Source organism: Rhinoderma darwinii, chromosome 3, assembly GCF_050947455.1.
Source record: "Rhinoderma darwinii isolate aRhiDar2 chromosome 3, aRhiDar2.hap1, whole genome shotgun sequence".
Classification (NCBI taxonomy): Eukaryota; Metazoa; Chordata; class Amphibia; order Anura; family Rhinodermatidae; genus Rhinoderma; species Rhinoderma darwinii.
The window spans coordinates 135,496,790-135,568,878 of NC_134689.1; the positions used below are offsets into that span (position 1 = coordinate 135,496,790).

A 72,089-nucleotide genomic window follows, 5' to 3' on the forward strand; every position below is an offset into this window, starting at 1 on the left:
AAATGGATGTTAAGAAAAAGCGCAGTTTCACTGATTCAAACGGCGCTGAGCGGCGTCTCTGTAGTCTACACAGTTATTGTTGTAGAGAGGATCAATGAATAAGATTGAATAAGAATGAGAATGAATAATAGGTTCTATGATTCTAACATACAAATGGATGTTATAGAGGGAAAGTGCGGTATCACTGGATGGTATAGGATGCCCATTACTGACATAGAAAAAATTATTTTAGTTAAAAAAAGACTATTATTCTAATGGGATTTGTTGTGGGTGAATAATAGATAGCAGTGATAACATCCAAATGGATGTTATGAAGGAAAAGCGCAGTTTCCCTGATTCAGAGGGCGCTAATAAGCGTCTCTGTGGTCTAGGTAACCACCACAATTACTGTTGTGGAGAGGGTCAACGGGAAGATTTTTTTATTAACGTTTAATTACCATAAATGAGAATAAATAGTAAGTTCTATAGTTCAAGCATACACATAGATGTCATAGGGAGAAAGCGCGATGTCGCTGGTTGCTTGGTGACTAAAAAGACGCCGGTAAGCGCCTCTGTAGTCAAAGCAACCACAGCAGCCAGTAGTATGGAATGGCCATTACTTGATGAAAAAAAATTCTTTTGTTTAAAAAGGACTATTATTTCGATACAAATTGTTGTGAATGGATGATAGGTAGCTTATTAAAAGCATACAAATGGATGTTTAAAGCTGAAGTGAAGTTATCGAGCTACTTTTTTTATAAAATTTGTTTCATTGATTTGAAAAAGAATCTATAGATGTAACTGTACATGAACAGTGTATTAAAAAAACAAAAGGTTTTTATATTGTAGCTTGATTCGATTTGATTAAGAGATTTTACATTACAGTCAAAGATGCACTGGAACTTTTATATGGACTAACATGAAAATGGACATTAGTCTAAAGAAGAATCTGAGATATCATTGAGACCTCCTGGAATTAGTGTTTGTAACTTGAAGATCCAGTAGTTCTCCCTTTGTTTCAGTTTTTGGAATCTATTGGGAGCATCAGATGGAATCTGTTCTATAGGGGTAATATTTATTGTTTCAAATTGTTGGTTATGTGTGGAGGCACAGTGCAGAGAGAGGCTATGTTTAAGAAAGCCCGTGTTAACATTAAATCTATGTTTGTTGGTTCTGGTGAGTAGACATTGTGTCGTCCTGCCAACGTATTGTAGATGGCATGAAGTTTCTAGTAGGTACACTACATAAGAGCTGCCACAGTTGAGAAATGATTTAATCATAAAAGATTCATTGGTGACTGTAGATGTGTAAGTAGCCTTTCTATGGGTGATGTTGTTGCAGCATAGGCAGCGTGAATGGCCGCATTTAAATGCGCCAAAGAGGGTTGGAAAAATTTGGGACTTGATGCCTTAGACTTTCGTACCCTACTTGGTGCAAGAATATTCTTGAGTGTTTGGGAACGTCTAAATGTAAATGTTTCTTCATGACGTCATGGCCACCCTTTGACCTTTGCCCTTTTGGTTCCTTCCTGTGTATTCTAATTTGTGCTGTTATATAAGAAACCTTTTCATTGAGTGTAACTTTAACGGCCTGAGGAAGACGCTGGTACAGCGTTGAAATGCGTAGCCTTCATTGTTTTATAATAAACATATATTTATTATTCTGTTATGTGATATAAGAGAACATTACAGGGAGGATGCATAAGAGGAGATAACTACAACTCCCAGCATGTCCAGGCTGTTATTATGGGATATCAGAGGACATTACAGGAGGAGATAAGAGGAGAGAACTACAACTCCCAGCTTGTCCATGCTGTTATTAAGGGATATCAGAGGACATTACAGGGAGGAGGTATAAGAGGAGATAACTACAACACCCATCATGTCCAGACTGTTATGTGATATAAGAGAACATTTACATGGAGGGGGTATAAAAGGAGAGAACTACAACTTCCAGCATGTCCAGACTGTTATGTGATATCAGAGAACATTTGCAGGGAGGGGGTATAAGGAGAGAACTACAACTCCCAGCATGTCCAGACTGTTATATGATATCAGAGAACATTTACAGGGAGGGGGTATAAGAGGAGAAAACTACAACTCCAGCATGTCCAGGCTGTTATTATGGGATATCGGAGGACATTACAGTGAAGAGGTATAAGAGGAGAGAACTATAACTTCCAGCATTCCCGGCTCCAGTTCTCACACAATTGCTAACGATTAATCAATCAATATGTGTGGTTAACCCCTTTGTGCACCTTTCCGTTAATGCACGTCAAGGTGTGCAGTAACTTTGCACACCTTGACATGCAGTTATGTCTGGACTTTGACAGTTAACCGCCGCGCGGCGCTACACAGCAGTGGCGGTTAAATGTGCAGGGTGTCTGCCCTGCATTCCCCGTTGACAATTTTGGCAATAAACCCCTTAGATGTGGCGGTCGATTGCGATCGCCGCATTTAAGGAGTTTAGAGCAGATCGGCAGCCCCCACATGAAATTGCGGGGACTGCCGATGGTTGCCATGACAACCGGAGGCCAGACAATGGCCTCCGGGCTGCCTGGTCCTAATAGGCTTCCTGTCAGAGTGACTGTCTCGTCACAATGGCAGTTAGAATACATTACACTACGTAGGTAGTGTAATGTATTCTAGCAGCGATCAGAGCTGCAAATCTTCAAGTCCCCTAGTGGGACAAAAAAAAAGTTTAAAAAAAAAGGTAATAAAAATGTTTGTAAAAGTGTAAAAATAAAAGTTATGTTACATAAACAAAAAAAGCTTTTTTTTCCTATAATAAGTATTTTATTATAGGAAAAAAATGAACATGTTAAAAAATAGTACACATATTTGGTATCACCATGTTCGTAACGACCCAAACTATGAAACTATAATATTATTTTTCCCGCACGGTGAACACGCAAAAAAAATAAGTAAAAAACTATTACCACCCCTCCCAAAATAAAAAAAGTTAGGGCTCTCAGAATATGGTGACACAAAAAAGAAATCATTTTATTACAAAAAGGGATTTTATTGCGCAACGCTGCAAAACATTAAAAAAAACTATATACATATGGTATCGCCGTAATTGTATCAACCCGCAGAATAAAGTAAAATTGTAATTTATAGCCCATGGTAAACGCCGTAAAAAAAAGAATAAAAAAACATTGTCAGAATGTATGGTTTTTGGTCACCTTGCTTGGCAAAAAATGGAATAATAAGTGATCAAAAAAATCGCATGTACCCCAAAATGGTACCAATGAAAACAACAGATTGTCCCGCAACAAATAAGCCCTCACACAGCTCCCTTCTGAGCCCTACAGCATGCCCAAACAGCAGTTTACGTCCACACATATGGCATCGCCATACCTGGGAGAACCCTATTAAATTTTTATGAGGTATTTGTCTTCAGTGGCACAAACTGGGCACAACATATTGTGCACTAAAATTGCACATCAGTGGAAAATTTTAATTTTCACTCCGCACCATCCGCTGCGCATTAAACCCTTCGGGCACCACAACTTAATAGCATCTCGTGGTGCGGGGGGTGATGTATGGAGCATGCTCATGTGCTGAGCCTGTGCCATACGTTGCAGGTGTCAGCTGTGTATTACAGCTGACACCCGGGACTAACGGACAGGAAAAGCGATCGCGCTATTACAGGAGCCTGTAAAAATGTAATCTAATGATCGCTGGTTCAAGTCCCCTATAGGGACTAATAAAATGTGTAAAAAAAAAAGTAAATAAAGTTATTATTAGTGAAATAAATGTAATAAATATTTAAAGTCTAAAAAAAACTTTTCCCATTTTTTTTTCCTCTAAAGTAATGTAAAAGAAAAAAAATACACAAAATTGGTATCACTGCGTCCGTAAAAGTCCGAACTATTACAATATACCACTATTTAACTCGCACGGTGAACGCCGTATAAAATAAAGCATTTAAAACGCCAAGATCGCTGTTTTTTGTTCACCTTAGCTCTAAAAAAAAGTTACAAAAAGTGCTCAAAAGGTTGTATGTACCAAAAACTTGTACCAATGAAAACTACAGCTCGTGACGCAAAAAATAAGCCCTCACACTGAAATTTTTATTTTAACAAATAGTTTTTACTTTGTAACAGTAGTAAAATATAAAAATAAATCACCGTAATTGTATTGAAATTTAAGTTGTCGTTTTTACTGCACGGTGAAAGCAGTAAAAACAAACCCCAAAAAACAATAGAGGAATCAAATTTTTTTTCCAATTTCTGCCTGCAAAGAATTTTATTTTCAGTTTTCCAGTACATTGAATGGTACTTTAAATGGTGTCAATAGAAACTACAACTCCTCTCGCAAGAAATAAGCCCTCACGCCACTCTATTGACGGAAAAATAAAAAAGTTAAAGTTCTTGGAATGCGGGGAGGTAGAAACGAAAAAGAAAAAAATGGATGAGTGCCGGAAAAGGGTCAATTAATTTCCAATAAAAACACATTTATGACCACATGTGGGGTATAGCCGTACTCGGGAGAAACTGCTTTTGCAAATGTTGGGGTGCTTTTTCCTCTTTTATTCTTTGTGCAAATGAAAAAATTCATAATTTTTGTGAAAATAATGTTGGAAATAATGTTGATATTCATTTTCACGGCCTAATTCTAATAAATTTAGCAACAGACTTGTGGGCTCTAAGTGCTCACTACACCCCTAGATATATTCCTTAAGTGGTGGAGTTTTCCAATTGGGGTCACTTTTTGGAGGTTTCCACTGTTTTGGTCCCTCAGGGGCTTTGCAAATGCAATATGACACACAAAAACCATTTCCGCTAAATTTGAGCTCCAAAAGCCAAATAGCACTCCTTCCCTTCTGTGGATCCAAACAGCAGTTTATTACCACATATGGGGTATTTACATAATCTGGAGAAATTGCTTTACAAATGTTGGGGTTCTTTTTCTCCTATATTTCTTGTAAAAATTAAAAATTTCAGTTTTTTCAGAAAAAAGGTAGATTTTCATCTTCACAGACTAATTCCAATAAATTCAGTAAAAAAACAAAACACTGGGCTCAAAATGCTAACTATACCCCTGGAAAAATTCCTTGAGAGTGTAGTTTCCGAAATGCGTTCACTTTTTTTCTTTTTTACTGTTTTGGCACCACAAGACCTCTTCAAACCTGAAATATATTCTAAAAAAAAAGGAGGTCCCAAAATCCACTAGGTGCTCCTTTGCTTCTGATGCCTGTGTTTCAGTCCAGTAGCACACTAGGGCCACATGTGGGATATTTCTAAAAACTACAGAATCTGGACAATAAATATTGAGTCGCATTTCTCAGGTAAAACCTTCTGTGTTACAGAAAAAACTGTATTACCAATGAATTTGGCAATGAATTTTGGCAAAAAAAAACTGAAATTTGTACATTTCACCTCTACTTTGCTTTAATTCCTGAGAAACGCCTTAAGGGTTAAAACACTCTCTGAATCCTGTTTTGAAAACTTTGAGGGGTGCAGTTTTCAAAATGTGGTGATTTATGGGGACTTTCTAATATATAAGGCCCTCAAAGCCACTTCAAAACTGAACAGTTCCCTGAAAAAATAGCCTTCTGAAATTTTCTTGAAAATATGAGAAATTGCCGCTAAAGTTCTAAGCCTTGTAATGTCGTAGAAAAATCAAAGGATGTTCAAAAAACAATGCAAACATAAAGTAGACATATGGGATATATGAAATAGTAACTATTTTGTGTGGTATTTCTATCTGTATTACAAGCAGATACATTTACATTTAGAAAATGCAAATTTTTTTATATTTTCTCAAAATTTTTGTGTTTTTCACACATAAATATTACATTTATCGACCAAATTTTTTTTACTAACAAAGTACAATATGTCACGAGAAAACAATCTCAGTATCACTTGGATAGGTAAAAGCATTCCCAAGTTATTACCACATAAAGTGACATGTCAGATTTGAAAAAATCGGCTTCGTTCTCAAGGCCAAAACAGGCTCAGTCCTGAAGAGGTTAAGGAAAGACACCATATTCTGTCTCCTTTCTTTTATTTCTGTATATTTACAATATCTAAACAACCACATTCCCACCATAATGAAAGGTCCAGAGTGGTGGAATGTAAGAGGAGGAGATGGGGTTTTTTTTGGACGCAGCGTCTGACATCACGGGGAGTTTGGCAGAAGCGCCAAATGAGCAAGGAGAACAAGTGTTTGGAAGGTTCTTGCTGCATTCGTGATGTCTATGGAGGAACTGGTGTAAAATGTCCTTAGCCAAAGAGCAGGGTCCTTCTTGGATGGCAGCCGAGGTGATGGAGATGAGGGCCGCCTCGGTGTCCGCAGGTCAGCTGGTGAAATTGTCCAGGCCGCGGCTGAGTCCTAGTCTGGTGCAGCCTAGCAGGAGGGGGAGGAGTCCGAGTCCCGTCCAGCAGGCGGGTCGTCGGTCTGGAGGAGCTGCTGGGAAATTCAGCAGCACATCGGTGAGGCCGGCTGCGGTAGAGTCGGCAAGGAGGGGAGCCTCACCCATCATGAACAGGCAATCGCTGGGGGTACTACCGGGGTGGGCCCATTAGGGCCTCCTGTGGTTAGAAATGAAGATGGTCGGACAGAAGGGGAGACAGGGAGGGAGTGCAGTCTGACGACTGACAACTTGTCCACTGGTTCGCTGTTAGGAGGGCCCTTGGATGAGGACAGTTGGGCCCCTGAAGCATCGACCAAGGCCTCTAATCAGGGGTTAACGTTGGTGGACCCAGGTGTGAGGATGTTCCGGTCGCAGAAGGATCATTTTGGCTGATCTGTCCTTAGCATGCAACATTTCGGGGAGGCCTGTGACATCTCGTCGTTCTCCAGATGTTGGAAGGTCCAGGACACAGACAGTGAGCTGGGAGCATACCCAGGGATTTGGAGGCATGGATTGAGGATGGTGGAGATTCCCAATCTGAGGAGTCAGTTGGGTCGCAGTCAAGGTTGGAGCGGTGGATGAGTGATTAGTAGGAGGAGGGCTGTGTCTCCTAGTCCAGAAGGCTTGCCACCCGTAAGCAGGTCGGGATGATCCTCATGGCTGCAAAGTATAGCTGGTGTTTCAGTGGCGGATCAGCACGCCGCGGCATCTTCAGTGTCTTGGCAGCAGGATATATCGAGGAGCAGTGGACCAGTTAATAATCTGGGTCTAGAAGTGTGTGCTGTGGTTCCTCTGGCACTCAATGATGGTGCTGGAGGACGTGAGGTTTTTGTTGTTGTCCCACGTGGGGCGACGGGTTCCGGTGGTTGATAGTGGGGTGGTGGGTGCTTGGAGGAATGGTTCAGGGTCCATTTTGTCTTCTCCGTCTGGTAGCAGAGCTAGTCTTGAGGAGACTACTTGTCAGGTGGCAAGGGGTACCCTTACTAGTGTGGGGGAGGGTCCTTCAATCAGTATAGTTCATACGTGGCTGAGAGGGTTTCATATTTGGCTTTTTCAGGGTCCCCTTGGCACCCATTTGAAGTCTGATCTTTGGGAGAAGATCGAGAAGGTGGAGTATGTGGAGTTATTTCCTATTTTGCCTTTGGATAATTTTCCAGAAATGAAAGAGACCGAATGGACGGAAAAACAGAAGAAACGGGAGGATGAAAAACTTAAGCGACGGTACATAAAAAAATCATAAGATCTTTGGTAATTGGCTGCAGGCTTTTTGTATTTTCGCGAGTGTCTGGGAATCGATATTTCCAGATAAATGTTCATCCTTGTTTTGTTATGTAGAAGGTATCTGGGACGCATGCAATTCTTATGGGGATTACCACGAAAAATGTTGTCAGCGTTTGACAGCGTGCCCTTCTATTAGGTAGGACCAATTGGACCTGTCATCGTGGATCTTTTTGATGATGTCCCAGTGGCTGTTCCCTTTCAGGGAGGAGCTGGGGAGCAAGGCTTCGGCCATCCAGCCCTTAACAAGTAAGGGGTGTGTTGGCCCTTTAACGACGGGCAATGCAAGGCAGGGGTGTTTTGTAAATTCTGTCATGAGTGTTCTGGCTGCATTGGTTCTCACTCCTACTCTCATTGTTTTAAGCGTTCCAGCAAGAGGCCCGGGGAGTCCACTGGTAAGGCGGAAGTCTCCAGTGAAACTCGGCTCGATGTTAATAATAATATAGATAAGGATCTTTGTTCTGCATTCCTATAGCAAAGGACAAGATGGTAGGCCCTATTTCTTGTCTGACTTTCTTGGGTTTCGAAATTGACTCGGTGGGTGGGGTTTGCCGTTTGCCGAGCGATAAGATGGACGAACTTCGGGCTGAGATTCATTGGTTTAGTGGTCTTTGGAAGGTTCAGTTAAAGGAGTTACAGTCGGTCTTGAACAAGTTGAATTTTGCTTGTAGGGTCACTCCGATAGGAAGGATTTTTAGCAGGTGGCTGAGAAGGCCTACCATGCGGCTGGGGGAACCACATCACTTTGTGAGGGTGACTAAAAAGCTTTGTGAGGACCTTAAAGTCGTTGGCCAGGAATACATTTTATTTATGTTTTAACTTAATGTGCCATTCACAATTAATTTTCTAATGTACAATGTGTTTAATTGTGCTACCGTTACTTATTTCTACATTGCGGTCACGTGACCGCAGCTAATGTAAATTTTTTTATTTCCTGTGACGTTCCGTGCCTTCGCTCAGCCAGCACTTCTGGCTGAGCAGAGGCACGGCACATCATCAAAGACATTTACAGGCAGTGGGCCGGGCGGATGTTTCATAAGCTCTTCAGAGCTCCTCCTCTGGTCCTACTGCCTGTAAACGTAGTTGAAAACGCATCGTGCCTCTGCTCAGCCAGAAGTGCTGGCTGAGCACAGACACGAAACGTTGTCTCTTCTAATACACACCCCCTCATTCTTCTCCTCTATCGGCATTCATGTTAGTCTCTGCCTCCTCATGGAACTGCTGTTTTGTACTGAACAAAATTATACAGTACGGAACAGCAGTTCAGTGGGGAAGCAGAGACTCCTAGCATCATAAATGTCTATGATCTTCTCACCTCAACCAAAAATGACATGCATTAGATAAAATATAATTCCTTATCAGTTTTAAGATCATATGTTTAGAATAAATAGAAATGAAAATTATTATTTGGTTGGTCAACAGAATTATTTGCGGAACGGAAAAGCAATGTCCCAATGATCGAATGATGTAACTTTTATTAAATGGAAGCTCATTAAATTCTGGACTAAGAGACCTAGATATGAAATTGCTAGATTATTCCTCAATCCCTACATAAAGTGTTTTTACATGGTGATGGATGCGGAATATGAAAAAAAGGAAATGTTACACAATTACAATTATACACCATTCAGCCATAACATTAACCCCTTAGGAGCGCAGCCTATTTTGTCATTCAGGACACTGCTTTTCTTTTTTTTTCATCTTTCCATTCCAAAAGCCATAACTTTTATATTTTACCATATACTTTGCTGTATGAGGGCTTCTTCTTTTGCAGGACGAGTTTTACTTTTAAATGGCATCATTTTGGGGTATATACAGTATAATGTATTAATCTTCCATAAAAAAATTTGTGGGAGGTTAAAAAAAACAGCAATTCCTACATTGGTCTTTGGGTTTTATTTTACGGCCTTCACCGCGCAGTATAAGTGACATGTTAGCTTTATTCTGCGGGTCAGAATGATTATGGAAACACCAACTTTATGTGAAGGATTTGCCTGACACAGCTTCTGTGTCGATGCCCGTGGTTAATCAGCCTGCATCTGTTCCTAGGTCTGCTAGAGTGACTAGATCTGCTACCACTCAGGCTGGTAGGCTGAGGAGTAGGAGAGCCTATCGCAGCCTGGCCAGACGGTTCTAGCTCCCGCCCTTGGTCCAATTATACCTTCATTTGCAGCTTGTCCTTTTCCTGTGATTCTCCTGTTTCCTGGCTCTGCTGTTCCTGCTGTTTCTATTGACCTCTGCTTCATATTGACCCTGGCTTGACTGACTATTCTTCTGCTCTGCATTTGTTTCCACGTACACTTCTGGTTTGACTCGGCTCGTCCACTACTCTGTTGATCACGGTGTTGCCGTGGGCAACTGCCCCACATTCCTTTGCTTTTGTGTTCCCTTGTCTTGTTTGTCTTTTGTGCACTTATTGAGCGTAGGGACCGTCGCCCAGTTGTACGCCGTCGCCTAGGACGGGCTGTGCAAGTAGGCAGGGACTGAGTGGTGGGTAGATTAGGGCTCACCTGTCTGTCTCCATATCCTGACATTACACTTTATCTAGTTTTTCATGTTTTACTACTTTTGCACAATAAAAACACTTTATTTAAAGAAAATAAATCATTATTTGTGTCGCCATATTCTGAGAGCCATCATTTTTTTAATTTTCTTGTTGGTGGAGTTGTGTGCGGGTTTGTCGAATGAGTGGACATTTTTATTGGTACCATTTTGAGATACATAGAACTTTTTTTTTTTAGGCGCTCACCATGTGGGTAACATGTGTATTGACGGGGTAAGGAGACAGACAGGTGAGCCCTAATCTACCCACCACTCAGTCCCTGCCTACTTGCACGACCCGTCCTAGGCGACGGCGTACAACTGGGCGACGGTCCCTACACTCAATACGCAATACGTGCACGAGAGACAAACAGACAAGGGTACACAGAAGCTAAGGGAAATGGGGCAGTTGCCCACAGCAACACCGTGAGCAACAAGAGTAGTGAACGAGCCGAGTCAAACCAGGAGTGTACGAGGTACAAAACGCAGAGCAGGAGCGTAGTCAGTAAAGCCAGGGTCAAAATGAAGCTGAGGTCAATAGTAATAGCTGGAACAGCAGAGCCAGGAAACAAGAGAGAATCACAGGCAAAGACAAGAAGCAAATGAAGGTATACATAGACCGAGGGCTGGAGCTAGAACCGTCTGGCCAGGCTGTGATAGGTTCTCCCACTCCTCAGCCTAATAATTTTTTAATTCAAGTTATTACAAACCAATACCAATACCAGGTGTTAAATGACTGAGATCGGAGCTAGCTCCGAAACCGGCACTTGCAGCAGGGTGTCAGCCATATGTGATCATGCTACTATGGCACCTGTCAAGGTGTGGGATATATTAGCCAGTGGGTAAATTGTGAGTTCTTGAAACTGCTCTGTTGGAAGAAGGAAAAATGAACAAGCCTAAGGTTTGGAGAAACTTTAGCAAGGGCCAAATTGTGATGGCAAGATGAATGGGTCAGAGAATCTCATAAAAAGCAGGTCTTTTGGGGTGTTACTGGTATGCAGTAGTTAGTACCAACCAAAACAACCGGTAAAAAGGCGACAGGGTCATAAGAACCCACGGCTCATTGGTAGCGTCAGAACATACAGTGCATCCCAGCTTTCTGCATTTTGGGCTGCGCAACCACAAACCAGTCGGAGTGCCCATGTTGACCATGTCCACTGTCGGTAGCATAATGAGAGAGTGAGCATCAGAACTGGACCATGGAGCAATGGAAGAAGGTGGCCTAATGAAACACGTTTTCTTTCACATCATATGGACAGCCGGGTGTGTGTGTGTATCGATTTCCTAGGGAAAAGATGGCAACAGGATGCACTATAGGAAGAAGGCAAGATGGCAGCGGGCAGTTTTGCTGGTAAACCTTAAGTCCTGGCATTCATGCGGATGTTACTTTGACACCTACTATCTGCTTAAACATTGCTGCAGACAAAGTACACCCCTTCAAGGCAATTGTATTCTCTAATGTCAGTGACTGTCACATAGCAAAATGATTCAGGAATGGTTTGAGGAACATGCAAAGGGGTTGTCTGACACCCTAATCCAGCACCGATCAGCTGTTCCGGCTTCCTCCGTGCGCTGGAAGCTATGTAGTGGTCGGTGCCGGAAGCTGAAGGCTCTGACCACAGTATAGCGAATGTGCTTCAGGACTGCAGCTCTGCTCCTGTTCAAGGCAGTTGGTATTGAGGCAGTTGGTATCCACTTCATGGGGGGTTTTGTCTTCCTTGGGATCAACACAGTAGGACTATATTTTGGACTTGATGGGCCTGTGTCTTTTTTCAACCTTCTAAACTATGTAACTATAGTGATCCTCTGTTAACTGCAGAGCAGCCAACAGTAATAGTTTTCTTCCCTGCTTGTCAGGGAAGGAGCTCAGCCTCTACAGTATCATGGCAGTATAGGTAAGGGGACTTCTTCTGCAGGAGAAGTAAGATGGGACTATTTTGTCAGCTGCCAGAAGGGGAGAATCATTTTGCTCAGAGCCCTTCCCCAGCAGAACATTTTAGCAGTAGCACCATGGGGGCACAAGGAAGCACGTTTTTTTATTCTACAAACACTGCAAATTACCTTACTACTATTAAAAGCATGTCAGGACTTTTGGAAGGATCTGCTGCTAAGATGTTGGTGCCAGAACCCACAGGACGCATTCAGAGGTCTTATTTAGAGGGCACGAGGACGACCTACACAATATTGGGCAGGTTGTTTTAATATTATGACTGAACTTTGTATTAGGCCGGATTCATACGAGCATGTGCGTTTTGCGAGCGCAAAAAACGCAGCGTTTTGCGCACGCAAAAGGTTCATAACAGCTCCATGTGTCAGCAGCGTATGATGCGTGGCTGCGTGATTTTCGCGCAGCCGCCATCATTATGACACTGTATGTTCGCGCAGCCGCCATCATTATGACACTGTATTCATTCATAGTTTTTACTGCTTTTGCGCAAATCACGCGCGTCACACGGAAGTGCGTGCGTGATGTGCGAAAAACGCACAAATATAGGACATGTTGTGAGTTTTACGCAGTGTACACACGCTGCGTGAAAATCACTGACATTCTGAACAGTCATAGACTAACATAGGTCCGTGCGAGGCGCGTTAAAATCACGCGCGTTGCACGGACGTATTACACGTTCGTCTGAATAAGCCCTTAAAATGTAGCAGTGTTTAGACTTTCTTCAATTGTTACCCCTCAACATCAGTTATTGACATTAACGACTTTAGTCATTTTGCAGGGCTCTATGTAGTTTATTTAGACATCATTACGGGATATATATATATCCCATAATTGTATTTGTTTATTTGAAACTATGATTACATTTATATAAATGTTTTTATTAAAAAAACTATTTTCCTGTAAGAGTGTGAAAGAGAAAGAACCCACAGTACTTTAGTGGTGAATTTATATTACGCCAAAGTATGGTGTGTCTATTTTGTGCACTGTGTCTTTAAATACGTGCTTCAACTTGCTTTTCTATCGTGGTAGCAGAGAAGGACATGTTATGTTTTGCTTATATTATTTGTACTGTATCGCTATCGTGTTTTGGCAGGACAGGTAAATGAGGGTTGGCTCGCCATGTACTGAGTTATTTGGCGTCGGTATAAACAACCCGGATGCCATCTAAGTTAGCCTTCAGTCGCTCCATATCAGTGAGCAGGACCTTACAAACGGGAGGTGTTCCAGCCAATGTGTGTTCTGTGTGCGTGCAAAGTATTAAGAACAAGCTGTTGAGAGAGTGCGTGTGAGAAGCTGTTGGAGCTGCTGTTTTGGGCCTGAGTCCGACTGGTCTGGAAGCTGCTTGCGGGTGACAGGCAACAGCCTCCCCGCTGTGTAGGAGAATTGCTGTGTTCTGCGTGGGTGACAGGCAGGAGACTGTGCATAATGTGTCCAATGCTGTGATAGAAGCAGCCATCCAGTCTTAATCTGATACAGATGTATGGGTAGAAAAGACAATTATTATAATATATTACATTAGAAGGATTCTTGTTTTGTGTTTGTGTGACTATCTTGTTCCAGAACTGGAATGAAAAGGTCTTGTAAGGTAAGATCTAAACAGCTGTAGTTTTTATATAGCAATTTTATTTTCAATAGTAGTGAAACTGAAAAGCACACAGCTCAGACCAATGACCACCTTAGTAGATAGATTTAGGGGACATCAAACATAATGGATTTTACAGTTAATTGTAAGGGCAAGTTACAGGCACTAGAACAATAATACATGAGAGCAGAGTTGGGGCTTTTATTTGAGTTAAACTTGGGGATCCTTTTCATTGTTTGAACATATTCAGCTGTGGATTTTTTGTAATTTGGTAATTTTCCATTATTAATACAGTACATACTCACTGGTAAACATCTTAGATATCAATGTTTATTTTGGAAAATTTTCTTCATTTAGCTTCTACAAATAACAATTTGTTTGGCTCTAATGATATTATCATACACACACAGGATGCTGGATAAAAACTTAAGATATATTTTATGATGATAAGTCCATATTTTGGGTTTTCAAATATAAAAGAAAACATCTTGTACGTATGTACTAAAATGACTTTTGTAACACCAGCAGTGGATCCTGCTCCTATCGGCAGTCCCCACTGCCGGGTCTTATACCTCTCCAGTTCGCACTGTCCCTAGTGAAATTCAAGTCACTCAACCAATCCCTGTTTCCCCGGGACTATTTAAGGTACCTCCACTATCCACCTGGTGTCTGAGCAACATTGGAACAACCTATTTATACCAAAGAGAAGAGAAGGAGCATGGAAGCCATATAGTAAAAAATAAACAACTTTATTATTCACATAGTTACATACACAGAAAAAGTTAAAAAGGTACAAAAAGGACAAGAGGACTCTATAATGTTCCAGTGTAAACATGAATGGCAGACTCCCTATGGTATATAAGGGAATGTATCAAACAATCTAGAAAAATGAGCATGGGGTATAAGTGGTGGAGATAATAATGAGCTCTAGTTATCATACCTTGTCATTATACATGTAGTACATACGGATAGACAGGACTAGAGTCAAGTGCTAGTAGCAAATAACAATCAGTTAGAAGACTGATGATCCACCCTTCCCCCTTACTTTCAGAAAGTCTTACCCATTAGAAGTTAATAGGAGAGTCTGACAGACGTGCGGTGAACTCCAACGCGCGTTTCGCGGTATGCTTCCTCAAGGGGTATATAGTGTCTAATAACTGACAGCCTTAAATAGGGTGAAAAACAGGTGTACTGACTGTTTGTTGGTTCAAAGAGATCTCGGCGCACGTCTTCTGCCGAAACCAGAAGTGAGGCATGCCCCACTTCCAGCCCCCAGCGCCATAGCGCACATCAAAGATCCCCGACACGTCCAGGGATCCCACACATGCGCAGTGCGCTATGGGGTGCGGGAATGGGGCCGGCCGCACATCGGCAACGTACAGCAAGACTGCGCACCTCATTGGACAAGAAACAAAGAGGGGAGGAGAAGGTGGGTGTTAATATCCCAAGCGTCAATTACAGCCCAAGAAAAGTGCCGATATCCAAAGTTTTTCCCATAACTAAAAACAACTAGAATATGTAAGCATACAATAATAAATAAAATCATTTATATGTGACAAGGATATGTTATTAAAAGAGAATATATCAAAAAACGGTCTTTGACTCATTATACATAATGATATGAACTATGGTGTATTAAGACTAATAATTCAGTGCTATGCCTGCAAATTAGATATGAGGAAGAACTTATCTCCCATGAGAAATCAAAGAAAACTTGTTGAGGTGTTATATTAAATTTGTAAATAGACAGCGTGCACAATATACAAGCAATATAAATTGTGAATTTTGTTATATATAAGATTACTGTGGGGCATGGAGCTTAAGACAGCCCAAGTCCAACAGTAAAAGGAATAAATAGGGGGATAATACAAGGCTTATTGGCCCAAAGGGACACATAGTGAGAATAGATACATAAATAACATTTGCATCTTCTCCATCCGTATTTCGAGAGGAATCCAAGTCAGAGTTTCAAATCCCTATTGGAAAGGGATGTCAGGAAGAATCGTACATCAAATACCTATATGACGTAATAAAAGACACAAAATTAAAAATCAAATTAAAAACATACAGTGAAGGAAATAAGTATTTGATCCCTTGCTGATTTTGTACGTTTGCCCACTGTCAAAGACATGAACAGTCTAGAATTTTTAGGCTAGGTTAATTTTACTAGCGAGAGATAGATTATATTTTAAAAAAAAACTGAAAATCACATTGTCAAAATTATATATATTTATTTGCATTGTGCACAGAGAAATAAGTATTTGATCCCTTTAGCAAACAAGACTTAATACTTGGTGGCAAAACCCTTGTTGGCAAGCACAGCAGTCAGACGTTTTTTGTAGTTGATGATGAGGTTTGCACACATGTTAGATGGAATTCTGGCCCACTCCTCTTTGCAGATCATCTGTAAATTATTACGATTTCGAGGCTGTCGCTTGGCAACTCGGATCTTCAGCTCCCTCCATAAGTTTTCGATGGCATTAAGGTCTGGAGACTGGCTAGGCCACTCCATGACCTTAATGTGCTTCTATTTGAGCCACTCCTTTGTTGCCTTGGCTGTATGTTTCGGGTCATTGTCGTGCTGGAAGACCCAGCCACGAGCCATTTTTAATGTCCTGGTGGAGGGAAGGAGGTTGTCACTCAGGATTTGACGGTCCATGGCTCCATCCATTCTCCCATTGATGCGGTGAAGTAGTCCTGTGCCCTTAGCAGAGAAACACCCCCAAAACAATGTTTCCGCCTCCATGCTTGACAGTGGGGACGGTGTTCTTTGGGTCATAGGCAGCATTTCTCTTCCTCCAAACACGGCGAGTTGAGTTAATGCCAAAGAGCTCAATTTTAGTCTCATCTGACCACAGCACCTTCTCCCAATCACTCTCAGAATCAACCAGATGTTCATTTGCAAACTTCAGACGGGCCTGTACATGTGCCTTCTTGAGCAGGGGGACCTTGCAGGCCCTGCAGGATTTTAATCCATTACGGCGTAATATGTTACCAATGGTTTTCTTGGTGACTGTGGTCCCAGCTGCCATGAGATCATTAACAAGTTCCCCCCGTGTAGTTTTCGGCTGAGCTCTCACCTTCCTCAGGATCAAGGATACCCCATGAGGTGAGATTTTGCATGGAGCCCCAGGTCGATGTCGATTGACAGTCATTTTGTATGTCTTCCATTTTCTTACTATTGCACCAACAGTTGTCTCCTTCTCCCCCAGCGTCTTACTTATGGTTTTGTAGCCCATTCCAGCCTTGTGCAGGTCTATGATCTTGTCCCTGACATCCTTAGAAAGCTCTTTGGTCTTGCCCATGTTGTAGAGGTTAGAGTCAGACTGATTAATTGAGTCTGTGGACAGGAGTCTTTTATACAGGTGACCATTTAAGACAGCTGTCTTTAATGCAGGCACCAAGTTGATTTGGAGCGTGTAACTTGGTCTGGAGGAGGCTGAACTCTTAATGGTCGGTAGGGGATCAAATACTTATTTCTCTGTGCACAATGCAAATAAATATATATAATTTTGACAATGTGATTTTCTTTTTTTTTTTTTATATAATCTATCTCTCACTGGTAAAATTAACCTAGCCTACAAATTCTAGACTGTTCATGACTTTGAGAGTGGGCAAACTTACAAAATCAGCAAGGGATCAAATACTTATTTCCTTCACTGTATGGTGGTAGGGAACTTAAAGAAACGGGGCAAAGTTCAATTGTTCGTTAAGGCCACCGGGGCATCATAGATCCTAGCTTGACGATCCACATGCATTCTTTTTGGGCCAGGACCTTCCTCAAATTACCCCATCTGATGCCACAATGTATGCGGTCAATTCCGCGGATCCTAAGGGAATTTGGACTACAGCCATGATATTGTTTAAAATGTCTTGGCAATGTTTTGAGTTGTCTGAGATCGTTTATTGCATTAGCTCCAGTGATATCACGTACATGCTCTCTAGTCCATGTCCTCAACTATCTGGATGTCAAACCTACGTAGATCTTAGGGCACCCACAAAGTGCATAGTACACTACATGTGTGGTGCTACAGGAAATGTAGTCTCTGATTTTAAAAGTTCTTGTTCCATCTGCTGTTGTGAAGTTACATGCTCTGCTAATGTTGGAACATGCAATACAGTCGCCGCATGGGTAACATCCAACTTTTGGTACTCGTGAGCTAAAAGGATTGACATATTTTGATACATAATGACTTCTAGTCAGAAGATCTGTAATGACGGGGAAGGGAGACAGACAGGTGAGCCCTAATCTACCCGCCACTCAGTCCTTGCCTACTTGCAACGGCTCGTCCTAGGCGACGGCGTATAACTGGGCGACAGTCCCTACGCTCAATAAGAGCACGACAGACAAACAGACAAGGATACACAGAAGTTAAGGGGAATGGGGCAGATGCGCACGGAAACACAGTGAGCAACAAGAGTAGTGAACAAGCCGAGTCAAACCAGGAGTGTACGAGGTACCAAACGCAGAGCAGGAGAGTAGTGAACGAGCCGAGTCAAACCAGGAGTGTACGAGGTACCAAACGCAGAGCAGGAGAGTAGTCAGTAAGCCAGGGTCAATATGAAGCAGTGACAAATAGTTCAAGCAGCAGAGCCAGGAAACAGGAGAATCACAGGCAAAGGAGGAGCAGGAAGTGAAGGTATAAAAAGACAGAGGGCGGGAGCTAGCTCCGTCTGGCAAGGCTGTGATAGGCTCTCCCACTCCTCAGCCTCCCAGCCTGATTGGTAGAAGGAGGGGTCACTCGATCAGACTTAGGAGCAGGTGCAGACTGACTAACCACGGGCGTCGACACAGAAGCTGTGTCTGGCAGATCCTTTACAGTACCCCCCCCCCTTTTATGAGGGGCCACTGGACCCTTTCTAGGTGGACCTGGCTTATTGGGGAACCGAAGATGGAACCTCCTGAGCAATACTGCAGCGTGAACATCCCGGGCGGGTACCCAAGTCCTCTCCTCAGGCCCGTATCCTCTCCAATGGACCAGGTACTGGAGAGAGCCTTGGACCATCCTGCTGTCCACAATCTTGGCCACCTCGAATTCTACCCCTTCAGGGGTGAGAACAGGGACCGGAGGTTTCCTCGAGGGAGCCAGGAACGGGGAGCAGCGTTTCAGGAGGGAGGCATGAAACATGTCGTGTATTCGAAAAGACGGGGGTAACTCCAGTCGGAAGGAGACAGGGTTAAGGACTTCAATGACCTTGTACGGCCCTATATACCGGGGAGCAAACTTTTTGGATGGGACTTTAAGGCGCAAATTTTTTGAAGACAGCCACACCAGATCCCCGACCACAAACAAGGGGTTAGCAGAACGTCTGCTATCTGCCTGAGTCTTTTGTATGCTCTGGGACGCCTCTAGGTTCTTCTGAACCTGGGCCCAGACTGTGCACAGTTCCCGAAGAACGACATCTACCTCAGGATTGTTGGAAACACCAGGTAAAACGGAGGAGAACCGTGGATTAAACCCAAAATTACAGAAAAAGGGGGAGACCCCTGACGAGTTACTGACCCGGTTATTAAGGGAAAATTCGGCGAGAGAAATGAAGGAGACCCAATCATATTGACAGTCAGAGATAAAACACCTTAAATATTGTTCTAGAGACTGATTAGTCCTCTCCGTTTGGCCATTAGTTTCAGGATGGAAGGCTGAGGAGAAGGAGAGATCAATCTTCAACTTTTTACAGAAGGCTCTCAAAAACAATGAAACAAATTGTACCCCTCTGTCAGAAACAATATTGACAGGAACCCCATGGAGACGCAGGATGTGTTTGACAAACAAGGTAGCTAACGTCTTAGCATTGGGTAGTTTCTTGAGGGGCACAAAATCGCACATCTTACTGAAGCGGTCTACTACAACCCACACCACCGATTTGCCTTGAGATGGAGGCAAATCGGTGATAAAATCCATGGAGATATGGGTCCAAGGTCTCTGAGGAATGGGCAAAGAACATAGTAAGCCCGCTTGTCGGGACCTGGGAGTCTTGGACCTAGCACAAATTTCACAAGCGGCGACGTAGGCCTTAACGTCTCTAAGCAACCCAGGCCACCAATAGTTTCTGGCAATGAGATGCTTGATACCCAGGATGCCTGGATGGCCAGATAGTGCAGAGTCATGATTTTCCCTCAGTACCCTTAGCCGGAATTGCAGGGGAACAAACAGCTTGTTCTCAGGAAGGTTCCCGGGAGCTGAACCTTGATCAATTTCGGAGACTAGGTCAGAATCAACAGAGGAAATTATTATACCTGGGGGCAAAACACAAGCAGGATCTTCCTCCGAAGGAGGGCTGGCCATGAAGCTATGCGACAGTGCATCAGCCTTAATATTTTTAGACCCAGCCCTATAGGTGACCAAAAAGTTGAATCTAGTAAAAAATAACGCCCATCGAGCTTGTCTCGGGTTAAGCCTCCGGGCAGATTCTAGCAAAACCACATTCTTGTGGTCGGTAAGGACAGTTACCTGGTGCCTAGCCCCCTCCAGGAAGTGGCCCCACTCTTCAAATGCCCATTTAATGGTTAAGAGTTTGCAGTTGCCAATATCATAGTTACCCTCAGTGGGCGAGAACTTCCTGGAGAAGTAGGCACAGGGACGGAGATGGGTGAGGGACCTGGTACCATGGGACAAGACAGCACCCACTCCCACCTCGGAGGCGTCAACCTCCACGATGAATGGCTCCATTTGGTTAGGCTGAATCAGCACAGGGGCCGATGATAAAGCACTTCTTAAGGACCTCAAAAGCCTGGACCGCCTCTGGAGGAGATCAGCACCTTTGCGAGTAAGATCCGTAAGAGGCTTAGCGATGACCGAGAAGTTAGCAATAAATCTCCTGTAATAATTAGCAAACCCCAGGAAACACTGTAACGCCTTCAGGGAGGCAGGTTGGACCCATTCAGCCACAGCCTGAACCTTGGCAGGATCCATGCGGAATTCATGAGGAGTGAGGATTTGACCCAAAAATGGTATCTCCTGCACCCCAAACACACATTTTTCGGTTTTAGCAAACAGTTTGTTTTCCCGAAGGGCCTGGAGCACCTTCCTGACATGCTCAATGTGGGAGGACCAGTCCTTGGAAAACACAAGTATGTCATCGAGGTACACTACAAGAAATACCCCCAGGTAGTCTCTTAAAATCTCATTTATAATATTCTGGAAGACCACGGGAGCATTACACAATCCAAAGGGCATGACGAGGTATTCGAAATGACCTTCGGGCGTGTTAAACGCAGTCTTCCACTCATCCCCCTCTTTGATGCGGATAAGGTCATAAGCCCCCCGTAAATCAAACTTGGAGAACCATTGGGCCCCCTGAACCTGATTGAAGAGATCAGGAATCAAAGGAAGGGGATACTGGTTACGTACAGTGACCTTATTCAAGTTTCGGTAGTCAATGCACGGCCTAAGACCACCATCCTTCTTCCCTACGAAGAAGAAGCCAGAACCTACAGAAGTAGAGGGGCGAATGTAACCCTTGGCCAGGCATTCCTGGATATACTCTCTCATGGCCTCACGTTCGGGACAAGAGAGATTAAATATCCTACCCTTAGGGAGCTTAGCTCCTGGTACCAAATCGATTGCGCAATCGTATTCTCTATGAGGAGGTAACACTTCGGAGGCCTTTTTAGAAAAAACATCAGCGAAGTCCTGAATAAACTCAGGTAGAGTGTTCACCTCCTCAGGGAGAGAAATTAAATTAACAGAAAGACATGACGTCATGCATTCATTACCCCATTTTGTAAGATCCCCAGTATTCCAATTAAACGTGGGATTATGCATCTGCAACCAGTGAAGGCCTAAAACCAAATCGGACGATAATCCCTGCATCACCAGTACAGAGCACTGCTCCAAATGCATGGAGCCAACAAGGAGTTCAAAAACAGGGGTATGCTGCGTAAAATAACCATTAGCAAGAGGAGTGGAGTTGATACCCACTACCGGGACAGGTTTAGGCAAGTCAATCAATGGCATAGCTAGAGACATAGCAAATTCCACAGACATAATATTAGCAGAAGACACTGAATCCACAAAGTCACTGCCGGTAGCAGACCTACCACCAAAAGAGACCTGAAAGGGAAGCAAGATTTTATTAGGTTTCATATTTACGGGAAACACCTGTGCGCCCAAGTGACCTCCCCGATGATCACTTGGGCGCGGAAGTTTTCCGGCTGCTTATTCTTACGCCTAGGACAGTTGTTCACTTGATGCTTGTCATCCCCACAGTAGAAGCAGAGACCATTCTTCCTGCGGAACTCTCTACGTTGTTGGGGGGACACGGAGGCCCCGAGTTGCATAGGTTCATCCGAGTTTTCCGTCAAAGAACGAAGCAACGTAACCTCGGGAGCCATCATGGGGGGGGTCAGAGGAGAAGGCACAAAAACGTTCAAGTCGTCGTTCCCTGAGACGTCAGTCAAGACGTACCGCTAAAGCCATAACCTGATCTAGGGAGTCAAAAGAGGGATAGCTAACTAACAGGTCTTTCAGGGCGTTCGACAGACCCAATCTAAACTGGCACCTCAAGGCAGGGTCATTCCACCGAGAAGCTACACACCACTTCCTAAAATCAGAACAGTACTCCTCAACAGGTCTCTTACCCTGACGTAAGGTCACCAGCTGACTCTCAGCAAAGGCAGTCTTGTCAGTCTCGTCATATATGAGCCCAAGAGCAGAAAAAAAAAAGATCAACAGAGGAAAGTTCAGGGGCGTCAGGAGCCAAGGAAAAGGCCCATTTTTGGGGCCCGTCCTGGAGCCGGGACATAATTATACCCACTCGCTGGCTCTCAGAACCTGAGGAGTGGGGCTTTAAACGGAAATAGAGCCTACAACTCTCCCGAAAAGAGAAAAAGGTCTTCCGGTCCCCTGAGAACCTGTCAGGCAACTTGAGGTGGGGTTCAAGAGGTGAGGTGGGGGGCACTACCAGGGTGGCCTCATGCTGGTTGCCCCTCTGAGCCAGGGCTTGGACCTTTAGGGAGAGGCCCTGCATTTGCTGAGCCAGGGTCTCAAGGGGGTCGATAGTTGTGTCAGGGACCAGGGTAGAAAAGGTATATGGGCCTGTGATTATGTAATGACGGGGAAGGGAGACAGACAGGTGAGCCCTAATCTACCCGCCACTCAGTCCCTGCCTACTTGCAACGGCCCGTCCTAGTGGACGGCGTACAACTGGGCGACGGTCCCTATGCTCAATAAGTGCACGACAGACAAACAGACAAGGGTACACAGAAGCTAAGGGGAATGGGGCAGATGCCCACGGAAACACAGTGAGCAACAAGAGTAGTGAACGAGCTGAGTCAAACCAGGAGTGTACAAGGTACCAAACGCAGAGCAGGAGAGTAGTGAACGAGCCGAGTCAAACCAATAGTGTACGAGGTACCAAACGCAGAGCAGGAGAGTAGTCAGTAAGCCAGGGTCAATATGAAGCAGGGACAAATAGTTCAAGCAGCAGAGCCAGGAAACAGGAGAATCACAGGCAAAGGAGGAGCAGGAAGTAAAGGTATAAATAAACAGAGGGCGGGAGCTAGCTCCATCTGGCCAGGCTGTGATAGGCTCTCCCACTCCTCAGCCTCCCAGCCCTATTGGTAGAAGGAGGGGTCACTCGATCAGACTTAGGAGCAGGTGCAGACTGACTAACCACGGGCGTCGACACAGAAGCTGTGTCTGGCAGATCCTTTACAAGATCCTTGAGGTTTTTACTCCTCTTAGCTGTCATCATAGGCTTTAGAGACAAACATTGCGCTAAAGCTGGTTCTGATCTTAGAATCGACCAATGTTGCCCAAGAATTTACCTAATTTTTTTTCCCATTGATTGTTGTATGTTGTGATGAAGCGAATGTTGTTATCAACAATTGGATGAGTTTTGGTTCGCAATAAATCACAACGTGGTGTTCTTCTGGCCCTATTATAACCTGATTTTATGAGTCGTGTACTGTACCCTCTGTCCACAAATCTGGCTTTAAGTTCATCTGACTGTTGTTCGAAAAGTCTATCGGTGGAGCAGATCCGCTTCATCCTAAGGAACTGCCCAACCGGGATGGCTCTGACAGTTGAACGTGTATGGAAAGACGTAGCATGCAGCAGTAAGTTTACTGACATGGATTTACGAAAGACATCAGTCTGAAGAAATCCATCATAGTCAGTGAAAATTTGTATATCCAAGAATTCTATTTTTTGTCTATGTGACTTATGTGTTAACTTGATGTTAAAAGAGTTCAAATTTAACTGCTGCATGAATTCCGCCAATTCACATTCAGAACCCTGCCATATGAAAAGAACATCATCAATGTACCGAAGGCAGCACTGCACATGTTCGGCGGCCCGAGCACCATCCCCATGGAAAACCTGCCTCTCCCAAAGTCCGAGAAATAGGTTTGCATAGGATGGCGTACAAGCCGCCCCCATGGCAGTGCCCCTGGTTTGTAGGTAGAAATTGTCCTTAAACACAAAAAAGTTGTGAGTTAAAATATATTGGAGCAATTCCAAAATTAGGTCACACATTTCACCATCCCAGTTGCTGGTCCCCAGGAAGAAGCAGACCGCCTCCAAACCATCACAGTGTCGGATACACGTGTACAATGACTCTACGTCTGCCGTGACCAGGAGAATATCTGACTCAATCTGAATACCATCTAACCTACCCAGGACTTCAGTCGTGTCTTTGACGTATGAGGGTAGCTCAGTGACCAATGGTTTTAAATAATATTCAACAAACTTGCATATTGGGTCACAAAGACCACCCACACCTGACATGATTGGGCGTCCTGGGGGGTCCACAAGACTCTTGTGCACCTTAGGTAAAAAGTAGAGCGTGGGGATCTTAGGCTCATCAATTAGAAGTCCCTCGTATATTTTCTTTGGAATAAGTCCCTTATCCAAGGCTTTGAGAATTTTATCTAGTTCTGAGGAGAAAGTAGACAAAGGGCTGTGTGTTAATTTGACATAGATCTGTTTGTCACGTAACTGTCTTAAAGCTCCTTTTTCGTACTTGACTGTTGGCCAGACCACGATGTTCCCCCCCCCCCCTTGTCTGCTGGTTTAATTACGACATCATCCAACAATTGCAATTCACTCAAAGTTTCTCTCTGAGATTGTCACCTCCTCTCATGGTAGATAATTGCTTAAACTCGTCCATAACAATTCTAGTAAAAATTTCCCCTTGAGGGCACAGAGACAAGGGGGGAAACCTCATAGATCTAGGCAACACAGATGTTGGAAATGAACCTGTTACCTCAGCAGTTTGTTCGCGCTACAGATCCTCAAGAGCTTGTAGGGCCTCTCTTTCCATCTCACTGGTAATCACTAGCGTGTCAGAGCTCCTACTGTGAAGTTTTTTTTAAAACCAGTTTGCGCGAAAATAAATGTAGATCTTGTAAAGGCTGTGAAAAAAATCAAAAGAATTAGTAGGTGAGAAAGTCAACCCCTTGCTAAGGATCTCACATTGGGCATCAGAGAGGGCATAGGAGGAAAGATTTATTACCTCCAACTTATTTGTTGGGTTCTTGTCCTGCTGTTAATTTCGCATATTCTTGTGCTTTGCATGTCAGTCATAATGCCGCCTTGAGCCAGAGGGTCCCTGATTAGTCCCAGTGGTGCTATTAGTGTTGGTGTCCCTAGTTCTATTTGTTTCATGGCCTGAGGTTCGAGATGAAAATGACGAAGATCTGGAATGGGAAACAGATCTCGATCTAGAGCGGCCGCGCCTCATGCGCCACCTATAAACTTTATTAGATTGGTAATCTTGTAGATCTCTTTGGAATTTCCCTGACTTTGTTTTACATATATCTTTCTCCCATTTGGAGTATTCTTTGTCTAGGTCCTCTTGTATCTTAATTAGGATCTCATTGGAAAAATCTTTTTTCAGAGTAGCCTGAATATCATCTATCTCTTTTTCCAATTCAGTCAGTGTATTAGAATTGGATTGAACCAAAAGGTCCATAAAGCCCTTAGAGCATGCATCGGCCAAGCTCTCCCACTTCTTTTTAAAATTATCATTTTCTATGTCGAAGGATGGGAACACTTGGACCCTCAACCCTCTAGGAATGAGACCTCTAGCAATATACTTTACAAGAAAAGCTTTGTTCCACCAGATTCTAATTCATTTATTTAAAAGGAGCTTCAGTTTGCTACTGAGCTCCCTACTGTCCCTACCATTAATGGAAGGAACTAAAACAGGGTCCTCATTAAATATTTGGTCCAGTTGTACGAGCCAATGAGGTAAATTCTTGGGCAACATTGGTCTTGCTGTACGTTGCCGATGTGCGGCCGGCCCCATTCCCGCCCCCCATAGCGAAATGCGCATGTCCGGGATCCCTGTACGCGTCGGGGATCTTGGATGTGCGCTATGGCGCTGGGGGCTGGAAGTGGGGCATGCCTCACTTCCGGTTTTGGCAGGAGACGTGCGCCGAGATCTCTTTGAACCAACAAACAGTCAGTACACCTGTGTTTCACCCTATTTAAGGCTGTCAGTTATTAGACACTATATACCCCTTATATACCATAGGGAGTCTGCCATTCATGTTTACACTGGAACATTATAGAGTCCTCTTGTCCTTTTTGTACCTTTTTAACTTTTTCTGTGTATGTAACTATGTGAATAATAAAGTTGTTTATTTTTTACTATATGGCTTCCATGCTCCTTCTCTTCTCTTTGGTATAAATATATATATAGGAGTTGCCTTTTTTGTTACTCTGGGATTATGCTCTACCATAATAGCATTTAGCCCCTCAATTAATTTGCATTAGGAATTATTTTGTATATATAATATTGGAACAACCTAGTTTTATCCTGCGAAGGTTCCTGTATGCATCTGATTCCAGTCTGCTGTCGCTATCTGTGTTCAGCCTGTATCCAGTCCGCTATTGCTGCCTGTTGTCAGCCAATATCCAGTCATCTGCTACCTGCCTATATCTTGTCCGCTATTGTCTGCTAGTATCCAGTAATCTGCTGTCTGCCAATGTCCAGCTACCTCCCTGTGTCCACTGTTCGCTATCTGCCTGTGTCCAGTGATCTGCTATCCAGCAATGTCTAGCAATCTGCTATTAGCATCCATCCAACCGCCTGCTGTCAGTCTGCCTCCTTCCGTTGGTGTCAAGCCTGAATCTTCCATCCTTCAAGGTACCATCTGCCAGTGCCGGTTTCTAGTCTGCTTGGCCAGCAGCTACTCCACTGGGACCATCTGAAGAGGTAGCGACCCGGTAGCCCCTCTGCAGCGAAGACCAAATCCCTGTATAGGGGTTATAGGGTGAAGACCGGGGGGGGGGGGCTAAGTAGATAACGCCATCTGGGGCTGGCCCTAAGCCAAATTGGTGGAGTAGCCCAATGGTCCACAAAACTGCTGCATCATGTAATTTTCCAACATTTTGTGATATAAATTTCTTAATATGCCTTTATAGGGGTCAAACCCCTGTTTTTTGATACAGAGCTCAAATTCCCATGTTAAAGAGGTTGTCTCACCACAGAAAAAGCTAATCACTAGAGACTAAAAGGGGTCAAACTCTTTAAATTATGATATACAGCTGCCACTAGGGGATGCTTAGGAACTTGATACCTGATACTTGATATTAGGAAGTTGTACCTCTTGAGAAAGCCATATACATGAAATATTCATTATGGTCTTTGGCAGCTCTAAGATTTAGGTAATTGACACTGTTTCATTATTTTGGTTCATAACATATTCTTATAATCTGATACAATACCACTATGGCTATCACTACTACAGATTTTTATATTTATGTATGCGTATGTAGTACATTGGGTATAGGTATTTGATTGTTCTTATTGCTTATACAGGGTTTTGCTGCCTTTCTGTTCTGGTTTCCGTATATTTTGAATATTTTTCTTGTGTTTTATTTTGCAATTCCAAGAAAGATTCCATTATTTATTATTGTAGGTGTATTGGGCTAATTGTTTTTGTAAGTTTTTGTATAAGGCGTTAGTAAATATATATTATACAGTCCTGGCCAAAAGTTTTGAGATGACACAAATTTTGGTTTTAGATCTTTTAGGCTAAGTTCACATCTCGTTTTGCATGTTTTGAGAAAACAGTGTCAAAATGTGTACCACAGCGTTTATATTGATTTCTATGGTCAGGATGGATGCCCTAATGGTATAGTTTGTGCATACGTTTTGTTTGCTTACATTGTATCCTTTTTTTTTTTCCATGTCCTGAAAAGCGTAGTCTACTACGCTTTTCAGTACTTTTCCAAAACGTATACGTTTTTATTTGTATTGAAGTCAATGGGGACGTATGGACGATGTATGCAATATTAAACCCTACGTTTGCATACGTAAAACGTATACGTTTTTGTAACCTTGGAAATCTTGACTTTATAATGTTTGATTCAGCTAAAGAACAAAAAAATATACGTTTTTATAAGTAAGAACGGACACAAACGTATAAAAACGTATACAACAAAGAAACATAAGCATATGTTACAAATGCATACGCTTTTGTAACTTTAAAAACGTATACGTCGTCGTATACCACAAACGTGTGCACAAAACGAGATGTGAACTGAGCCTAAGTCAGATGTTTCCATGGTATACTGAAGTACAATTATAAGTGTTTCATACATTTTTAAACTTTTATTGACAAATACATCAAGTTTATGCAAAGGCTTAATATTTACAGTGTTGACTCTTCTTTTTCAAGACTTCTGCAATTCACCCTGGCATGCTGGATATCAGCTTCTCGGCCAAATCCTGACTGACTGCAACCCATTGTTGTCTAATCTGTGCTTGGAGCATAGCACAATTTCTGTGTTTTTGCTTATACACCTGCTTTTTGAGAATTGACCACAGGTTCTCGGTGGGATTGAGATCTGGGGCGTTTCCTGGCTATGGACCCAAAATGTCAATGTTTTGTTCACCGACCCACTTGGTTATCACTTTTGCCTTGTGACATGGTGCTCCATCCTGCTGGAAAAGGCATTGTTCATCACTAAATTGCTTCTGGATCGTTGGGAGAAGTTGCACATAGAGGATGTTTAGACACCACTCTTTATTTATAGAAGTGTTCTTAAGCAAAATTGTGATTGAGCCCACTCCCTTGGATGAAAAGCAACCCCACACATAAATGGTTTCAGGATGTTTACTGTTGGCATGACACAGGACTCATGGTATCGCTCACCTTTTTCTTCTCCGGACAATCATTCTTCCATATGTCCCAAATAGTTTGAAGGGGGCTTCATCAGGAAAAAAAAACTTTACCCCAGTACTCTGCAGTCCAATCCCTGTACTTAGAAATAAAATAGATAGGTATAAAGAGTATACGTTTGATAATTATCTTAATGTTCACTGCTTGTCTAAACGTTTTAAAAACAAATTTAAAAGTTGGGCACTAATGCCAAGAAAGGGTCTGAACACAGGCATTGGCAGCACAGATCATAAACCTAGAACAAAGTGTCTAGAGCATATTGGCTCAATATTGAAAAATGACACTTTGTAATGGCGGTAGCGAATACTATTATGGTCTGTTTGCCACTAATGAACAAAACTTCCCTACGCGTTTCTGCACCTCTATATTTTCAGGGGAGCGTCCTTAGGGTTACAATTGCTAATAAATAGTTATAAATGCCCGGTCGGTACGATTATGCTGTATTTGTTTTCCAGCATGCAGTGGACACTGATGACTAGTCTAACGCGCACCGGGAAAACATAAATCCTAAGAAGGTTTAGCCCCACCTACTCCGATCGCTTCAGAGGGGGCCAGCACCAATCGGCGCATACTACGTCACGATGACATCAGCTAAAAGAACCGGCCCCTTTGTTAGGTTGCGGCCAGTAGAACAGATGCATACAGCATCATTGGTAATTAGGGTGTAATGTAGGGGTAGGGAGACTGACAGGTGAGCCCTAATCTACCTGCCACTCAGTCCCTGCCTACTTGCACAGTCCGTCCTATGCGACGGCGTACAACAGGGCGACGGTCCCTACGCTCACTATGTGAACGATAAACAAAACAGACAGGGGTACACAGAAGCAAGGGAAGAGAGGCAGTTGCCCACGGAAACACAGTGAGCAACAGAGTAGTGAACGAGCAGAGTCAAACCTGGAGAGTACACGGTAACAAAAGCAGAAAAGGAGAATAGTCAGTCAAGCCAGGGTCAAAATGAAGCAGAGGTCAATGGTATTAGCAGGAACAGCAGAGCCAGGAAACACAAGAATCACAGGCAAAGGACAGACAACAAATGAAGGTATAAATAGACCAAGGGCGGGAGCTAGAACCGTCTGGCCAGGCTGTGATAGGTTTTCCCACTCCTCAGCCTACCAGCCTGAGTGGTAGCAGATCGAGTCACTCTATCAGACCTAGGGACAGATGCAGACTGATTAACCATGGGCGTCGACACAGAAGCTGTGTCTGGCAGATCCTTTACATAGGGGAGCTACAGGCGGCCATCGGAATCTGTAAGCCGAAATCTCCCGTATATAGTGAAAGTGATGCAAACTGAGGATGTAATCCAGAAATTGGATCGGAGAATGAGGAAGGATAAAAAATAAAGTAACAGGGTACTGGCCTCCTTCTGTAAAATCTTCCTATCACAGTCCCCCCATCTAGCGGGTGGCTTAATTTGTTTCATACCCTGGAATCTATGGACCGTCGGGAACCTTTGCAGACATTCCCACACATGTCTCGAGATTGGAGTATCTTCCTTTCTATTGATATCACAGATGTGATCCCTGATTCTCCGCCTGAACTTTTAGTTTTCCCCACATATTGCATATCACATTCACAGGTAATCAGGTATACAACCCCTTTAGTCTTACAGTTGATAAAAGGTCTGGTATCAAAGGTCTTACCAGTAGTGTTACTACTAAAGGTCTTACTTTTCCAGACAGAGCTACAGGCTTTGCACATACCACAGCAGAAGGTCCCCTTAAGGTTTGTCGACAGCCAGGTGGTCCTCTGTTCAACTTCAAGGTGGCTACGTACTAGTCTATCCTTGATATTGCGACCTCTTTTAAATGTGATCTGGGGACTATCTCCAATCATGTTCCCAAAATTGGGGTCTGCTTTCAGGATCCCCTAGTAGGTGTTCAATATCCTTCTGACATCCTGATGTGCAGCATCATAGGTCCCTATGGCCCTAATAGTTTCTTCCTTCTCAGGCCGTTCTTTTGGGTTTAAGAGGGACTCTTTCTTTGACCCTATTGCATGTTGGTATGCTGTCCTAAGTACACACCTGGGGTAACCCCTTCGCTCAAACCTCTCTTTAAGATGTCAGCAAGAGGTCTGAAAGTCTGACAACGTTGGGTAATTTTGATAGGCTCTTATATACTGCCCCTTGGGTATCCCTTTCTTCAAGGGCGTAGGCAAGTTATTGGTAGCTGTGCTTTTTCTGAACATCTCTGTTTGAATATACCCCAGATCAGTTTTCTGATGTCCAAGAATGTCACTTTCTTTTATCTCTGAAGAATAAGCCAAGATCATTGATGTTTAAAAGTGATACAAATTCTTTAAACTCATTTGATGTTCCAGACAACAGAATAAACAAGTAATCAATAAATCTGAGCCACAACAAAATGGAAGAGATATATTTTTCCATCTTTTCACTGAACACAATCTACTTCTCCCACCAGCCCAGAAAAAGGTTCGCATAAGTAGGGGCACAGGTCCTCCCCATAGCTACCCCTCTGAGCTGGTGGAAGATTTTATTGTCAAATGTAAAGAAATTGTGTTCCAATATGAACCAATGTAATTTGATGACAAATTGGTCATGTGTGTGAAATTGAGTGCCCCTACCTTGGAGGAAATACACCACAGCCCTACACCCAAGTTGATAAGGGATAGAACTGTAGAGCGCCTCAACATCAAGGCTAGCCAGGAGAACATCAGGTTTGCATCTGGTGCCCTCCAATTTTCTCAGCACTTCCATCATATCTCTCACATACGATGGAAGTGATATGACAAAAGGCCTAACAATCCTATAGACATAGATGCTGCCATTTTGGGAGACGCTACCAATGCCTGAAACTATAGATCTTCCCTTGAAGTGTCCCTTGAAGTCCATGTGCCCCTACTTATGCAAACTTTTTTCTGTGCTGGTAGGAGAAGGAGATTGTGTTCAGTGAAGAGATGGAAAAATATACCTCTTCCATTCTGTTGTGGCTCAGATTCATTGATGACATGTTTATTCTGTGGTCTGAAACATCAAATGAGTTTAAATAATTTGTATCAATTTTAAACATCAATGATCTGAGCTTATTCTTTACGTCAGAGATAAAAGAAAGGGACATCACATTCTTGAACATCAGAATACAGAAAACCGATCTGGGGTATATTTAAACAGAGATTTTCAGAAAAAGCACAGCGACCAATAACTTGCTTAGATGGGATAGTTGGCACACTACGCCCTTGAATAAAGGGATACTCAAGGAGCAGTATATAAGAGCCAGGCGAAATTGCTCAACGTTGTCAGACTTTAAGATGTCAGCAAGAGGTCTGAAAGAGAGGTTTGAGTGAAGGGGTTACCCCAGGGGTGTACTTAGGACAGCATACCAACATGCAATAGGGTCGAACAGAGAGTCCATCTTAAACCCGAAAGAACGGCCTAAGAAGGAAGAAACAATCAGGATCATAGGGACCTATGACGCTGCACACCAGGATGTCAGAAGAATATTGAACACCTATAGGGGGATCCTGAAAGCAGACCTCGATGTTGAGAACCTGATTTTAGATAATCCCCAAATCACATTTAGAAGAGATCGCAATATCAAGGATAGACTAGTACATAGCCACATTGAAGTTGAACCAAGGACCAACTGGCTGTCGACAAACCTTAAGGGGACGTTCCGCTGTTGTATGTGCAAAGCCTGTAGCTCTGTCTGGAAAAGTAAGACCTTTAGTAGTAACACCACTGGTAAGATCTTTGATACCAGATCTTTTCTCAACTGTAAGACTAAAGGGGTTGTATCAAAGTCAAAGAGGAAATAACAGCACCAGAATAATGTGGAAATACGGAGTGCAGAGCCCAACAGGACTGGATCCAACCGTCCTAGTCACCAATGTACAAAGAAGAGACTAAAGGGCTTATATACCTGATTAGCTGTGAATGTAATATGTGGAGAAAACAAAGAGTTCAGTCGGAGAATCAGGGATCACATCTGTGATATTAATAGAAAGGAAGATAGTAGAAAAGAAAGGGAGGAAACCTCCAGCTCACCAGTAGTTGCGTCTCCAGACACTTCACACGGATCCCCGCAACGGCCAGCGGTAGAAGTGACAGGAAAAGGAGAGAAAAATCCAGCGCTGTGTTGATTTTAAAAAGGAAATATATTCCCAATTTTATTGCAAAAATAATTAAAAAACACACGGAGACGCAGTCTCAAAGTGTATATGGTAGCGGGCTGTGTAGCCTTAGCCTACGCGTTTCGAGCAAACATGTTGCTCTTAGTTATGGCAAAAGAATGTGAAGGAAGGAAGATACTCCAATCTCGAGACATGTGTGGGAATGTCTTCAAAGGGACCCGACAGTCCTTTGATTCCAGGGTATGGAACTAATTAAGCCATCCGCTAGAGAGGTAACTGGGATAGGAAGATTTTACAGAAGGAGGCCCACTGGATTTTCAGGATGCAAACCATCAGACCACTGGGCATCAATGAACAAATATCCTATTTGTCCTTCCTTTAATGATGCCATTTGTGGCGTGGCTTTTATGCCCCCGTCTCTTCCTTATAGTGTCCCTGTTAGTAACAACCTCCCAATTATCTATGGGGTGGTCAATTTTATACTGGCCAACATAGTTACTATTGGGTTGTGTTTACACTCCACATTTCTTTGACATTAATGATATACCTATGGCCCCTTCAAGCAATTAATTTACTTATAACTACGTTTGCCTAATACCCAGTTACTTTGTGTTATCCTCCCTCATTCTCCGGTCCAATTTCTGGGTTACATCCTCAGTTTGCATTACTTTCACTATATAGGGGAGATTTCAGCTTACAGATTCCGATGGCCGCCTCTAGCTCCCCTAGTTACCAATGATGCTGTATGCATCTGTTCTACTGGCTGCGACATAACCAAGGGGAGGGTTCTTTCAGCGGAGGCCATCGTGACGTAGTATATGCCGATTGGTGCTGGCCCCCTCTGACGCTACCGGAGTAGGTGGGGCTAAGCTTTCTTAGCGTTGATGTTTTCCTGGCGTGTGTTAAACCAGTCATCAGTGTCCACTGCATGTCGGAAAACAAATACAGCATAAATGTTCTGACCGGCATTTCTAACTATTCATTAGCAATTGAACCCCTGAGGACGCTCCCCTGAAAATATAGGGGCGCAGAAACATGTAGGGAAGTTTTGTTTCTTAGTGGCAAACAGACCATAATAGTTTGTTACAAAGTGTCGTTTTTCATTATTGAACCAATATGCTCTAGACACTTTGTTCTAGGTTTATGATCTGTGCTGCCAACGTGCCAACGACTGTGTTCAGACCCTTTCTTGGCATTAGTGCCCAACTTTCAATGGTTTACTATTAAATTTGTTTTTAAAATGTTTAGACAGGCAGCCAATCTCTGTACTACCTGCAGAATGTCAGTCTGTCCTTGATGTTTTTCTTGACATCAGGCCAGCCTCAAAAGCCTTTGCCTCTCTGTGTGTGCAGATGCACTGACACCTGCCTGCTGCCATTCCTAAGCAAGCTCTGTATTGGTGTTGAACCGATCCCTCAGCTGAATCCTCTTTAGGAAATGGTTTTGCTACATGCTGGACTTTTTTCGGTGCCCCGAAGCCTTCTTTACAGCAATTGAACCTCTCTCTTTGAAGTGCTTGATGATCCGATAAATGGTTGATTTAGGGGCAATCTTATAAGCAGCAATCCCTTGCCTGTAAAGTTCTTTTGATGCAGAGCAATGATGAATGCACATGTTTCCTTGGAGCTAAACATGGTTCACAGAAGAAGACAATGATTTCAAGCACCATCCCCCTTTTAAAGCAACCAGTCTGCTCTTGTAATTCAATCAGCATGACAGAGTGATATCAGCTGCCTTGTCCTCATTAACACTTTCTCCTGAGCTAACGAGAAGATCACTGAAATTATGTTGCCAGATCATTTTGCGGCAGGGTTGAAATGCAGTGGAAATGGGTTTTTTGTGATTAAGTTAATTTTCATGGCAAGGAATGACTTTGCAATAAATTGCAATTCATCTGATCACTCTTCATAAGAATCTAGAGTTAATGCAAATTACCAATATAATAGTGAAGCAGCAAACTTTGGGCGAGTCTCAAAACTTTTGGCCAGGACTGTACAAACAATATGTGTTGTAGACTATAAGACAAACAATGGCGGTAATTTATTAACATTCCTGTCTTACACACAGGACACAGGGACCCTTTAATGTCAGTGTCCACCCATGATCCACGAAGTAGGTGTCCACATACTTTTTAGCCATATAGTGCATTTAAAATATTATAGGAGGAACATATATATTGTCAAACCAAAGAAATATGATGTACATTAAAATAATGTCATCTGCTTAAAATAATGCAAATACAAGTATAATGCAAATTTATTCAACAATACAAGATCCCAATCTGCCTCGAATAAACTAAATAGGGATATTTATTCATTGTTAGGCAGCTGGTGGCGCTCAAGACAGCAACGCCAGACAATCGTATCACATAGGTGAAGCACACATCAACTCTGACAGAAAACAAAAGGCACAAGTAACTCGCCAGTGGAAGAGCGAAAACCTAACACCAAAGGTGGATAGGACGGAGGGTGAACTAACAGAAGATAAATAGTCTCATAGTGGATACTTCCTACTGACAACTTAAGACCAGGAGTACAGTGTCTTACCGATCCTCGAGACACGGGAGTACCATTTAATGAACAAATGTCAATGGGTTTCTCCAGAGGTACAGGGATAATACCCATCTTCTTGGCCAAATAAAAATAGAAAAAATCTGTGGCAGAACCCGAATCAATCAAGGCCTACATATGTAAAGATATGCCCTCCAATTCAATCTTAGGGGGCAACAACACAATATTCTTGGGATAAAAATTAAGTACGCCCATAAGAATCTCCCCATTGACTTCTAGGCTCTGACGTTTTCCCAATTTGAGGGGACACTTTTGGGCAAAATGTCCCTCTTCACCGCAATACAAACAAAGACCGAAGTGTCTCCTCCTATCCTTCTCTACCTTAGAGAGCGAGTTGCTGTGTTTCTTCCTCAGCCATACTAGTATAAGAGATATCAACAGGATAACACAAAGCAGTCTCCCTCTCTAACCTTCTCTCCCTAATACACCTGTCAATATTGATGGTTGAAGACATAAGGCTATTAAGAGAATCACACAAGGGAAATTGTACCATAGCATCCTTATCTGGTCAGAAAGGCCCAAACAATACTGACTACCAAGGGTTAGCATCATTCCAATCACTAACAGTGACCCACCATCTAAATTTTGCTGAATATTCATAAATTTTCCTGTCTCCCTGTTTCAAGCCCAAATATGAACAGCCACTAAAGTAGCTGCATCTGGGTCATTGTAGAGAACCCCAAAAGCTGACAGGAATGCTTCCACACTTAGTAATGCAGGATCTCCAGGCCTAAGACTAAAACCCCAAGACTGTGAAACCTCTTGCAACAGAGTCTTAATAATTCCAACTCTCTGAGTCTCTGACCCCAAAGATCTAGCCCGCAAAGAAAAATACAATCTACAACTCTCACAAAAATGTCTAAACTGAGAAAGATCACCAGAAAAATGGTTAGGTAAATCTGTACGAGGTTCAGGACAAGCCTCAGCAGTAACATCACCATCTTGCATCCTGAGTAAGTTGTTCCTGAGAAACCAAAGGAGCTAGAACATTCTGCATCACATAACCCAAGGTTTCAATCTGATCACTAAAACTCTGCACAGGATTAGGATCAGACATGATGTGGCTCCCAGTGGTGCTGGTTATAAGGTTATACTAAGACCGCAACACCAGACTATCGATAGCACATGGATAAATCATGCATCAACACTGACAGAAAACAAAAAGGCACAAGTATCTCACCAGTGGATAAGTGGAACCGGACACCGAAGGTAGTAGAAAATGGAGACAATGCATAAATGGAGTGGATGGCAGATGAATAGAATGCAAGCAGTTAACATATGAATAGAGAGTGGACAAGAATTTACAGAACTCACTGACCCTATCTGAATACTATACCACAGCAGGGCAAGACAACAGTTTGGCAGCAGACCAAATGCACAGGATAGGCAAACAAACCAGTGGAACTACTGATCCCAGGAAAAACATAAAACCACTATACATAAACTAGATCTCTCAGAGGACAAACAGGTCCCACAGTACAAAGAAACAGTAGACAAAAACCAAGTCACAAAAAGTATCTGGAAATAGTTTAGCACATGCCACAAATAGTATAACCAGCACCTGAGTAATCCAGGCCTGAAGTACACTACCGTTCAAAAGTTTAGGGTCACTTAGAAATTTCCTTATTTTTGCAAGAAAAGCACAGTTTTTTTCAATGAAGAGAACATTAAATTAATCAGAAATACACTCTATACATTGTTAATGTGTTAAATTACTATTCTAGCTGCAAACGTCTGGTTTTTAATGCAATATCTACATAGGTGTATAGAGGCCCATTTCCAGCAACCATCAATCCAGTGTTCTAATGGTACATTGTGTTTGCTAACTGTGTTAGAAGGCTAATGGATGATTAGAAAACACTTGAAAACCCTTGTGAAATTATGTTAGCACCGCTGTAAACAGTTTTGCTGTTTAGAGGAGCTATAAAACTGACCTTCCTTTGAGCTAGTTGAGAATCTGGAGAATTATATTTGTGGGTTCGATTAAACTCTCCAAATGGCTAGAAAAAGGGAGCTTTCATGTGAAACTCGACAGTCTATTCTTGTTATTAGAAATGAAGGCTATTCCATGCGAGAAATTGCCAAGAAACTGAAGATTTCCTACAACGGTGTGTACTACTCCCTTCAGAGGACAGCACACACAGGCTCTAACCAGAGTAGAAAGAGAAGTGGGAGGCCCCGCTGCACAACTGAGCAACAAGGCAAGTACATTAGAGTCTTTAGTTTGAGAAATAGATGCCTCACAGGTCCTCAACTGGCAGCTTCATTAAATAGTACCTGCAAAACGCCAGTGTCAACGTCTACAGTGAAGAGGCGACTCCGGGATGCTGGCCTTCAGGGCAGAGTGGCAAAGAAAAATCCATATCTGAGACTGGATAATAAAAGGAAAAGATTAATATGGGCAAAAGCACACAGACATTGGACAGAGGAAGATTGGAAAAAAGTGTTATGGACAGACGAATCGAAGTTTGAGGTGTTTGGATCACACAGAAGAACATTTGTGAGACGCAGAACAACTGAAAAGATGCTGGAAGAGTGCCACCATCTGTCAAGCATGGTGGAGATAATGTGATGGTCTGGGGTTGCTTTGGTGCTGGTAAAGTGGGAGATTTGTAGGTAAAAGGGATTTTGAATAAGAAAGGCTATCACTCCATTTTGCAACGCCATGCCATACCCTGTGGACAGCGCTTGATTGGAGCCAATTTCATCCTACAACAGTACAATGACCCAAAGCACACCTCCAAATTATGCAAGAACTATTTAGGGAAGAAGCAGGCAGCTGGTATTCTATCTGTAATGGAGTGGCCAGCGCAGTCACCAGATCTCAACCCCATAGAGCTGTTGTGGGAGCAGCTTGACCGTATGGTACGCAAGAAGTGCCCATCAAGCCAATCCAACTTGTGGGAGGGGCTTCTGGAAGCATGGGGTGAAATTTCTCCCGATTACCTCAGCAAATTAACATCTAGAATGCCAAAGGTCTGCAATGGTGTAATTGCTGCAAATGGAGCATTCTTTGACGAAAGCAAAGTTTGAAGGAGAAAATGATTATTTCAAATAAGAATCATTATTTCTAACCTTGTCAATGTCTTGACTATATTTTCTAGTCATTTTGCAACTCATTTGATAAATATAAGTGTGAGTTTTCATGGAAAACACAAAATTGTCTGGGTGACCCCAAACTTTTGAACGGTAGTGTATATATAGGCCCAAGAAAAATACTCTGCTCTAATCAATTGGGCAAAGTAAAATTATGACCAAATCCAGATTCAGACTAAAGGCAACGCCAAAATACAGAGATAACAGAAATCATTGATTAGCAGAATTCCTGCTGCTAATCGTAACATTAATGACTATATGCCAGTATTATGGGTACAAAAGTCACAAATTATTGCACAATAATTTGCGACTTTTTGCCATTTTAACACACCTTCACTACCTAAAAAAAGTGGGCTGGGTCTAGCGTAAGTGGGCAAGATAACCAATGGCCCGACAAATTTTCTATTATTTACGCCAGTAAAGTATAGCAGTAATCTACAGCAGCTTGTAGCTGGCGTAGGTTTTCTTTTTCCTGACCACGGACAGACCAAGTTGCACCTAATTTATTAAGAGGCGTGCGCATCTTAATAAATTAATAGTACTAACGATTTGCCTAGAGGAAACTAAATACCCTTTTCCCACTCTACTTAGGGAGTATTACTTTATATCCTATTAATAAAAAGTAACTTTTATTATTAGTTTTTAGACACAAATTTAACCCCTAGGTGCACCATGACGCAACTGTACGTCCTGGTGGCCAGTGTCTTAGCGCACGGGGACGTACAGTTACTGCGCAGTTCCCGGTGCAGACTGTCGGCAATAGTGTGAACCGGGAACCGGGAGGCCAGCTGTCCCTGACAGCTGGCGCTCCACTGTATGCCGATCAATGGCTTATTTCCGCTGATTTCGGCAATTAACCCCTTAATTGCGGTGATCGATTGCAATCGCCACATTTTAGGGGTTTCCAGCACATCGGCAGACCTCACAATGAAATCGTGAGGTTTGCAGATGGCTAGCATAGCGACCGGATAATGGCCTCCGTGTCTGCCATGTACGGAAGCCTATGAGGACCAGCCTCCTGATAGACTTTTTGGCGATGCACACTGTCGGTGACAGTGTCTGTGACAGTGTGCATCGGGAACCGCGACGTCAGCTGTCCCTGAAAGCTGACACTCCACTGTTGCCGATCAGCGGCTCATTGCCGCTGATTTTGGCAATCAACCCGTTAAATGCGGAGCTCGATTGCGATCTCTGCATGTAGGGGGTTTGTAGCACATCAGCGGCCCCCATGCAATTGTGGGGGCTGCTGATGCTTGTGATGGCACCCGGGGACCATACAACAGCCTCCGTGTCTGCCATGTATGCAAGCCTATGAGGACCAGCCTCTGGCTGGTCCTCGTAGACTAACTGTCAGAGTGACTGTGACGTCACACTGACAGTTTGAATACATTACACTACCTAGGTAATGTAATGTATTCTAGCAGCAATCAGAGCTGCAGGTAAAAAAAAGAAAGTGTAAAAAGTAAAGAAAAAAGTTAAAAAAAGTTAATAAGAATGTTTTACAAAAGTGTAAAAATAATTATTTTTTTTCCTATAATAAGTCTCTTATTATAGGAAAAAAATTAAAACGTTAAAAAACAGTACACATATTTGGTATCACCGCGTTCGTAACGATAGAATCTATAAAACTATAATGATATTTTTACTGTACGGTGAACACTACCCATCCCAAAGTATAGAATAAAAAGTGATCAAAAAGTCGCATGTACCCCAAAATAAAAACTACAACCCGCCCCGCAAAAAAAAAAAAGCCCTTACATTGCTTTTTTAAACTGAAAAATAAGAAAAGTTACGGCTCTCAGAATATGGTGATACAGAAAATAAATTATTTTATAAAGAAGTGATTTTATTGTGCAAACGCTGCAAAACATAAAAAAACTATATAGATATGGTATCGCTGTAATCGTACCGACACGCAGAATAAAGTAAAATTGTCATTTATAGCACATTATGAACGCCGTAAGAAATAAAGAATTTAAAACGCCAAAATCACTGTTTTTTGGTCACCAAGGCTCTAAATAAAATGTAATAAAATGTGATCAAAAAGTTTTAAGTATCAAAAAATGGTGCCAATAAAAACTACAGCTCGTCCTGCCAAAAATAAGCCCTCATACCGCTCAAGTCATGGAAAAATAAAAAAGTTATAGCGTTTGGAAGGGGTGGTGTGAAAAACTAAAATGGAAAAGCAAAAAAGGATCAGTCCTGCAAAGGTTAATTAATTTCTATTAAAAAAATAAATTATTACCACATGTTAGATATTGTCATACTCGGGAGAGATTGCGTTACAAATTTTGGCCGACTTTTTCTCCTTTATCCCTTGTGAAAATGAAAAAATGCAACATTTTAGTGGACAAAAATGTTTATATTCATTTTCACGACCTAATTCTACTAAATTCTGCAAAAAACCTGTGTGGTATAAATGCTTACTATACCCCTAGAAAAATTCCTTGAGGGGTGTAGTTTCCCAAATGGGGTCACTTTTAGGGTGTTTCCACTGTTTTGTTCCCTCCAGGGCGTTGCAATCGCGACATGGCACTAAAAACCAATCCAGCAAAATCTGCGCTCCAAAATCCAAATGGCGCTCCCTCCCTTCTGAGCCCTGTTGTTTGTCCAAACATCAGTTTATTACCACATATGGGGTATTTCCGTAATCGGGAGAAGATGCTTTACAAATGTTCGGGTACATTTTCTTCTTCATTCCTTGTAAATATTACAAATTTCTAGAAAAAAAGTAGATTTTCATTTTCACAGACTAACTCCAATAAATATAGAAAAATACCTGTGGGGTCAAAGTGCGAACTATACCCCTAGATACATTTCTTGAGGGGTCTAGTTTCCAAAATGAGGTCACTTTTGGGGAGTTTCCACTGTTTTGGCACCACAAGACCTCTTCAAACCTGACATGGTGCCTAAAATATGATCTAAAAATAAGCAGGCCCCAAAATCCTGTAGGTGCTCTTTTGATTCTGAGGCCGGTGTTTCGGTCCATTAGGGCACAAGGGCCACATGTGGGATATTCCTAAAAACTGCAGGACCTGGGTAATAAATATTGAGTTGCGTTTCTCTGGTAAAACCTTATGAGTTAAAGATTTTTTTTTATTACAAATTTGTAAATTTGCCCTCTACTTTGCTTTATTTCCTGTGAAACGCCTAAAAGGTTAAGAAACTTTCTGAATGCTGTTTTTAATACTTTGAGGGGTGCAGTTTTTAAAATGGGGTGATTTATTGGGGGATTCGAATATATAAGACCCTCAAAATCACTTCAGAACTAAACTGGTACCTGTAAAAATTACCTTTTGAAATTTTCTTGAAAATCTGAGAAATTGCTGCTAAAGTTCTAAGCCTTGTAACGTCCTAGAAAAATAAAAGGATGTTCAAAAAACGATGCAAATATAAAGTACACATATGGGAAATGGTAACTAGTGACTATTTTGTGTGGTATTACTATCTGTTTTACAAGTAGATACATTTAAATTTAGAAAAATGTACATTTTTGCAAAATTTCTCTACATTTTGGTGTTTTTCACGAATAAATATTGAATTTATCGACCAAATTTTTCCACTATCATAAAGTACAATATGTCACGACAAAACAATCTCAGAATCGCTTGGATAGGTAAAAGCATTCCCAAGTTATTACCACAAAAAAGTGACACATGTCCGATTTGAAAAAATCGGCTGTGCCACAAGGCCAAAACAGGCTGCGTACTGAAGGGGTTAAAATGTATTGCCTGCAGCTCGGTATTAATCCAATATGTTCCTGTAATAGGCGGTACAACAACAAAGCAGTGCATTCACTGCTTCACCCATGCTAATGACTGGATGCGTCTGCAGATCGCATTCTGTACAGATACTGAGCTGGTCAACAAAACAAATTTAGAAATGGAAAATATACCCCCACCCCCAATAAATTTGGTGCATTTTACTCCAGCGCTCTTTATATTAAGACTGGTGTATGAAACGCCAGTCTTAATAAATTCCCCCAAATAACTTGAGAGATTCTTTAAAAGTGATTGCTCTTATTTTAAATCAATATGATGACCAAACGTATTGTTTGCAAATAGAGATGAACTAATCAGTTCTACACTAATTTGGTCCGAATTAAACAAAAGTTTCGATTTGGCACATCTTGAAATTATATACTACCGATAAATATTGCTGTTACTTGTCTATTGGTGACGGATGAGTTAAACGGATGCCTAACAGTGGCATCTGTCACCCATACAATTTAATTATATCCGTTTAATTGATACGTAATGAAATGGGGTCATACGAGTTTGTGACGGATTCAAGACAAAAGCCACTGTTAGGGCATCCGTCAAAGCCTACATCTGACATATATGTTGAATGCTCCTCCCAGCGTATACGTCAAATGTAGGTCATTTAACGTGACGTGAACTAAGCTGGCTTGGCATTAAAGAGTTTGAAAGAGGTTGAATTTAACTTGGATACAGTCTTAGGGCAATCGGGGCACTTCTAATTTGCATCAAATTTATTTCTGATTGGATTTAATCAGATGTCCTATTCAACTGAATCAGAACCAAGGAAAAGTTTGTGAAATTCGTTCATCTCTATTTGAAAACCCATGAGCAGAACATAACCCCGAGCAGTACAGAGTACTGGTCATTCCTGTGCTGTATTTACCAACATGTCACACAGCTGCTAGGGAATGCAGTGTAGCACACCGAACAACACTAGGTTGCACTTGACATTGTTCAGTGCTACACTTTTTCTCTGTAAACAAGTGGTAGAAAATATGTGGAAAACCAGTAGTGAAGGCTGTGCCCACTTTTCTTGATATAATTCATTTAATGTCAAGAAAAGTGGAGGAGGACCTTCATACATTTATGCTAAACACCATTTTTTTTTTTTGTTTGTTAAAATTATGGTAGAAAGCCACCGTAAATTACATTGACATATAACCTCGTTGGTACAGAGATTCTTATAGCTTATTCAACTGGTACAGTGTTAAACTAAACAACTTTTTGATAAATTCTGATTTTCTAAGCATTATTTACACATCATTCCTTGGGACATACTAAAAAGAATGAAGAAAAAGGGATGAACAAAAAGAATAACCATTGTTATCAATTGGTGAAAATGTAAAGATATGATGAGTGTCCTGTGCTTGCTAGATGTTAAATGAATAGGGTTTATTAGTAGTTTATACTGGAATGAACGTATATCCCATATAAATTGCATGATTTCAAAATCCTGCTGTAAAAACAAGCTGGTGACCTTTTGTTCTGGGAAACAATCTGTTCTTCAATTAATATAAGCGAAGAGAAGTCTAATATGATGCTTCAGAAGTAAAATTGTAACATATCTCACATATTATTCAACAGCGTCAGTGGTAAAGCATTTAAAGAGTCTCTGTCACCACATTATAAGTGCCCTATCTTTTACATAATGTGATCGGCGCTGTAATTTAGATAACAGCAGTGTTTTTTTATTTAGAAAACGATCAATTTTGACGGAGTTATGACTTATTTTAGATTTATTCTAATGACTTTCTTAATGCCCAACTGGGCGTGTTTTTACTTTTTGACCAAGTGGGCGTTGTGGCCAGGACGCAATGCCTATTCACAATCCCAACACTTTGGTAACATTTGTGTGGGACTCATGAGATCACGCTTGCTGTCATTAAGTCCCACACAAACGTTACCGAAGTTTTCGGTATTCTGAATAGACATTACATTCTTTGCTGGAAGCGATGTCTATCCACTGTGAGGACACTTCAGTAACGTTAATGTGTGAGTATGTGACTGCACATCATGATCTAGCAAGATCACTATGTGCTGAGTAAATGAATGGAGAGAAGTGTATGACGCTCAATGGTCGGTGTCATACACTTCTCTCCACAACGCCCACTTGGTTAAAAAGTAAAAACACGCCCAGTTGGGCATTAACCCCTTACCGCACCAGGACGCACCGGTACGTCCTGCATTGAAGTGCTTTAAAGGCACAGGGATGTACCGGTGCGTCCTGGCTAAAAACTGTCACCCTGTCAAAGGTCAAGGTGACAGAACTGTGCCGTCAACTGTTTATGACAGTTGATCGGCACAGTAAGACGGCAGGGGACCAATCACAGCGGTCTCCTGCCGGCAATCGCTGTGACCAATCACAGCTCCATGACGTGGTGTATGTGATGGCGCTGGCTCATAAGCTGGCTTCTGAGCCAGCACTATCACCGCCGGTAATCAGATGTCCGACACCCCTCTGCAACGGCCAGGACAGCCAGCTAGGCTCCGATCCGGCCGATTAACTCCTTTGATGCATCGATCAACGCGATCGATGCATCGAAGTGTCTTGTAGCCTGTCGGCAACCACGATGGTTGCCACGGGCGCGGGTGTCAGCTGTTTGTCACAGCTAACATCGTGCTCTAACAGCCAGGACCGGAGCTAGGCTCCGATCCGGCCTATTAACCCCTTAGATGCAGCTATCGCTGCATCTAAGTGATTAGATCGCACCCTATGGCTGCTAGTGACAACCATCGGCACCCGCGGGTGTTCCGATGGTTGCTATGGCAACCGTAGCCTAACAATAGCTTCCTAGTACGGAAGCCTATTAGGCACCGCCGGGAGGCGAAGCCTAATAGGCTTGCTGTCAGTGAATAGCTGACAGCTCTAATACACTGCAGTATGTAGGTAGTGCAGTGTATTAAAATAGCGATCAGGGCTTCATGCCTTCAAGTTCCCTAGTGGGACACAAAAAAAGTTAAAACAAGTTAATAAAAATGTTGTAAAAAAGTACAAAAAAAAAAGTTTAATGAAAAAAATAGGTTTCAAAAAACACTATAACAGCCTTTTTTCCTATAATAAGTCTTTTATACCATTAAAAACTGCAGCCCGTCCCGCAAAAAACAAGCCCTCCCGCAGCTTTTTTGACGGAAAAATAAAAAAGTTATGGCGCTCTCTAAATTATTTGAAACAAAAGTGATTTTATTGTGCAGACGCTGCAAAGCATAAGAGAAACTATATACATATGGTATCGCCGTAGCTGTACCGACCAGCAGAATAAAGTAAAATTGTCATTCATAGCGCATGGCGAATGGTGTGAAAAAAAACCATCAGAATTGCAGGTTTTTGGTCACCTTGCTTACCCCAAAAAATTAAATACAAAGTGATCAAAAAATTGCATGTACCCCAAAATGGTACCAATGAAAACTACAGATTGTCCCGCAACATATAAGCCCTCACACAGCTCCGGTGGAGAAAAAATAAAGAAGTTCTGGCTCTCAGAATATGGCGATGCAAAATGTGCAGAGTGTCCAAAAGCGGATAAGATCTGGCACCATTTATCAGTGCGACACCGGCCACATATCTATAAATTATTATTTATTTACCCCATTATAAAAACCCTCTTATTATGCCCTGATGTACTCCGCACAGCTTACATATACCCCCACATCATAAACTGAAATACCAGCAAAACCCCAAACAAAACTACCAAGCAAAATCTGCGCTCCAAAAGCCAAATGGCGCTCCCTCCCTTCTGAGCCCTGCAGGGTGCCCAAAGGGCAGTTTACGTCCACATATATGGCATCGCCATACCCGGGAGAACCCGCTTAACAGTTAGAGGTATTTGTCTTCAGTGGCACGAACTGGGCACAAAATATTGTGCACTAAAATGGCACATACCTTGCAATTTTCACTTTGCACCATCCACTGAGCATTCATTTCTAATAGAAAAAAACAAACTGTGTGGTCAAAATGCTCACTGCACCCGTTAATAAAATGCCTTCAGGGGTGCAGTTTCCAAAATGGGGGTCAGTACTTGGGGGTTTGTTTTACTATTTGACCCCAGAGCCCTGCCATTGTGGGCTAATGCTGCGAAAATCACCAAAATAGGTCTCACATGTGCCTTTCACTCCTAAGCCCTGTCATATGTCCAGACAAATGATAAATGCCTTGAGGGGTGTATTTTACAAAATGGGGTCACTTCTCCGGGTTTTACACTCTACTCTGGTACCTAAGGGAGCTCTGCAAATGCAATATGGCGCCCCTACACTAGTCCAGCAAAATCTGCGCTCTAAAAGCCAAATGGCGCTCTTTCCATTTTGAGCTCTGCCATGTGCCCAAACAGCAGTTTAGGACCACACATGGGGTATTGCCGTACTCCGGAGAAATTGGGTAACAAATTATGTGTTGTTTTTTCTCCTATTACCCCTTGTGGAAAAAAATTAGGTGCAAAACTACATATTTTGGGGAAAAAAAATAAATTTTCATTTTCACTGACTGACATAACTTCAGCAAAAACCGTGTAGGGTCAAAATGCTAACTATACCCCTAGAAAAATTCCTTGAGGGGTGTAGTTTCCAAAATGGGGTCACTTTTGGGGAGTTTCCACTGTTATGGTCCCTCCAGGGCTTTGCAAACACGACATGGCACCGAAAACCATTCCAGCAAAATCTGCGCTCCAAAATCCAAATGACCATCGTTCCCTTCTGAGCCCTGCCGTGGGTCCAAACAGCAGTTTATTACCACATATGGGGTATTGCCGTAATCGGAAGACATTGCTTTACAAATGTTGGGGTGCTTTTTCTCCTTTATTCCTTGTAAAAACTAAAACATCGTATGTTTTTTCAGAAAAAAAGTAGATTTTCATTTTCACAGACCAGTTCCAATAAATTTAGCAAAAAACCTGTGGGCTAAAAATGCTAACTATACCTCTTGAAAAATTCCTTGAGGGGTGTAGTTTCCAAAATGGGGTCACTTTTGGGGGGTTTCCACAGTTTTGACACCACAAGACCTCTTCAAACCTGACATGGTGCCTAAAATATATTCTAATAAAATAGAGGCCCCAAAATCCACCAGGTGCTCCTTTGCTTCGGAGGCCGGTGTTTCAGTCCATTACCACACTAGGGCCATATGTGGGATATTTCTAAAAACTGCAGAATCTGGGCAATAAGTATTGAGTTGCGTTTCTCTGGTAAAACCTTCTGTGTTACAGAAAAAACTGTATTACAAATGAATTTCATTAAAAAAAAATTACATTTGTACATTTCACCTCTACTTTGCTTTATTTCCTGTGAAATGCCTAAAGGGTTAAAATAATTTCTGAATGCTGTTTTGAATACTTTGAGGTGTGCAGTTTTTAAAATGGGGTGATTTATGGGGACTTTCTAATATATAAGGCCCTCAAAGCCACTTCAGAACTGAACTGGTCCCTGAAAAAATAGCCTTTTGAAATTTTCTTGAAAATGCGAGAAATTCTAGCTAAAGTTCTAAGCCTTGTAACGTCCTAGGAAAAATAAAAGGACGTTCAAAAAATTATGCAAACATAAAGTAGACATATGGGAAATGTTAACTAGTAAATATTTTGTGTGGTATTACAATCTGTTTTACAAGCAGATACATTACAATTTAGAAAAATTCAAATTTTGGTGTTTTTTAACAAATAAATATTGAATTTAACAATCACATTTTTTCAGTATCATAAAGTACAACATGTCACGAGAAAACAATCTCAGAATCGCTTGGATAGACAAAAGCATTCTGGAGTTATTACCACATAAAGTAACACGTCAGATTTGCAAAAATCGGCTGTGTCCACAAGGCCAAAACAGGCTTAGACATGAAGGGGTTAAAAGAAAAACGCCACTGAACCCACATATGCCGCAAACCAAACGCTTTGTATGTAGCCTTTTCAATCATTTACCTTAGACTTTAAGGTTACATCTAGCCGCAGTGTGTTTAAACTAAAAATGAAATGATCATTGAAAATACAGTTATTTGGGCGAGGATTTTTAAATGTACTACGCCAGTTTTCTGCAGTAGAAAAAGTCGCAAATGCATCAAAAGTCGAAATTTGGGGGAAAAAATTGCTACTTTTATGCAGTTACGAAGCACACGGCACTTTAAAAAAAAAGTGGGTGGGGCTTAGTGGAAGGGACAGCCTAACACATTTACTCTAAATTATGCCTGAAGCTCATGCACGGACAAGCAGAAGATGCTACAAATTTATTAATCTTAATAAATTAGCTGCATCTTACTCCTGTTGGCTTAATACAATGAACTGGTATATCAAAATAGTAAATCTGCCCCATATGTGTCACCAAAATGTCATCATCAGGAGAAGAAGCTCCTTAAGATTTGGATCCAAACCACTCAGGGTATGTTCACACGGCAAACTAAAAACGGCCATAAAATACGGAGCTGTATTCAAGGAAAAACAGCCCCTGATTTTCAGCCATTTTTAAAGCATCAAGCATTTTTTGATGCGTTTTTTGATGGACATTTTTGGAGCTGTTTTTCTATTGACACAATGAAAAATGGCTCAAGAAATGACATGCACTTCTTTTTACGGGGCGTTTTTGCCATTGAAATCAATAGGCAGATGTTTGTAGGCGTTCAGCTTCCGTTTTTGTAGCCGTTTTTCAGGGCGTTTACGCCCCATAAAATGGCTGAAAATAAGCCGTGTGAACATACCCTCATTGTGAGAATCTTAATAGCTCTCAAACCGTGGGTGTGTGCAATACACGTGTAGAGTAATTCTATTTCACCACTATTACGTACATATTCTTCTCCAATGTAACTGGTGTTCAGAGGTGTTCAGACATTGTAACACCTCTGTGGAATCCCAGATATATCTACAATATCCCACTCATCCCAGTCCCCATCTACTCTACTGCAGATTCACCATTGAAATGTTGCAGATTTTACCCATTGCATTGAAATGGGTAAAATCCACTGCAAAATTCATGTCAAAATCTGCATGTTTTATATTTTGATTGTGAGGTGGATTTACTACAGATTTCTTGTGAACATGTAAATGTTGCAAAGTAAACTTAACTAATTTAGGAGTCAGAAAAAGCAATATATAGTTTATTTATTTCAGTTACTTATATAGCACCAACATATTCCACAGCGCTGTACAGAGGTCCTTACTTGCTGTCCCCATTGGGGCTTACAATCTAAATTCTCTATTGGTATGTTTTTGGGGTGAGAAAACCGGAGTACATGGAGGAAACCTACATATTTATTTTCTGGTCAGAAATACTCAGGTCTGTAGGTCCAGTAACATATGAACATAAATAAGTGCCATTTGATGTCATTTTTATGGTACCGCAGTGGACAGCTTTTAAGTGGAGATACAATGTGAAAGCCGCTTGTGCAGGTGCACTCTTAATATGACTGTCACAAGCTTTTTATATAAGTCGATTTTCCTAACACATTCACCATTGTACATAAAGTCTGTGTTATTGATTGAACTAGGCTAAATAGATCAGCATTATCTCGCCCACTGAGTACATCATGCACTGTGCCATCTGAAATAGCGAAATTAACTACTGGAAACAGAACTCTCGACCTGAAGAGGAAGCTTATTTTAAGAATGAGAGATGAAATTGCATCATGGAACAATGAAGAGGAAAAAAAAGGAAAGGTTACTCAGTAACATTCTCGTGTGATGATAATAATGGACATATAAAAGGTATTCTGGGTTGGTAAGAGAGGATGCTTAAAAAAGTCTTTTTTTGTTATCTTTGCTGTGTCCCTAGGTATCTTAGTTCAACCAGAAGTGTACACAATGGGGGGAAATAAACTAAAATGGGATACCTTCTCGGTTCCGGTACATTTGTTACATTTTGTTTGTAGAAAAATACAATGGTGGTTCCTACCCCCCTTGCTTGCTAACATTTTACTGCCCTTTACTTTGGTGGGAGGGGAAAATAACATTTGACTAGGGTAGGAGAATAGGTCAACAATGTGATCTAAACTCGACCCCTGCTCTATGGTATGTTTGCCTTTCGGCTCAAGCGGGAACCCATTACTTCAACATTTATTTTTAAAAAATCGTTCTCTTACGTTTCCCAAGTCGGCTATTGAAAATGTAACTGCTTTTCAATATGCATCCACCATACTGTCCTGTGCATGCAAATTATCATAAAGGTTTCAATTTCTATGATACCAGCAAAGTCTGCAACGCAATACAGACATGAATATGCAGCCTTAAAACGGAAAGATCATAGTATATTATTTCGATTGGAGTGTTGATATAAATCAATTTATTACATCATAAATATATATATATATATATATATATATTGAAGAAAAAAATGGTGGTTTATTAAGCCAGCACAAGCTGCAACGTTTCCGTCCTGCTGTAGGACCTTTATCACGCACATATATATATATATATATATATATATATATATATACACATACACACATTAAGGCCATGTTCCGACGTGGCAACATTTTTCCGCTGAAAATGTTGCTGCAGATTCGGTTGCGAATTTGCAGCAACATTTTCATATTTGACAGGTAATTCAGACGTTGTGGATATCACAGCAGACTTGCTGCAGATTTCAGCCTTTGCAATGCAAACACTGAAATCCGCAGGGAAATTCTGCAGCTTATCCGCAGCCTAAAATCCGCAGTTATTTTCCGCAACGTCTGAACTAAAACACAGAGAAAGGCCATACTTACAAATGGACACAGCCAGGTCAGAAACGCTGATGAAGGAGAGTGAGCAGGTGCTTTAAATAATAATAGCCACTCCCACTAGTCTTGAGGGGAGTGGTGTGTGTGGTGCATGGGATGTGTAGTAAGAAATAATAAATGAATAGTGTGTGTGCAAGTGTAGTACTATAAATGAAATATAGGGGGCAGTAATGAGTGAAGTGCCTCAATAGAAATAAATGGATAATGGGGTGCAAGTGTGTGAAACATGGAGGGATAGTGTGTACGTCATGAGGCACAACGTGTATAGCCTGGTAGAAGCCTATTTGTGACGCCTTGATAGTTCATAGAGCGGGCTACCCTGCTTGCTATGCCAAACAACAACACACCATGCTCTCCCAGCATCAAAGACCCGGCTGTGTCCAAGAGAAGCGAATATACGTAATAATGAAAAATACCTGGGGTATTAGTGATCATTTTGGCCAAAAGGACGCAAGCTCGCAATCCACGACAAGGATCCCCAGACTTGTGAGTCCCTAACTCCTTAACTGGAACTGAATGTTCCTGATGCACAGACAAAACAGATAAAAACAAGGGTACATATACAAAAACACCGAAAAAGGCCATACTTACAAATGGACACAGCCAGGTCAGAAACGCTGATAAAGGAGAGTGAGCAGGTGCTTTACATAATAATAGCCACTCCCACTATGAACTATCAAGGCGTCACAAATAGACTTCTACCTGGCTATACACGTTGTGCCTCATGTCGTACACACTATCCCTCCATGTTTCACACACTTGCACCCCATTATCCATTTATTTCTATTGAGGCACTTCACTCATTACTGCTCCCTATATTTCACTTATAGTACTACACTTGCACACACACTATTCATTTATTATTTCTTACTACACATCCCATGCACCACACACACCACTCCCCTCAAAACTAGTGGGAGTGGCTATTATTATTTAAAGCACCTGCTCATTCTCCTTCATCAGCGTTTCTGACCTGGCTGTGTCCATTTGTAAGTATGGCCTTTATCTGTGTTTTTGTATATGTCCCCTTGTTTTTATCTGTTTTGTCTGAACATCTGAACTAAGTTTCCTAAAAATGCATAGAAACAAATGTAAAAAACGGCTGCTGCAGAATTCCACTGTGGACTGTCCGCAGCGGAATTCAACAGCAATTCCGCCACGTCTGAATGTGCCCTTATAGAGAGAGCACAAAACCGGCAGACTTCCAAACGATTAAGGTGAAAAAAACAAGTGGATACTTTATTCACTCATATGCAATGTTTCAGCCCAGATCACCGTGGAGGGGGGGGGGGGGGGCGGGTTGCACGTGTGTGTTTATGTGTTTATTTTTTTGGGGGGGTTACATAGAGCATTGACTGTTTTATTTTACTAATTGTGTAACAATGTGCATGAATGGATTCATACAGTACCTACCGGAAGACAAACAGAACTATAATACCTTTTTATCTCTAGGGAAATAAATGAGCACATTCACTATCTAGACCTGAAGACAGCAGCTAAGCAATCATTACAAGCAGCTTGTAGTTATTTCTAGTCTGAGGCTGGGTTCACACGACCATGTTACGTCCGTAAAGTACGGAACGTATTTCGGCCGGAAGACCCGGACCGAACACAGTGCAGGGAGCCGGGCTCCTAGCATCATAGTGATGTACGATGCTAGGAGTCCCTGCCTCGCTGCAGGACAACTGTCCCGTACTGTAATCATGTTTTCAGTACGGGACAGTAGTTCCATGCAGAGGCAGGGACTCCTAGCGTCGTACATCACTATGATGCTAGGAGCCCGGCCCCCTGTAGTGTGTTCGGTCCGGGTCTTCCGGCCGAAATACGTTCCGTACATTAACGGACGTAACATGGTCGTGTGAACCCAGCCTTAGAGGCACATACTGAACACTTTGTATTGCTGTCACATTTTAACGCTTCATACTAAAATCTACTATGCTTAACAAAATCAAACACATTGGTATAGAGTCAACATATTGTTAAACATACATTATAAGGGTATTTCATCTTCATAAACCATTTTTTTATATATATATATATTTCATTTTTATTTAGTTATTACATTTTTCATTAACATGATTCAAACAGAAAGAAAAAAACAATACCCCTTTCATATAATTTTTTAAATAGTTCCTCTGAACCAATCTTAAAAAAATTCCTTGTGTGTCTCTTCCCATGTGCGAACTACTTAAAAATAGTGCAAATATTGGGATCCGGATAAAATATTGAATTCCCTCTGTAATATATCCAAGGTTTTAATTACCCCGTTGATAAACAAATGTGATAATTGCATAATACCCCACTTCATCCAAAACCTACTATCCTCTACTTTTACAAATTAAGTAAGAAATCCATTCCCCCGTATAGCGGTAAAGGAAATATACCTAACTCCCAATTTATGTTTCACGTTATGCAGCATGCTAAAGACGTTATTCCTCGGCAAAATCTTACTAAAGCATCATGCCTGCAAAACCTGAAATATGTTATCCCTCCGCACAGGACCCCCCGAAGTCAAGATCAGTCTATTTGCAGAAGAGTATTCCAAATCAATGAGCTGTTGGATCTGCGAAGATAAGGAATACAACCTAAAATTGGGTAGATCAAACCCTCCCTCCATCACTGGGCGGCATAAACCATTTCAAAGAATTACTGGTAGTTGATTTCTGGTAATTACCCAACATCACATGTCTCTATTTATTAATCTACACCTGAAATGTATAGCAGTTTATGGTCATCTCCATAACACAATCTCAGTTAGGCTATGTTCACACGGAGTATTTTGGGGGAGGAATATCTGCCTCAAAGCTCCAAACGGAATTTTGAGGCAGATATTCCTCCCCCAAAATACTCCGTGTGAATAGCAATGATCGCGCCGTTTTTCGCCCGCGGCCATTGAGCGCCGCGGGCAGAAAACACGCTTTCTCCTGCCTCCCATTGAAGTCAATGGGAGGTCGGAGGCGGAAGCGCCCGAAGATAGGGCATGTCGCTTCTTTTTCCCGCGAGGCAGTTTTACTGCTCGCGGGAAAAAGACGCCGACGCCTCCCATTGAAATCAATGGGAGGCGTTCTCGGGCCGTTTCTGCCGAGTTTTGCGACGCGGTTTCCGCGTCAAAAAACTCGGCAAAAGACCCCGTGTGAACATAGCCTTAAACTTTGAGTGGAAGTTTAAAACATAACTTATTTCATTACATTATACTTGTTCCTTGTTAACATATTCTGCTCATCCCAAATTATTTCTGTGGGCTCCAATGTTACATCTTTAAAATCTCCTTTTTACCTACGATCTGTCATATCATAAATAGTATACAACAAACTATTCATACGAATATAAATATGCCCCCCTTTCCCTTCAAAAGAGAGTCCATATGCAATAAGTACTCCATTTCACTCCCACATTTTGGATGTGCTTGTTTTTGTACATTTTTGCCAATCTCTGAGGGGTATTTAATGCTCTACTCATCATATATAATTGGGTTAACCGAAACAAAGCACTAAATTATGTACAGTCTTGGGATATTTGCCAATATGTGATTCCATTGGGACTAAGAAATGAATCCTATCTCATCAGACCACTTCTTAGGCACCATCAGAAATATATTTTAGAGCCTGTTCACATCAGCGTTGTCTTTCCGTTAAGGGGTTCCGTCAGAGCATTCTGTCGGGGGAACCCCTCAACGGAAAGGCAAACGGATACTTTGCTAATGGTTTCCGTTTGTTACCGTTGTGAACCCTTTCACAACGGTGACAAACGGAGACCATTAGCAAAGTATCCATCACCATTGGGATCAATGATGATGCAAACGGAAGCTATGGTTTTAGTTTACCATTCCATTGAGGGGTTGCCCCGACGGAAAGCTTAGAAAGAACCCCTCAATGGAAAGACAACGCCGAAGTGAGCAGACCCTTACCCACATTTTTCCCAGAATAGCTTTCTATAATTTAGACAAACTCCCTTTCCGTCCTAATAGTTTTATCGGACTCAGCAAACCTTGTAATGGGTTTAAATCATATTTATCAAGAATTACATCCCGTAATTTCCAGATAGCATGTTTTAGTTGGAAATATCTAAATATTTCACTATATTTCAACCCATATTCTCATAATTCCTCAAAGGATTAAATTTGCCCATTTTAAAATAATTGGCTGATTTTGTACACTCCTCTTATTTTGATTCTGTGGTGCTAACTCCTTCACACCAAATCTATAAACAAACTCAATTGTTTTAAACACCTTCTCAGTCATCCAAACCAGACTATTATCTATGACGCATGACATTTTTGGCAGTAGTGTCCTTTTAATCAGGGCACCCCTCGCTAGATTACAGTTTTTACAGATTTTTATATTAGATCTATTTTCCTGCTAGAATGAAAAGTTATTTAATTCCCCAAAATCCTGTGTATGGGTACAATAAATGATTTCTTCCAATACATTTTTAGGTCTCAACACCTCCCAAATCAAAAGCCTCAAATACTTTACTAATTGACCTATAGAAACCCAGGAATAGGAAGACATTGTCAGCAAACAATGAGATTTTCTCACACATTTTTACCAAAGTAAAATCCCTGTATAACTCCATCTTATAAAATTTGCCAGTCCAAACAGTATCGGAGACATGAGACAAGACGTATGGAAGGCCTTGGCAGCATTAGGAGAGAGAGAGAGAGAGAGAAACACTCTTTCCCCCTAACTATCTGGTTCTTACAGATTTTCTCTAAATAAACAAATTCTGTTATCAGAGGTTGCTCTTCCACTCATAAACCTTGCTTGATCAGCATGAATTATGTCCCCAATTACATCTGATGGCTCATATTTTGGCTAGCAGTTAAACATCTGAGTTCAATAGTGAGATTGGATGATATGAGTCCGTAAGTAATGGATCTTTTCCTTCCTAAGGAAGAAATATTATTAAAGAGACTCTGTCACCACATTATAAGTGCCCTATCTCCTACATAAGGAGATTGGCGCTGTAATGTAGGTGACAGTAATGCTTTTTATTTAAAAAAACGATCTTTTTTCACAACGTTAGGAGCGCTTTTGGTTTATGCTAATGAGCTTTCTTAATGCCCAAGTGGGCGTATTTTTACTTTCGACCAAGTGGGCGTTGTACAGAGGAGTGTATGATGCTGACCAATCGGCATCATGCACTCCTCTCCATTCATTTACACTGCACTAGCGATATAGTTATATCACTATGTGCAGCCTCATACACAAACCCTAACATTACTAGTGTCCTGATAATGAATACACATGAAATCCAGCCTGGACGTCATGTGTACTCAGAATCCTGACACTTCTGAATCTTTTTTGTGAGATTCCAGCAACGGATACGAAATCTCGCGAGATCTCGGATCTAAACGAGATTTGGTTTCACTTGCCGGACTTATACCCGCACTTATCTTCTGAATGGGGGTCCCCAACCCCATCCCACCTGGTGAAGTGGCCACTGGCCACCGCATTCAGACGGAGAATCAGTGCAGAGGTGGCCAGGAATTACGGAAATAGACAAGCTCGCGATGCTCCGGTGTTTCCGTAGCTCCCATTCACTGTATGGAAGTTCGGCTCAGTTCACATCTAATTTTTTGCATACGTTTGTAGTATACGCCGATGTATACTTATAAAACGTATGAATTTGCAACATACGCTTACGTTTATTTGTGGTATACGTCGTATGCGTTTATGTTTGTGTCTGTTCTTACTTCTAAAAATGTATGCGATTTTTGTTAGCTGAAGTAGGGAGTGGCTGCAGTTTTTTCTGGTGCCAGTACTGAAGGGCTTGGTAGGGGGGAGGCACTGTTTTGTCTCATAATCTGGGTAATTTCCCATATATGGTGCTAAAAATGTTTACGTTTTACATATGCAAATGTAGGTTTTAAGATTGCAAATGCCATACATATGTCGCCATTGACTTCAATACAAATAAAAACGTATACGTGTGGTATACATCTTGGAAAAGTACTGAAAAGCATGGTAGACTATGCTTTTCAGGACTTTGAAAAAAGGATAGGACGTAAGAACACAAAACTTAAGCACAGACGACACTATTAGGGTGTCCGTTGTTACCATAGTAATCAATATACACGCTGTGGTACACGTTTTGACGCAATTTTTTCATGTCAAAACGTGCACGTCAGACGTATAGTAAAAACGAGATGTGAACAGAGCCTTACAGAAACAGCGTAGCACAGCAAGCTTGTCTGTCCCTGTAATTCTCGGTCACCACTGATTTTCTACCTGGATGCGGCTGGACGATGGATTCCCAATTATGAGATAGGTGTAGATCCGAGGGGTGGATCCGCATCTATTAGACATTTATGTAATATACTGTGGATATGTCATAAATGTCTAACATGGGAATACCACTTTAAATTACCTTTGTCACTTCCAGATCACATTTTTGCCTTATTTTTAAGTAGATCTGAACAAAACGCTGATTCTAACCTTTGTCAGGCTACCAGTTGAATACAATTGTTTATGTCAGAAAATGTTACAGCAATCCATTTTTCTGCATTGGGCTTATAAATAGCAAGGATAGATAGATAGATAGATAGATAGATAGATAGATAGATAGATAGATAGATAGATAGATAGATAGATAGATAGATAGATAGATAGATAGATAGATAGATAGATAGATAGATAGATAGATAGAGTATACTTTAGTAATGCAGGTCTGTTAAAAATAAAAATGCCTGTACTGACATCTAGTGGCCAAATTACAACACTGTATGTGGCTTTATACAGCATATTTTCCAACTCCAGTTTATTTTTACTATCTTTCCCATTAAGTCAATATTCCCAATGCTGTTCAATGTAGGTTAAAGTTGTTGTTGTTGTTATGCATACACTTTATGGTTAAAATGTGGTGACTCCTAAATATTTCGATGAGGTGTATCAGCCACACCAATTGAAAACAGGTGCATATAATCAAGCACACAGCCATGCAATCTCCATAGATTAGAGTTTCCCAACCTTTTTGAACTCGAGGCACCCCTGGAAAAAAAAATTTGCTCAGGGAACCCTACCAAAAATTATTTAGAGAAAAACAAACTAAAGACAAGCATTACACTCTAAGGGTATGTTCACACAGCTTTTTTTGGAAGGCAGAAAAAAAATCTGCCTCAAAATTCCTTCAGGGTTCCTTGAGGTTTAATTTTTGTTGCCTGCATTTTTTTTAACACATTGAAGCTGATGCTAATGCCACCACGCCGGCAAGGCTGTGAAGGGGCATTCTGCTTCAGCAGTTGCCCCTGATGTCACTGTCCATATATGGACAGAGACATCAAGCGCTCTGTCCAGGAGCGGGAAAACCCCAGCCACAGGGGGATTCCGTACCTTCAGGGAGCTACAGTGGCACTATGTACAGGAAGGGGGGCGGCTCTATGTACAGGAAATTGGGGTGCTATCTAAAAGGGGGATGCAAAAATATCTCCTCTTCCTCACATGTACTTTGCGAGAGTAAGACAAAACATTCCTAAGAATATTAGATATTGTACATCAGGGAGCAATTCTTCACCTGCAGTTCAGGGTCATGGCTTTTGATCTATCTTCGGCTCCCAGAGTCTTCATGAAGGTGGCTGTAGCTGCAGTTGCTGCCCTCAGCTCCAGGGAGTCAGACTGTTCTGTATCTGGATGACTGGTTAGTCATCGCATGTCCAAAGATCCTACTGTCTCACCTCCACTCTACTATGGAGCTCCTGAAAGATCTGGGTCTCCTAATCAATCTAAAGTAATCCGACCTAGTTTCAGGCACCAGGAAGCGTTTTCAGGAGTTTGTCATAAAATGCCGTAAGTCAGACACTTTTTCTTCCATCAGACAAGATGGCCAAAATCAAAGAGGTAATTTATTCACCTGATCAGAGCTCCTATGAGAGTGCTAGGGCATTTCTCAGCATCTATTGAGGCCGTGCCTTGAGCAAATGATCCTATCCGTTTTGGATCGCTACCCTTTCAACCTCCAGAAAAGGCTCCATTTTAAGTTCCTATATTCAAGATACTCTTCAATGGTGGTTGATAGACAAAAATCTTGCCATGGAGAGATGCTTTATAATGTTGGACCAAGTTGTCCTTACTACGGATGCCTTCAGTGGGGGCTCGGGGAATCAATACAAGAACAGATGACTTTCTTCCAACCTGAAGGAGCTGAAGACCATTAAATTGGCTCTTAATCATTTCTGAAAGAGTGCAAGAACATACTGAATTTTCTAGATCTAGGTGCTCTGTACATCAGAGGATCTGTGAATGTTCTGGAAAACGCTGAGTCCTGGAGAAAGGGAATTGAAAATTAAGTATTTTCTGCAGTTGACGCACAAATGGGACATTCCTCAGATAGATCTGATGGCCACCACGTCGAATTGAAAATTAGAATACTTTTGCTACCTGAGCAGATCTGACTCCAGGCCTAGTAGATGCGTTCTCAGTCAGCAGGAAGAACCACTATTGCTAATTTTTTCTTCCGGTGTGTCTTCTAAACAGAATTTGGGCCAATATATGATCAAGTCAACTGCAATTCTACTGGCTCCTTTCTGGCACTGAAGGTTCTGTTTTGTTTTTTTTTCCCACCTTGTTACGTATTTCGAGTGTAGAATCCTGGAGAATGCCCTTACACAAATATCTATAGTTAGAGAGGTCTTTTCCTGGACAGACTACATTTGACGGCCTGGTATCTGAAGAATCCTATCTAAAAGAGAAAGGGCTTTCAGAAACAGTTCTCTATTTTTTCTATTCTTCCTGCCTCAAAGCCATCCTTGAGAGTCCATATGACTGCCATAAATTCCTGCACTGACAGTAGGTTTTCAGTGCCAGCATCTAATTGCAAGATTCTTTAAGGCTCTGAGAAATCCTAGACCTAGTATCAGACATCCAGTGGCTACCTAGGACTTGTGTCTAGTTTTAAACAGATTAACCCTGTCCCCCTCTGAAACACTGGAAGACGTAGAGAACAAGTGGCTCTCGCTTTTAAAGTCTTTTTTTTTCTGGTCGCAATTACATCAGTAGAGTGGGAGAGCTGTAAGCTTTATCTTCCTTTGACATCTTTTTTTTCTGAAGATGGTGCCTTATAGTGTTCTCCTTAGTGGCTTCAACAGAAAATATCAACAAAAGCCTTCCTGCCGGTGTTCTTCCCTCATCCAGCTAATGAACAAGAGGAAGCCCTTAACCAACCAGAATTATTATTTTTTTTTTTTTGCAAATCTCTTTTTTATTTTGTTATAAACACAGAATATAATACATTCAGGCAAAAAACCCGTGAACATTACTACAGAGAAACAATGTTGCATCACCAGATTGTCTTAACAACAAGTAAGGAGGCATTTAACCCGTTAGTGACCGCCCCATAGAGTTTTTACGGCGGCGACTAACATGCTTTATTCCGATGCAATAGCCTTTGTACGGCGCTGCATCGGAATAAGTAAACAGTGCAGGGAGTGGTCAAATCTCCCTGCTCTCAGCTGCCAAAGGTAGCTGAGAGCTGGGTGCATCCCTGCTCGACCGGGTGAGATCGATATTAGTATCGATCTCACACGTTTAACCCCTCGGATGCGGCGCTCAATAGCGAGCGCCACATCTGAGTTGTTTTGGAGAGAGGGAGGAAGCTCCCTCTCGTCCCATCGGCACCCGGCGATAGCCGGTGTATTCAATGGCAGCCGGAGGAATAATAAAGGCCCCCATGTCTGCCTGTAGTGTATGCCTCTGGCATGACCTAGCAGATGCCTGTCCGTTTTACACGGACAGGCATAATACACTGCAATACAGAAGTATTGCAGTGTATTATAAAAGTGATCGTATAATCGCATATTAAAGTCCCCTAGTGGGACTAGTAAAAAAGTTTAAAAAAAAGTTTAATAAAAAGTGAAAAAAGAAAAGTGGAAAAAAAAATGAAAAACCCACTTTTCCCCCTTACAAACTGCTTTATTATTAAAAAAAAACTAAATAAAGTAAAAAAGTTACACATATTTGGTATCGCCGCATCCATAACGACCCCGACTATAAAATTAAAAATGTGATAAAAAGTGATTAAAAAGTCGCATCTACTCCAATATGGTACCGATAAAAACTACAAGTCATCCCGCAAAAAAAAACCCTCATACAATTGAATCGGTGAAAAAATAAAAAAGTTATGGCTCTTCAAATATGGAGACACAAAAACAAATAATTTTGAAAAAAAAGTGTTTTCACTGTGTAAAAGTAGTAAAACATACAAAATCTATACAAATTTGGTATCGTTGCAATCGTAACAACCCACTGAATAAAGTTATTGTGTTATTTATACCACACGGTAAACGGCGTAGATTTAGGACGTAAAAAAGTGTGGCGAAATGGCAGGTTTCTTTCTATTCCCCCCAATAAAAAGTTATTAAAAGTTCATCAATAAATTCTATGTACCTCAAAATGGTGCTATTAAAAATTACAAGTTGTCCCACAAAAAAACAAGACCTTATGCAGCTATATCGACGCAAAAATAAAAAAGTTATAGTTCTTTGAATGAGACGATGGAAAAACTTAAAAAATGTCTTGCTCATTAACCTCTTCACGCGCTGCGCCACAACTGTACGTCCTGCAGAGGGCTTGCTTCCCGCATCAGGACGTACAGTTGCGGAGTAGTTCCCGGCGCACACTGTCTTAACGGACAGTGTTCGGGAACCGGGAGGTCAGCTGTCCCCGACAGCTGAAATTCCAGTCTTGCCGGTCAGCGAACCATCGCCGCTGATTTCGGCAATTAACCCCATAAATGCGGCGACAGATTGCCGCAGTTAAGGGGTTTGAAGCACATCGGAAGCCAGACAATGACCAGGTTGCCATGTAAGGAAGCCTCAGAGGAGCAGCCTCCGGCCGGTCCTCCTCGGCTTCCTGTCAGTGTGACAATTATGTCACAATGACAGTTCGAGTACATTACACTACGTGTGTAGTGTAATGTATTCTAGCAGCGATCAAAGCTAAAAAGTAAAAAAAAGTTAAAAAAGTAATAAAAATGTTTGAAAAAAAAGTGTAAAAATAAAAGTTATAAGTTATATAAACAAAAAATGCTTTTTTTTCCTATAAGACTTTCATTATAGGAAAAAAAATGAACACATTAAAAAAAAGTACACATATTTGGTATCGCCGCGTTCGTAACGACCCAAAATATAAAACTATAATGGTATTTTTCCCGCACGATGAACACCCCAAAAAAAATCAATAAACTCTACACCAGAACCGCTATTTTTTGGTCACCACCCCTCCCAAAAAAGAGAATAAAAAGTTATAAAAAAAAAAAGTCGCATGTACCAGAAAATAATACCGATAAAAACTACAACCCGTCCCGCAAAAAACAAGTCCTTACACAGATTTTTTTTACTAAAAAATAAAAAAGTTACGGCTCTCAGAATAAGGTGATTAAGAAAATAAATTATTTTATAAAAAAATGATTTTATTGCGCAAACGCTGCAAAACATAAAAAAAACTATATACATATGGTATCGCTGTAATTGTACCGACACGCAAAATAAATTAAAACTGTAATTTATAGCACACGGTGAACGCTGCAAAAAATTTAACTAAAAAACATTGTCAGAATTGCCTGTTTTTGGTCACTCGGCTTGCAAAAAAATTTAATAAAAAGTGATTAAAAAAATCGCATGTACCCCAAAATGATACCAATGAAAACAACAGATTGTCCCGCAACAAATAAGCCCTCACACAGCTCTGGTGGTGAAAAAATAAAAAAGCTCTGCCTTTCAGAATATGGTGATGCAAAATGTGCAGTATTTCAAAATCGGATAAGATTGGGCGCCATTTATCAGTGCGATACCGGCCACCCATCTATGAATTATTATTTATTTACCGCATTATTATACCCTCTTATTATGCCCTGGTGTTCTCCGCACAGATTACATACGCCCCCACATTATAAACTGAAATAACAGCAAAAATCCAAACAGAACTACTACCAAGCAAAGTCTGCCCTCCAAAAGCAAAAGTCCTGCAGCGTGCCCAAACAGCCGTTTGCGCCCACATATATGGCATCGCCATACCCGAGAGAACCCGCTTAACGTTTTATGAGGTATTTGTCTTCAGTTGCACAAACTGGGCACGACATACTATGTACTAAAATGGCATATCAGTGGAAAATTGCAATATTCACACCATCCGCTGTGCATTAACCCCTTTGCGCACTATGACTTAATAGCACGTCATGGTGCAGGGGTTGATGTATGGAGCGGGCTCACATGCTGAGCCCGCTCCATACGCTGCAGGTGTGAGCTCTGTATTACAGCTGACACCAAGGACTAACGGACAGGTACAGCGATCGTGCGGTTACAGAAGCCTGTAAAAATAACAATATACTGCAATACATTAGTATTGCAGTATATTGTACCAGCGATCCAATGATCGCTGGTTCAAGTCCCCTAAGGGGTCTAATAAAATGTGTAGTAGAATTAAAGTTATTAGTAGTGAGAAAGAAAAAAGTTTAAAGTTAAAAAACCCCCCTTTTCCAATTTTTCTTCTAAAGTAATGTAAAAAAATAAAACAAAACTGGTATCGCTACGTCCGTAAAAGACCGAACTATTACAATATACCATTATTTAACTCGCGCGGTGAACACCGTAAAAAACGTAATTAATTTAAACCGCCAAAATCGCTGTTTTTTTTGTCACTTTAGCTCGCAAAAAAAAATGAAATACAACTTTTGGATCACTTTTTATGTACCAAAAAATGGTACCAATAAAAACTACAGCTCGTCCCGCAAAAAATAAGACCTCCCACTGCTCAATCAACCGAAAAATAAAAAATATCCCAGTTATTCACTTTGCATAATTGACTTTGAAGTTAGATATCTGGCCAAATGACTCAAAAATTAGAAGTACACTACCGTTCAAAAGTTTGGGGTCACCCAGACAATTTTGTGTTTTCCATGAAAACTCACACTTATATTTATCAACTGAGTTGCATAATGACTAGAAAATATAGTCAAGACATTGACAAGGTTAGAAATAATGATTTTTATTTGAAATAATAATTTTCTCCTTCAAACTTTGCTTTCGTCAAAGAATGCTCTATTTGCAGCAATTACAGCATTGCAGACCTTTGGCATTCTAGTTGTTAATTTGCTGAGGTAATCGGGAGAAATTTCACCCCATGCTTCCAGAAGCCCCTCCCACAAGTTGGATTGGCTTGATGGGCACTTCTTGCTTACCATACGGTCAAGCTGCTTCCACAACAGCTCTATGGGGTTGAGATCTGGTGACTGCGCTGGCCACTCCATTACAGATAGAATACCAGCTGCCTGCTTCTTCCCTAAATAGTTCTTGCATAATTTGGAGGTGTGCTTTGGGTCATTGTCCTGTTGTAGGATGAAATTGGCTCCAATCAAGCGCTGTCCACAGGGTATGGCATGGCGTTGCAAAATGGAGCCTTCCTTATTCAAAATTCCTTTTACCTTGTACAAATCTCCCACTTTACCAGCACCAAAGCAACCCCAGACCATCACATTATCTCCACCATGCTTGACAGATGGCGTCAGGCACTCTTCCAGCATCTTTTCAGTTGTTCTGCGTCTCCCAAATGTTCTTCTGTGTGATCCAAACACCTCAAACTTCGATTCGTCTGTCCATAACACTTTTTTCCAATCTTCCTCTGTCCAATGTCTGTGTGCTTTTGCCCATATTAATCTTTTCCTTGTATTAGCCAGTCTCAGATATGGCTTTTTCTTTGCCACTCTGCCCTGAAGGCCAGCATCCCGGAATCGCCTCTTCACTGTAGACGATGACACTGGCATTTTGCGGGTACTATTTAATGAAGATGCCAGTTGAGGACCTGTGAGGCGTCTATTTCTCAAACTAGAGACTCTAATGTACTTGTCTTGTTGCTCAGTTGTGCAGCGGGGCCTCCCACTTCTCTTTCTACTCTGGTTAGAGCCCTGTGTGTGCTGTCCTCTGAAGGGAGTAGTACACACCGTTGTAGGAAATCTTCAGTTTCTTGGCAATTTCTCGCATGGAAATAGTCTTCATTTCTAAGAACAAGAATAGACTGTCGAGTTTCACATGAAAGCTCTCTTTTTCTAGCCATTTGGAGAGTTTAATCGAACCCACAAATGTAATGCTCCAGATTCTCAACTAGCTCAAAGGAAGGTCAGTTTTATAGCTCCTCTAAACAGCAAAACTGTTTACAGCGGTGCTAACCTAATTGCACAAGGGTTTTCAAGTGTTTTCTAATCATCCATTAATTAGCCTTCTAACACAGTTAGCAAACACAATGTACAATTAGAACACTGGAGTGATGGTTGCTGGAAATGGGCCTCTATACACCTATGTAGATATTGCATTAAAAACCAGACGTTTGCAGCTAGAATAGTCATTTAGCACATTAATAATGTATAGAGTGTATTTCTGATTAATTTAATGTTGTCTTCATTGAAAAAAACTGTGCTTTTCTTTCAAAAATAAGGACATTTCTAAGTGACCCTAAACTTTTGAACGGTAGTGTTTGTGTGAGAATGCTTGGCGTGGGTTAGATACAATCAATAACAAGTCATCTGCAAAGGCTGCGGTTTTGTGGTGGTGGGAGCCTAATTGCAAACCCTGGATTTCTTCTGTTTGAACCATCTTCTGGATTAGAATTTCCATTGAAAGCACAAACAGAAAAGGGGACAATGGACAGCCCTGACGTGTTCCATTCTTTATAGTAAATGTGGGTGACAAAGTGGCATTCAATCTTAATTTAGCTAAGGCTGCTGAGAACAGGAAGAAAATAATTTTAATAAATAAATAGGGAAAACAAAATTTGCAAAGAGCGACTTGCATAAAGAACCAGCTAACTATCAAATGCTTTTTCAGCATCTGTCCCTATCAAAACGAGTGGCAGTTTCTTAATTGAAGCGTAATGGATCAGATTGAGATGTCGAGTGTTGTTATGTCTACCCTCTCTCGCTGGAACAAAACCCACTAGTTCTGGGGGGATTAGTTTAGATAAGAGAGGTTGAATCCTAGACGCAATAAGTTTTGCCCCACCATTTAACGTCACAGTTTAAGAGTGAGATAGGGCGATAGCTGGCACAAGAGGTGGGATCTATCCCTACTTTAGGTAGTAAGGTAATATAGGCTTCTAGAGATTGAGGAGGTAGTCGGGCTCCTCTCGTGAGGTCGTTGCATACATTGAGAAAGTGTGGGAGCAAGATATTTTTAAATTTTTTGTAGTATACAATTGGTAACCCATCCGGTCCTGGGGATTTTCCCGACGGGATCATTGTGAGTGTTTTGGAAAGTTCCAATATAGTAAGGGGTTGTAATAAGGATTGTTTGTCTTCTTCTGAGAGAGAGGGAAGATGAATGGAGTCTAGAAATAGCAGAGTAGCCTCATCTGCTTGTGGAGAATCACCTAAATTAAACCAACCAGATTTAAAAGGGCTGTAAATTGTTACCTGTCCAGAACAGAAGATTTCCGACACTCTGAAAATCTCTTCAATCTTTCCGGATCCAGGAAGGATTGTGTTACATCTAGAGAATAGCTTGCAAGATACATTAGAATGACTATAACATAAGCATATAAGTTGGATGATCTGTCTCCTCATTTCTTTAAGAGCCGATTCAACTAGATCAAAATCCACTTTTTGGGCAGATAAGACGCAAGTTCTTCTTCAGGATTACTGTAACGCAACCTCCTGGTTATCAACCTCTACATTTGCAAAGTGTTACAGGTTTGATGTCTCAGCATCCAGGGGTTCAGTCTTCGGCACGGAAGTTCTCGATCATTGCTTAAAATTTAAACCCCCCCCCCCTTAGGTTCTGCTATTAAGATCCCTGCTGTGCTGCCGTAGGACGAAGAGGAAAGTAAAAATGTTCTTACCTTGTCATTTTCATTTCCTCGAGTCTAAGGGTATGTTCACACGGCCTATTTTCGGGCCGTAAACGCCCGAAAAACGGAACGAAAAATTAGAAGCAGAACGCCTCCAAACATCTGCCCATTGATTTCAATGGTAAAACGGCGTTCTATTCCGAGGAGCATTTTTTGCGACTTTTTTTATGCATAAAAAAACGGCAGCGTAAAAGAAGTGCAAGACACTTCTTGGGATGTGTTTGGAGCCGTTTTCCATAGACTCTATTGAAAGAAGCTCCAAAAACGGCCGTAAGAAACCCAGCGAAAAACGCAGCGAAAATCGCGAGTGGCACAAAAAACGTCTGAAAATCAGGAGCTGTTTTCTCTTGAAAACAGCTCCGTATTTTGAGACGTTTTTGACTCTGCGTGTGAACATGCCCTAAAGGCAGCACAGATAACCCTCCCAATAAACGTTCACATTTGTACATTGAATTCGAACTATTTTATTACACATGTATTGCTGGGCGTGTCTATCTCTTATCCTTCCTGTGAATGCAATCAATGACCTAATGGCTGTTTTTTAGTTTGTTTTTGCTAGGTGGGCTGTCCTAATAGACAAAAAGATAAAGGATGGATCCAGCGCTGAGACCAATGTGTCTGTTAAAATCGGAAACTTCTTTCAAGTTTTATTCCAAAAGAAAAGATAGTTTAAAATTGACAATAGGTGTTTTCCAAAGTACAATGGCTAATTGAAAATATAGGCGGTGCCTACGCGTTTCAGACGCGAACTGCGTCCTTAGTCATGGCTTTTAGAGTTTTTTGGGTTGTCCTAATATGGGGATTGAGGAATAAAATATCCCTGTTGTGCTGCCTTGGACTCGAGGAAATGAAAATGACAAGGAAAGAACATTTTTACTATATAGGCCTTCTGAAACTGACACAACCCACATCATATCAAAGTATGATTAAAAAAAAATTATATATATATATTGCTACTCCCTGCTGTTTTTTCTTTTATGAAGCATCATAACCATCTTTATAGTGCTAGCTTTTAATAATGGGGGTGGTTATTAGGGTTCCATTGTGTCTCCTGTAATGTTTCTATGTGGGGCTTAAAGGCTATGTACTGTACACCTATGAAGCCTTTTTTTTTTTTTAACTAAAACAATGTATTCTAGTGTTTAATGCAACTTTGCAATTGTTTTTTGTTAAAAAAAATATTTGCACTTTTTGAGATACAGCTTCTATTAATCCTGGATACATAGAAGCTGTATCTTGCGCTGAAACCCGAATCCGTCAGTTCAGCGGGACTGACAGCTTCGGTGACAGCGGGTTATCGATCACATGTAAGTTCTAAACTTAGACGTGATCAGGACCCACTGTCACCGAAGCCGTCAGTTCCACTGAACTGACAGATTCAGGTTTCAGTGCAAGATACAGCTTCTATGTATCCAGGATATCACAGGATTTCCTGTATGTTAAAAGGCCCACTGGTTTCCATCCTGGGTCCGCCTCCTCGTGCTTCCCCACACAGCTTCAATGCCAAGCTCCAGAATTGAGACTACGACAAAGTCTTGGATCCAACTAGCTTCCCTCAAAGTTGGAAGACAACAGGTGCACATCGTTCTGGACTTTTCTTGGGAAATCCAGAAAAGACCTCAGAGATATGCAGATGCCAACAACAACATTGAAATAAGCAACATGGCTATGCCATGCTATACACCGCTAAACTGAAAGTACTCAAGAACAATCACTCCCACTTCTTTCAAAATACTGTGGATGCCATTAACTGGCTGGAACTCCACTGATGGGTGACTGTACACTTCTCTGACGTTCTAAAGGACTCAAGTTTTGATCAGCTGGGTTGTTGTTACATTTCTATGTTATGTGGTTTCTCTCATGCTTCTAAGGCTCACCATCCAACTACTGCGAATAGAGACTGATTTCCATATGCCTTACAATATGCTGTTATAGTCAATTGGCAATCTCCTTCAAACCTCCTCTATATTTTATTTGACTACTATCTTTTGCTTGAATTGTTTACTTAGTTTAAGGTACTTGTAACCCTTTCTATTTTCATTGTTATAGGTATTAAACTAATCCCCGGTGGGTGAGATGACTAGGGTGGGGATGGGATGAACTGTTCCCATTTCTTGTTCCTCCAGTATGTGCTGTGATTACTCCTTTAGTATGTCTGTAGACCCTGTATGGGGACTGCCTGATGGATGCGCCTGTAAAATAAAATAACTTTTATTTGATTTGCTTTAAAAATACACTAAATTTGTGACTTAACCCCTTACCGACATTTGTCGTCTGGAAACGTCATGGAAAGCCAGTGCTTCCCGCAGTTTGCCGTATCCATATGAGAAATGATGGACACCAGCTAAGAAGCTGAGTCGGTCCCATCATCCTGGGTGTCAGCTGTATGTTACAACTGACACCCTGCTATAGTGGCGGGGACCAAAGTTAATTCCGATCCCCACCATTAACCCCTTAAATTCAGCAGTCAAAAGCGATCGCTGAATTTAAGGTGTTTGCAAATCGCCCCCCCCCCCCTGCAACGAAATCGCCAGGGTGCCGGTGGCTGCAATGGCAACCGGAGGCCTAATACTGGCCTCCCGGTCTGCCTAGTACGAAAGCCTTCCAGACCCTGCCCAGAGGCAGGGCATAAAAGGCTTCTGGTATCGACGGCAAGATGGCACGGGCTCAGAAGCTGAGCCTGTTTCATCAGCGGCGAGTGTCAGCTGTATATTACAGCTGACACCCTCCTGTAATGGCAGGGACCGGAGCTAGCTCCGATCCCTGTCATTAACCCCTTAGACGCAGTGACCACTGCATCTTAGTGGTTGGTAGCAAATCGACAGCCCTGCGATGCGATTGCAGGGCTGCTGACTACTGCTATGGCAACAGGAGTCCTAAAAATGGCCTACTGGTCTGCCTTTATGGAAGCCGACTAGGCCCCGCCCGGAGGCAAAGCCTAATCGGCTTGCTGTCAGTGAACGAATGACAGATCTAATACATAGGTAGTGCAATGTATTAGAAAATAAATGAGACAATTGGACCTTCAAGTCCCCTAGTGGGACTAAAAACAAAAGAGTAAAAAAAAAATTTTTAAAAACTATAATAAAAGTTTCAAGTAATAAAATAAAACGCAATCGCACTTTTTCCCTCATCAAGTCCTTTATTATTGAAAAAAAACGAAACAGTACATATTTAGTATCGCAGTGACCATAACGCCTGAACTATAAAAATATTATGTTATTTATCCCACGCAGTGGACGCCGTAAAAAAACAATCCTAGAAAACAATGCCAGAATTTCTGTTTTTTGGTCACTTTGCCCTGCAAAAATTGGAATAAGAAGTGATCAAAAAGTCTCATGTAACCAAAGATGGTACCTAAAAAAAACGATAGCTCTCATACAGCTCCGTTGATGAACAAATTAAAATGTTATGGTTCTCACAACATGGCGACAGAAAAAATACATTCTTTTTAGTAATTTTATGGTGCAAAAACTAGTTAAAACATAAAGCGCTATAAATTTGGTATAGTCAGAATCGTACTGGCCCGCTTTTATTATTTCACATCAGAGCCTCTACAATTGTGAACCAATACTTTGCAAGTCGCCAAATTAGGCCTGCATGGTACTCTTTCACACCTGAGCCTGGTCGAATGTTCAGGCAAAAGATTAGGGCCACACATAGGGTGCTTCGAAAACCAGGCAACACAGCATAACAATTAGAGAGCTGTCTTTTCATGGTGGCACAAGCTGGGCACAACATATTGGCATATCTATGCAAAAAAATCCCATTTTCACTCTGCAACATCAAGTGCACACTAATTTCTGGAAAACACTTGTGTGGTTAACATGCTCACTACACCCCTAGGTGAAGAGCTTTAGGGGTGTAGTTTCCAAAATGGGGTCACTTCTGGGGGCTTCCACTGTTTTAGTCCCACGAGGGCTTTGCAAATGCGATGTATCGCCCAGAAACCAATCCAGCTAAATCTGTACTCCAAAAGCCAAATGGCGCTCCTTCCTTGCTAAACACTACTGTGTGCACAAACAGCAGTTTATGACTTCATATATTGCTGTACTCGGGAGAAATTGCTTTACAAATGTTGGGGTGCTTTTTCTCCTTTATTTGTTAAGAAAATGAAAATTGTGTGAAAGAAGCATGCATTAAATGACTACAATGGTGCTTAAAGGGAATGTGTTGGTAGAAAATTATTATTTATTTTTTTTAGTTAAACAGTTAGTGTATAGGTGATTAAACATAGTTCTAATTTTAAAGTCAGGAAATATTATAAATTAGATTCTAATTTATAACATTTCCCAGTGCTGGTCACTAGATGGAGCAATTCCCAAAATTGCAGCATTGGCATGTGGTAAAGCAACCACATTGCTTTATGCTGCAAAATTTGAGAAAACTCACTCGCTCTAGTGAGCTCTCAGAATCCCCCTCCTTTATCCTAGCTAGCGCCGGGAGAAACAAGTGGATTGAACGGTCAAATCTCCTACACTGTGTGCCACCATTTTTTGAGCTAACATACAGTGTAGTAGGTTTACATACAGTAGTAAACACACAGTAAAACACGTACATACACAGACCTAACTTATCTGCTCCTGCCGCCGCCGCTCCCTCCGGTCCGTCCGCTCAGTCTGAACCCTCCGCTCCAAGTGCACAAGTCCGGAAGCCGCGACCGGAAGTAGTAATCTTATTGTCCGGCCACGGCTTCCGGTCCACAAGAAAATGGCACCGGACGTCGCTCGGCCGAAGACCTTCAATTTGGACTGTGTTCCCACACAGACGGCGTACAGCATAGCGGATGGAACGGGCCCCGTTCGCATTCACTATGGGACTGTATGTGCCGTATTCCATGTCTGTATGTGTCGTTAATCGACACATACAGAGATGGGAAAAAAAATGGCAGCCCCCATGGACAAGAAAAAGTGAATAAAAAAAAGTAAAACACAAACACACAAATAAATAAAAAAAAATTTAAGAAAACACTAAAAGCAAATTGATATAAAACATTTTTTTTTCGTGACACTGGTCCTTTAATAACCACCCCCCTGAACAGCTACCTATTCCTGACATACCAACTATTCTGGGAATCGAAAATACGAATATATCCCACTCACTTGGCATCAATATAAAATTTTGTGTATTTTTAAAACATATCAAATAAAAGTTATTTATTAGTATTAGTGGATACCATATTCCAGTGAAACATATTTTACCACAGGGTTTATATAACCAGCAATGGTATACA

The 72,089-nt window shown here is 41.6% G+C and overlaps 1 long non-coding RNA gene across 1 annotated transcript; it reads right to left on the minus strand.

The window, feature by feature from the left end:
* Positions 1–14,465: 14,465 nt before the first annotated feature.
* On the minus strand, positions 14,466–41,938 carry LOC142751104 (uncharacterized). Its single transcript, XR_012882707.1, has 5 exons — positions 41,876–41,938; positions 28,798–28,905; positions 24,897–25,044; positions 24,412–24,567; positions 14,466–15,705 (listed from the first exon to the last, which is right to left on the minus strand). It is a non-coding gene; the product is annotated as an uncharacterized LOC142751104 (long non-coding RNA).
* Positions 41,939–72,089: the final 30,151 nt, after the last annotated feature.